Below are 72,089 nucleotides of genomic sequence, written 5' to 3'. Positions count from 1 at the left end.
CCTTCTCGCCGAATAATAAGGACGTGCAGGCGTGACATTAGGAAGCCTCTCCCCCAGAGTTCAACAAACTGAGGGAAACCAGGCCACATCTAAATTCCAGGGCGTGCAATGCAGTGGAAAACAGATGTTTTCAGTGGCTCCTCTGCCTGGAGAGAACCACAGGAGCAATGGTGCACAACCCAGCAGGATAAAGTAAGGGAGAAAGACGGAGAAAGAGAAAGGGAACTCACTGACTCACAGGGCAAGAAAGGCATTGGGTGGCCTTTTGACCATCTGCCTGACATTATCCAGAGCCACACCTAAACCATCCCAAGCAGATGAGACCTCAGGAGAGTAGCTCCCAGGGTCTCCCTTAGACACAGTGTTCCAGGATGGAATACTAGTCAGAATGTTTTCCTTCTTACTAATCGAGACCCATGCGTAAGATTGTTCTCTTTCATTCTGTTTGCAGTAGAGATAGAAAGCAGGCAAGTCGCTCCCACTGCCTTATTTTCTTATAGAGCCAACAGGCAAAGGCATTACCTGATAATGTGAAGATAACGTCATCAACTCCATTGTCACCTCCAGGTTCACTCATTTGATCCTCTATCTTCCTCTGGAAATGGAATTCTTAGGCTTTAGAAATTAGTGCATTTTGAGAAAACTGTTTTTAAAATTAATAGTAATGAAATAAAGCTTCTCATAATTAAAAACATATTAAACAGAGCACTTGGGAAATGAAACTGCATCATAGTGGTGGCTTTCCGGACATGGGTTCCAACGGTAGAGCTGCCTAAATCTGCTGGAGGATGACTGTCAGACCACCGAGAGGCAGCCAAGAACTTGAATCTGACCAACAGAGGCATAAGATAGCTCAGGACTTTGATAGCTCTCAATGGTTCTATCAACTCCTAATTGATTTCCCCTTTAGGTGGGGCAAGTACACTATTACTAATATTATAAATAATAATAATAACCATAGAAAATTACATAGTTACTATTTATTTGTGCTCACTGTGTGTGGTGGCAGAAAAATGACCTTCTGCCTGATACCAAAGATATCCTAATCCTCAGAAACCATGAATATGGTGGCTGGCATTGCAAAGGAGTACAAAGGTTGCAAATGAAATTAGGTTGTTAGAAATCTCAGAGCTTTTCTACCATGATAAGGAATAAGGCTTTTCAGCCTCATATGCTAGTCCTAGATGATGTGCTAAGGCAAGAAAAAGAAATTAACAGGTATTCTGAGGGAAAGGAAGAAATAAAGCTGTCTTTGCAGATGACACTATCTATGCAGAAAATTTGAATCAACAACAACAAAAAAATTATTGGAGCTAATATGTAATTATAGCAAGGTTGCAGGGCACAAAAAAATGTAGAAGAGGCAATGACTATATACCAATAATGAACAAATGACATTTGAAATTAAAAATATGTTGCTATCTATATTAGCACCCAAAAAGTGACATACTGAGGCATTAATCTAACAAAATTTGTACATCTTTATGTGAAAATTACAAATTATTGATAAGTATATCAAAGCAGAACTAAAAAACGATGAGATATTCTATATTCAGGTATTGGAAGACAATATTGTCAAGATGTCAATTTTTTCCAACTTTTGATCTATAGATATGGCATGCCCCCCCCAACCAAAAAAAAAAAAAAAAAAACTCACAGCATTTTGGAGATGTCAATAACCTTATTCTAAAATTTATATGGAGAAGCAAAAGACACATGGGTTTGCAGATAGAATTAAGGTTGTTGATTAACTGATCCTACAAAGGAAAATTATCCTGAATTATTACAGAGGGCATAATCTAATCACAAGCAGCTTTAAAAGTAAAAGAGGTAGAAAAGTCAGTGTCAAAGTGACACAATGTAGAAAAGACTTAACTGGCTACTACTGGTGTTGAAGGTGGAGGAAATCAAGGAATGCAGTCAGACTCCAGTAGCTGGAAAAGAAAACAACAAAAACAACAACAAACAGGTTCTCTTAGAGATCCTGGAAAAGAAGAGAGCCTTACCCACACCTTAACTTTAGCCCACTTTTGCCCATTTTGGACTTCTGACACTTAGAGGTAATAAATATGCATGTTTTGAGATACTTAGTTTGTGGTATTTTGTTACATCAACAATAGGAAACTAAAGTACAATGCTAAACTTTGGCCTAAGTGTTTCATATCCAGTTCTAATTCTTACAAGCATGGCCTCAAAGCCATGACTGTTTAGTTTCTACAAACGAAGACACTTGGCCCTGGATGCAAAGTGATGCTGTTGTTTGGATATGGTTTGAATGTGTTCTAAGATTGATCTTCAGTGTGGCAATGTTGGGAAGTGGTGTGGAACCTGTAAGAGGTAGGGAAGGTGATTAGGTCGCTGGGATCTCTGACCTTGGAGGGGATTAACGTAGTTCTTTGGTGGGATTCTGGTTAGTTAGAGTGAGCATGCTGCCTCCCTGCTCTCTGGCTTCCGTCTCACCATGTGAGATCTCTGCTCACAAGCACTTCCCCCACGATGCCACCTGTATTGATGGGATGCCGCCAGAGCTACACTCTCCAGAACTGGGGTCATGCTGTTTAGATTTTCACCCTTCCAAACTGTGAGCTAAATAAAACTCTTCTCTTTATAAAGTGCCCAGTTTCTGCTATTTTGTTATAACAATTGAAAACAGCCTAATACCAGAGACTTGTCCAAGGCCTCAGTGAAATATGGAGCTGGTAAATCCCAGTCTGTTAGAAAGTCTATTTCTTTTTTCTACTAAAAAATGAACACGCGTGCTATCAAACACTAAACAACCTTTGCTCCACGTTCTGTTCAGATATATACTGCTCCACCTCAGCTGTTAGGCTGACTCCTAGAAGCCAAATAAAGAAAAAAAAAAAAAAAAGTCAGTACCATTTTTAAATAGCTCCCTATCTAAAGGGCCAAATGAAAGTACTATTTTGGTCTAATTGGTCCAACTGGCTCTGTTTGATACTTCATTTATTCAATGTATGTGGCTCTTTTGAGGAAAAACATGGAAGGGGCAAGGGGTGACTCGTAAATGCAGCCTAAAAGCTTGGCTGAAAGTGCTTTGAATCAATAAGCAAGTCAGTGTTTTCATATGGAAAATTTACTAGTCAGATTTAAAATGCTTTTTTGTTTTTGCTTTTACAATTAATTACTGTTGATAATGCTTTTGTTATTATTTTTACAATTAATTACCAAGTACTGATAATAGGCAACATTGGTTAAATATACAGAGATAAGAAATCAGAATCGAAACTGGAGTGCACATTCATGGATTGCTAAAATGCTCACAGAAGAATTACACACTAATTCAACTACAATAAAAAAAATTACACTTGAAGAGCTTATTATATACTATTTCTTCCCCTTCTGAGAAACATTTGAGCAGAAGCCTAGCATGGTTACCATGGCAACTATAATGCAAAATTGGCAGTAACTTTATGAATTGCAAATTCCTCCAAGGGTGTCGGGGATTTTTTTTTTCTACTTCCATTTTTAACCATCTCATATGCATTATTCCAGCAATATGTTAAACAAGATTTTTGGGAACTCATGCATCACTTTGTAATAAGCTATGTTTTAAACCCTCAAATTCCATTATTCTAACAAGAACAGGCTAAACAGGGAATACCTGATTTACTGAATTTTAAATCATCCATTGTTTTAACTGAATTCTTAACATGCTGGACCACCCTCACCTTTTCTGAAGAGGATGCAGGTAGTCAGTGAATGACATCACTGGATTCTTCCCCATCATCGATTCTTGAATCTGAGACTGGAGAAAAGGGTAGTCCTGTTTAAAAAAAAAAAAAAAAATTTATGATTTCACAATCTGTCTCTCCAAGTAATTTCAGTTGCATCCAGCATCAAAACTATAATCAAGTGAATGGTCAGTTTTCTTTGTTTTCCACTCTCAACTCTGTCTTCTCTCACAGTTTACAGCAAGCATGAAAATGACCCAGAGCAAGCTCCTTGGGTAACCAGAGAGGTAGACGGCATCTAACAATCTAACAAGGACTGTTTGTCTTGAGAGTTTAGACACTTGCTAAGGTAACCAGCGTTAGAACGTGTGTGTATACCTCTTCATCTATAATTACTTGGAACTGAGAACAAGAGTTACCCACAAAATCATAATTGATTCAGATCTTGCCATTGCCATTTTCTAGTTCTGTGACTTTAAGTCACTCATGGGCATCTGCCTCCTCATCTGTGAAACACAGATTTTAAGTTTTGCCCAGTCCATTTTACAAGTCTGTTATAAGAATCACATGACCATATGTTTGAAGAATGCCATGTCCTCTTAAAATATTACTATCAATTGTTCTGAAATTTTATTTCAAATGATCAATAGTAAGAATCTCCAAAACATAAACACCCTTTGTTTTCAGAATCTAGTATCAAGAAGAAATGTGCTGATTTATCAATTGAGTGTTTGGGATTTTGTGAAATAAATAGAAATAAAGCTTCAAAACAAAAAGATAAGTATTAAATCCTGTTTCATAAAAGAAGACCTAAACTATTGTGTCTCCACTTGGGAGACCTGTTTGTTTACAAAACAGCAACACAGAAAATGAGTGCATTCAAAGCACTTTTCTAAGACAAGTGTCTATCGTATGCTCAGCAGGTACAAGGAGCAGCAGTATTTTGTGAAAACAAGAAAGCCTACTGGTTTCTTCCTTTCTGCCCTATTCTATCGCAACTTCCTGTGGTCAGAGGAACAAGTTAGTTGTTTCCTGCCCTTAAACACTAGCCTTCAGAAAGGATATAAGTATATTGTGAACCTCCAATGAACATAAATCATGGTATACAAGGTAGTGGATACGTGAGGAATAGGATGGAGAACCTTAAAAGGACAGGCCTCTTGGCCTCTGAGGACCTTCTTCCCATTCCTTCCTTCTTTTCACTGAAAGGTCACTGTCCTCTTGTCTGGTAAGTGAAAGGAAGCATCAGCCACATTTTCACCCATGAAGAGCTCCCTAGTGCAGCCCTACATTGCAGCCCTGGCTGTGTCTAAGGGTTGGAGAACACAGAGGTGGCAGCAACTAACTACAAATGGGATAGGAAAAAGTGAGGAGAGACATCTCAAGGAAGTGTTGCCCAATCTGCATTGATACAGGAACATCCCTGGAGAGAAGAGCTGGTAGGGATTGCACAGAGGAGAAAGTATGTGGAAGGACTTCAGCATGAGATCTGAATGTCAGAGAAGGTTTCTGAATAGCTGGAGCACAGGATGCCAAGGATGGGCAGTCAGGAATCTCAGAAAGGGGGTTCGGGTCCTACACAACAGAACATGCCTAAGTAGTCCTTAATTTTTTACACAAGGGGAAAGAATGACATTGTCAAATCTGGGTTGTAGGCAGGATCCTTTAGGGATATCAGAGTCCACCGAAACAAGTACAAATGTCAATCAAAAGTCACTTACATGTCTCGCAAAAGAGCCTGCACTCTCCAGAGCAGATGTAAGGCCTAATGCCTCCTGGGCATGAGAACCCCGGGAGAGCTGCAGGAAGGAAGTTAGGCTCCACTGTACTCCACAACTTCCTGATGAGTGAGGAAAAATTTGGAAAACTGTCAGCATTATCTCAGAAGGTGAGTGCACAGATTGCAGAGTATTTCTACCTTTCCAAGCTTGGCAACAATACAAAAATGTGGTCGATTCCCTTCCCTCCAAGTAACTCATACCAGATGCTGATGCCCTTAGACTCTTCCTCAGTTACAGTTCCCAAAATCATTTCTTTCCAGAGGTCAAGCATATGGAGCTCATTAAATTCCATACAGCAACATTCTAACTGTGTGAAACTTTCTGTTTGCAGTGCAATTTAATGTTGAGTTTGATTTACGAAGCACTGTGTATTCTTAGTCCTGGGATGACAGTCTATTCTTCTATGAACTTAAATCATGGTTTGGGGCAATGGGGTTGGAATTGGAAATGTGGGCTTATGCAAAGCATTTTAAAAGAAGAGGGAGCCTCGTGTCTCAGAGAAGGTCTATCTCCCACCTTCATTTTTAAACAGCCAAGCAAACCAAGACCCAAATAATTTAAATGACAGAGGTAGTGATTCGAACCCAGGTCTTCTGGTCCTCAATCCAGTGGCTTTTCCTCTCTCTCCCTTGCCTTCTTAAGTTCAAAGTAAAAACAGAAGAAGAAAAAAAAGAGGCTTTCTTATCCATGATGAAATTCCTTCTTAAAGTGAAAAAGTTACCTATGTACATGTACAAACACCTTCATGTTTTGGTATAAAGATGAGAGAAAAATTAGCAAGATATTTGTTTGAAAATAACTTGCTTCCTGTTTATTACAAAGTCTTATAATACATAATATGTAGCTATAGAATCAAATCTAAAGGTTTAAGTAATTTGCTCAAAGTCATGTGGTTTTGGTAACTCCAAATTTGGGTTTCTTCTGTTGTAAACTGGGCAAGATAGTAATCACTTCAAAATTGGATTGTTTTATTTAATTAACCTTTGAGAAAAATGCTTAAAAGAGAGTGACTGTTATTATATTTTATGTTATGTATGTGGGTTGGAACTTCAAATAGCCTGCCTGGGAGACTCACCAAACGCTCATTCCCATGATGCTGTCGTTGTTCAAAATATTTCGTGCATTTTTCTCTTGGAACTGCCTTAGAGTTAGTTTTTGAGTCTTAAGAGAAAATTATATCTTTATGCCTATACTGCTATGTTTGCAAGAATCCCCTGAAGGACCGTGTGTTAAAGGCTGGGTTGCCAGCCTGTGGCACTTTGGGGAGGTGGTGTACCTTTTAAGAGGTGGGGCCCAGTGAAAGGAAACTAGGTCACTAGGGACAAGTCTTGAAGGGGTTATTGGAGCCCCAGCCCCTTTCTGTTTTTCTCTTTGCTTACTGGCTACCATGAGGTATACAGGACTCCTCCACCACACACTCCTGCTCTGATTTGATTGATTTGTGCTGCAACAGGGTCAAGTGACTGTGAACGGAAACTTCAGAAACCATGAGTGAAAACAAACCTTTCTTCCTTTTATGTCGTTGTCTCAGGTATTTTGTCATACTGATGGAAAGCTGACTAACATGCCTACATTTAATCAAATAGTGTCACTCAGTTTTATCGACTTCATTCACCAAGGCTAGCTGAGGTAGTCTAAAGTATTTAACCTAAAGCTAGATACAAAAGACGAACATTTGCCAAAAATGAGGATACACAAAAAACTTTGTGTCATTGAGTGAAGGGATATATTTCCTATTTGTTGTATAAGGCCCAGAAAATTTGGGGAAGTCTTAAGCCATGGAATCAAACCTTGCTCTAGAGTTGAGAAGGTGGGAAAATGTGTTGCTGATGATTCAAGGTCAGCCCTGGGGAAACTAGAATTCTCTGGAATTTTTGAGAGAAAATACTGCCTCTCCAGAGCAATTGCATGTGGGTTTTCACAAGCAGAAAAGATCACTGCAGCTCTGGTAATAATTGATTCTCATTCTGTGGAAGGACAGAAGGAAGGAGAAGTACTCCTGACCTTGAATGCAAGGCAGGTTGTGAAAGGAATAGGAGCCCTGGACCACTCCTCTCTTGCCCTTATTCATGATAAACTTTTTCCCTATCCCAGCCCTTTCCCCCAGGAGACACAAATGCATGTGAGCATGTGCATGTGTGCACACACACACGCAGGCATGCATACGTGCATGCACCATTAAAAAATAGACTCCCTGCCTCTCTTCTACCAGAAACTTCCAGAGTCAGAGTGAGCATTGTGCCTGCAACTTGCACCTCAAACATCTCATTCTTCATGTTGTTATCATTATAACCCTATCATTACACTGCTGGTTAATCATGATTAAAACAATAAACAAAGGGAAAATTCTTTCCCTGGTGAGCATAAATAATTGCAGATGAATACAACTCGTTTGGGCCCTACACCGTGTAATGTTATATGCTATTACGAATGGTATTACAGGATGTTTTATTGTCTGAGATAATTTTTTCTAATTGTAATGTTCATTCCCTTCAGATTCCAACCTCATCCTGAAGGCCCAGCAAAGTCACCCAGAGGGATTCTGTGGCTCTTGCTTGCAGTTCATGGAAAAAGTGGTCCTTCTCTTTGGTAATAATCTTCAAGAGAGTGTGTGAAACCAAGTAGAAGGGAATGGGGCTTATTTTTCCTACCAGGTATTCAAAGGAAAAGCAGGTAAAGTGTGAGCTCTAGAATGAGCCTAGCTACTGAAGTGGGAGAGGAGTGGAAATCTACAGATTTGTTTGAAAATGTCTCATGCACTTGGAAGTCTCTCACTAGGGGAAACCAGCTTATTAAATGGGGCAGCTCAATAACTAGGCCGGAAAAAGCTTGGATTTCTTCCCTCCTCTACCTATTGCTCCAGCTTTCCCACCCAGCAAAGATGACCCCAGTGCATGCCAGAGCATGCCTGGTCACGTTTAGGTATCACAAGAATCTCATTTTCAGGTTATCTAAAAATCCCATCTATTGATCTAGTCTCAAAAGTGTCGTCTCTCACTCAGTTTAAGGTTCCTCTCCTTCCCACAGTTTTAGGAGGAGCAGCTCCAGGGAGGAGGAGGTGGAATCTCTCCTTTTACCAATTGTCCACCTTGTTCTTTCTTCCACTCCTCGTGCTTCAGTCACTGTGCTGCCTCCGGTTCCTCCAGGGTCAGGATGGAGAGGACAGAAAAGGGTGAGGGCTGTTAACTGGTGACCTTGTATTCTGTGGGGATGCCCTTTGTGGGTAAGATGCTGGCTTGTCCATGTGTAAGAGATTTTTGTGGGTTCTTAAGAGACACCCTCCACCCCACCCCTTGACTGCATGCTCCATGACTGCAGTTCTCTCACGCCATTATGCTGCCTGACCTAACTCTGGAGACTCATTCTCAGGCTGGCTGTGAAAAGCCCTTACAACTTTTTTTGCAAGCTCTGGCATGGAGTCCTCCAGGGCAGATGCCTTTCAGGATGATTCGAACCTGCTAGTCTCTGTGGCTTCCACACAATCCACAGGAAACAAGCTTCCATGCCATCCCCGTTCCCCAGTAAAGCTTGGGAAGCTGAAGGCCTCTCACAGTCACCTCTGCTTTTCCTCTGCCATCTGACAGGGCTCCAGGAAGTTTTCTGCCTTTGGGCTTTACCAGGCAAGAGTCAGGTTCCTATGTCCAGCCACCTTCTCCCATCCCACCCCAGCAATGTTCAAAGGATCAACATCCCGGTTTCAAAACAAATTCTGTCTCCACACTTCTGAGTGTTATTTCATGACTTAAGACTCTACTAGAGTAAGTGAGCAAATCCAAACCACCAGATTTGCCCTGCACAACTGGATCCTGTCCCCCATCCTTCTCCATAAACTGGGCCTCTCTCATGGCAGATGGCTCTGCCGGGGTTTATAGATCATTTTTCTCTTGAGACTATTTCAGCTTTTGACTGAGCTAAAAAAAAATTTAAACATAACACCCTTCTCTGTCATCATCTTAGGCAATTTACAGAGATAAACTTATGACTTCATATCTATGCTACATAAAGTATGGATGTTTCAGATTCATTAGAATACATAATTCTCACATATAAAAGTTTATACCCATAAACAGTGTTTCCACAATATTCAAGCCAAAGATGATCTCATTATCTATATGATAAAACTCCTCTCTGGTGAGTTGATCTTGAAAATCTTGTCAACCACATACAATATACGATACTTCATACATTTCTACTTATGAAATGAAGGAATAATTGGAGGGGTGGATGGATGGATGGATGGATGGATGGAGGGATGAATGGATGATGTATTCTTAAAAGCATCACATCTAAGAAGTAAGCAGGAAATTAGAGATGGATGTCTTATTCTTTAAAATAATGGTGACCTTGGGAAATGTCATTTAACCTTAGTGTCTTAATTTCCTCATCTATAAATGTACATAATAGTCACAAGACCTGCCACGAGCAGTAAGGATAATTTTGGGAGCTCTGAACCTACCTACAGTAGGAAGATGTTCGTGGGATGGAGCGGAGGATCTGCAGCTCTCCTGTAGTCTTGAACAGTTGCCAGTTTCTAGACCTCAATTTTAATACAGGCAAATAGGATGTAGGAAGATTCTCTCTAGTTCTCCTAGTCCATATAGAAGAAATAACTTGGATTTCCTGATCCAGCATTTCTATCTAGCTGTACAACCATGGACCAGTCATCAAAATCTCTGTGCTACGATTTCCTTAACTCTTAAAGAAGATGAGGATGACTACTTCATGGGGTGGTGGTAAGAATCAAATGTCTTAAAGTACTTCAGTGCCTACTACATAGACAGCAGAAGACAGCGGATACAATGGTGCACTCAGTAGTGTACTGTGGGTCTCCAATAAAAAATACAGTGGGGTTACTTCCCCCCTTTACTGCCTAGGTTCAGTCATTTTTGAATAAGCTTAGTTGCTATGGTTACCCCCCAAAAACACCATGTTTGAAAATGTGTTAGGAGATGGGGATTGATGGCAGAAGGCTTTAGTGGAGGACACAAAGCAACTTCAGCAACAGAGACATTTTAATACATGTGAATTCTTTCCCTTGGAAACCAGTCACATTTTGCCAAAATGGAAATGAACTCAGGAAGTAGAGTCTCAGAAGTTCTGTATTTGGCCAGCCTCCTTCTCCCATAACTGAGACCTCAAGGACAGGTATATCTGGCCCTGAACCAACTCTGGAGCATCTCAGTTTCCTCCCCCAGGATCTGGCAGTCAGAAAGATGCTGGTTGCCAGACAGAATTCATCAGATTCACTTCCCAGATGCTATCGCTTCTGATGCCGAAGGAAAAATAGGTTGCCCAGCAATTGAGGTTGGAAAGGATGGCTAGAGCTGAGAAATGCACAGTGTTACATACAATACGACAATGGGCTGTTCTTGTTAAAATTCATTATCAGCCTTTTTGGATTTTGCGGGAGTGTTTGTATACCTCCATCCCCACAATGAGTCTCTGGAGGGGCTGGCACTAACAACCCAGGATAAACTATCCCCCACAAAGGTGTTATAAATGGTTTTTGATCTGTCAAAATCAGTCACAGCTCCAATAGCTCTCAGCAAATGAAAAAAAGTTGGCCTGACCCTGCTTCCTGTTTCCTGCTAAAGCAAACCCAAGACCCGATGGGGCCTCTCAGGCAAGAATATTGTGCACTCAGTCCTACCAAAAAGACTCTTTCTGTCTGGTCATTTTCCCCAGCTATCCCAGGGAGCTGTCCTGCTCTTATTTGAAATTCAAACCAGAAGGAAGTCACCCCTGAAAATACCAAGTGTCCCACTTGTAGTTTCATGATGATTCAGCACCACCTAGCGGACGTTAGCATTCATTTCTTGCTATTTCCATTTTAAACTGCTTTTTAAATATTGCAACTTCCTCTGCACATGAAAAAGCAATAGAAGCTACTCTGCATGTATTTTGCAAGATTTGGCTCCAGCCCATTTCAGCTGGAAATTTAGATCAAGTAGCTTATCACACAATGATCACCCTCAAGGGTTGTCATTCACAAATACAATTCATCATGAGGAGTTTTCTTTATGGTTATAAGAACTACCAATTGTTAACATGGAAAGATATACATACTTATTTCTTTTTAAATTTTTTTTATTTTTTGTTCTAATTAGTTGTACATGACAGAAGAATGAATTTATACATTTTGATATATCATACATAAATGAAGTGTAACTCTCATTTTTCTGATTATACAAATTGTAGGATCACATTAGTCATGCAGTCATACATGCACATGAGGTAATAATGTCTGTTTCACTTGACTATCATTCCATCCCCCATACCCCTTTCCCTCCTTTCACTCCCCTCTACCTAATATAAAGTAACTCTATTCTTCCCTATCCCACTCCCCTTACTGTGAATTAGCATCCACATATCAGAGAAAACATTAGGACTTTGGTTTTTTGGGTCTGGCTTATTTCACTTAGCATGATATTTTCTAACTCCATCCATTTACCAAGAAATGCCAGAATTTCATTCTTCTTTTTCATTCTTCTTTAGAGCTAATATTCCACCATATATATATATATATATATATATATATATATATATATATATATATCACATTTTCTTTATCCATTCATCTGTTGAAGGGCATCTATGTTGGTTCCATAGTTTAGGTATTGAGAAATGAGAATTGAGCTGCTATAAACATTGATGTGGTTGTGTTTATTTCTAAGATACATAATAGTACTTTAAACTGGGAATTAGCATCCCTGTTTTACAGATGTAGAAATGAAGGTTCTGAGAGGTGGAGACTTTCCCAAGATCCCAAACCAGAGCGAGCTTACTCTTTTCAATGCAAAATGCTGTCTCTGTCCCCTACTGTGTAGAGCCTACATAGCAGTGGGGTTGTTCATTTTAATGACTCTGAAGCAGAATATTCAAAAACATATTGTCCTTCAAAGAAGTCACTTTGAAGCCTATTCTTTCATTCCAATAACTAATGCTCATAGCATAACCGAGTCTCTGCTGTGGGAAGTGCCTTCAGAGCTGTCTGTGAGCTGCACAGCATAATCTCACTACCTTACAAGTAGGTTATGAACTAAAGAAAAACATGATGGAGATACACGATGTTGAGCTGTGTAAACTTCCAGGCCACTCCTCTGGATTTCCAGACATGTCCCACATGTCTAGAACAGGTGAGGAATTTGTATTTTTGTTCAACAGGCAAGTGATTAAAATCACCAGGAATGTTTGAGAAGTACAGGCAGAATGGTACAGACTCTGGGGTCAGAAGGACTGCAGATCCAGCTCTGCCTTTTTTCCTAATCATTCACTTCTAGAAAAATCACTTAAAAGTCCTGGATTATCAGCTTTACCTGTCTATAAAATGAATATTAATATTCATTAATGATCACCAAACAGGGTTGTGATGAGGACATACATGTGGCATATAGTAGGCACTTAATAGTCACCATTGTTACTAAGCTAATCACTCATCAAATTTGCCTCACACAGTGTTTTGATGTTTCCAAAAATTAAATTCACCGTGAAAGGATATTGAGGATACATAAAATGTACTATAGAAATATATATTATACTTTATCAAAAACGGAATAAAGACCCTTAGGAAAGGAGATAATAGATAAATATAGGTAGACGGATGATCAGATGATCTTTGGGATAAGAAAATATTCCAGAAATGAGAAACCAACACTAAAACAATTTGACACTAAGGAGAATAACAAGCTTCCAGAAACCCACAAACACAATGAAGCAAAATATAGAAGAAACTCAAGTACCCATCAACAGATGAATGCATAAACAAAATGTGGTATATACACATAATAAGACATTTTTTGGCCTTAAAAAGAAAGAAAATTTTGATGTATCCTACAACATGAATGAACTGGAAGAACATTAAGTGAAGTGAAATAAGTCAGGCAGAAAAGGACAAATACTGTCTGATTCCACTTTTATGAGGTACTTAAGAGTCATCACATTTAGAGAGGGCTGGGGCAGGGTACTTGCCTGGTATGAGCAAGGTCCTGGGTTCCATCCCAGCATCACCAAAAAAAAAAAAAAAAAAATAGAGATAGAGTAAATGATGGTTGTCAGGGCCTAAGGGTAGGAAGAAACAGGGAGCTAGTGTTTAATGGGTACAGAGTTTTCATCTTGTAATTTAAGATTCTACAGATGGTGATGATTATTGCACAATACTGTAAATGTACTTAATGTCACTGAACTAACTGTACACTAAAAGATGGTTAAGATGGTAAATTTCATTATGTATATTTTACTACAATTTTTTTAAAAACCGATATAAAAAAATCACAGGTAATTTTAAGTTTGAGAAGGATCTTGGTTTGTGTGGCTAGAACAAACGGTACCATGTGCATGAGATACTGTGGCTTACAAGAGAGTGTGCAGCTTATTTTTAAAATGAGCAAGTAAATTCACAAGTAATTTTGCATCCATCTCTCAAATAATGTGACCAGCACTGCCTTGGTTGCCTGTTTTTCTTTCAAGTTACATGTTTATTCAGCAATGCTCAAGAAATACTGAGGAGGCTGTGACTGGACAACCTGTTCTGCCTTAACTACCCTGGCCTGGGGGGAAATTTTGAAAATTGGCTGCGATCTATGGGGCACTTTTAGGAACAAATGGAGGGAGCAGTATCTTCCTCTCTGCAACACAGTGAGTTGTGTACAGCTGTATGCTGGGACAGTTGGGTAAAGAGCATACACATCAGAGGTACAGCCTGTGGACTAGACCACAGGGGACCCCCTGCTCAACAAGAGTTCACAACAGCAGTAAGAGCAATAGCAGGGGATGTAACCTTATATGACCTCAAGTTGATGAAGAAGGCATTGCCCCTCAGTTTCACATAATTGATTTTCTTTAAGACTAGGTATTCTTCAAGATTGGTCTTTAGTAAAATAGGGAAATATTCTGTGATTTTAAGTAACATCCACGCATTTCAGTTTCTTTGTCTAATTTAATCCATACCTTTCTCCTGTTCCACATTTTCTGAGTGAAGTCAAGGCGTGGACTTCCTAAGACCACTGGGTAAAATTCTGATGCCATCCCTTTTCCCTCTTCATGATGATGTGCTTCCTAGTGTACAGAGATTGCTGAGAGGGAACTGGCAAGAGATACAGTGCAAATATGGGGATGTAAGGTGAAAATTGAGTGCAAGAAGAACAAGTAAAAAACCAAGGCAGGTGGGTTGGTTTCTCCCCTCACCTGCCAGGGAGCTTTATCTGTGCCTGGAGCAACCTGCTGAGGGTGAGGTCACATATAAGCCCAACCACAGTGTACATGTTATTCCTGGTGGGTCTTAGTAATATCCTGTGTTTCTCTGATCCTAAACAAAATTCTTTAAAGCAAATGCAGAAAATGTTAAAGGTTTCTGATCTTTTCCATTCTATAACCTATACAAGCTTATATCTGTGTTATCTTCATTAGCATTTAGTTGCTGGTAATACGCTCGAGGTTAGAACAATGTGTTTGGAGGATAGGCCATTCACAGAAGCCTCATTCCGCTTCCATGATTAGAAACGCTGAAGAAACGTGCAGTTTAACCTGACTTCCAGGAATGACTTCCTGAACACCATCACAGAACTGGCTGTCCAAAGAGTTGCTATCTGCTGACGGCCCAGAGGCTGAGAAGTCATGAAGATGCTGCCCCATCTCTGGTTCCAGAACCATATTACCTCAGCCACAATCCCCACTAGCAAAATGGACACCCTGCATTCTGCCACACCTCACCCTGGAACCTTTGCTATTGGTGCTCCAGACAAATGCTCCATGGCAGTTTGCTGGCAGAACCAACGGAGACATGATTTCCATCTCATTTAACCTTCCTAATTTCAAGCAGGCCCATCTGCATGGAGGAGGCTAGGCCATATTTGGAATTCAAGCTGGGACTCTCAAAATGTAGACTTCAGCATTTTCTGGAACTATGAGTGACAAGAACATGCCCATGTGCACACAAGGGTCACAAGTATGTCAAGAGATGCTAACTCCTCAGTCTTCTGGGTAGCCGCAAAGAGCGAGGTGACCAAAACCCTGTTATTATTGACCTCCCCACCTAGGGCTTCCTAGAAGGTAACCCAAACATGGTGGGATCTGACAGTCCAACTCTCAGTTCCTGTAGTTAACAACTATGAGAGGCATCTGGCCCTTGCTGCTCTGCTGTGATGTTACGTGAAGCCAAGAGTGTGTCCTACAACTGGAACAACCACATAAGTAGCATGCTCTGAGTGAGCCACTGAGCATCATGGACAAGGGGAAATGTCAGTAAAGTGCAGTCAGTTGGGGTTTGAGGAATGCCAGCTCCTCATGGGTACAGCTCTAATAGATGCCCCAGATCTGTCTTATGGACAGAATTCCATTTACTTAGAGATATTCAAGGGTGACTGCTCGAACAAAACATATGTTTTTTTTAATTTTTATAAATTAGAAGATCATCATTCTTTAGAAACACTTCAATTGCATTTGAGATCCATTTGTATTACCACACACACAAAAAGATACCAATAACACACGTTCTGTTAATAACAGAATAGGAAGATGTTAGGTTATAAACATAATTTTCAACTTTTAAAAAAATAGTTTCATCAGCTACTTTTGTCAATGCTAACTATCAAAAATTTGAAGAACTTATTAAAGTGTCTTGATTAAGAATTGCATGTGCAACAGCCAGGTGTGCTGGTGTATGCCTGTAATCATAGCCACTTAGGAGACTTAAGGCAGAGGATCTCAAGTTCAAGGCCAGCCTGGGGAACTGAGCTAAATCCTGTGTCAAAATAAAGGGCTGGGGACGTAGCTCAGTGATAGAGCACTTGTCTAGTAAGAATAAGGCCCTGGGTTTAAACTCCAGCAATATCTATTAAAAAAAAAAAAAAGTTACATGTAATCATTTCAATCACACAATGAAATATTTAGTATCTTCCCTTATGCTTTGAATTTTACTGACTTATTTCTTATATAAGGAAAATATTCTTTGCTACCAACTTCTAAATAGATACTGTGAATGCTCTGCAGCTAGTGTGATGGAAATACTATCTTTTTCTATGTGTGCCACAGATTTGTGGTTTCCAGGGGACAAAGGAAAAGGCAAAAAAAGAGAGGAAGCTTTTAATGGTGATGGACATGTTAATTATCTTGATTGTGGTGATGGTTTCATAGGCATGTGTGTGTGTATCAAAATTTATCAAATTGTGCATCTTAAATATATACAGTTTATTGTAGGTCAATTATATTTCAATAAAGCCATTTTTTTAAATATAGGAGAAAAAAAAACATAAAGTACTTCCAGAAGGATTGTATTTACATTCCACTAGGAGTACATGCAAGTGCTTGCCTCATCATACCTTCATTAGCACAGTAATTCTTAGAGAAAAACCAAATACTAATTTGAAAGGCGAACGTATCTCAGTTGTTTGTATGTGCACATATTTACTAGGAGACTGCAACTGCTTCATGTTGAACAGGTCTCTGCCCATTTTTCTTCCATTGCCACAAAATGAAGAATGCTAACACTAGCGATGCAGTCAAAGGGAAATGCCTTTTCATCTGCTATGTCAATCAGTTCAAACTCAAGAAAATTACTACTCCAAATGGCAGTTTAAGTATTCATAAATTTGTCCAATTCTCTGAATATGAGTCATAATTAACCTCTAGAAGAAACTGATACACACTTAACATTTAAAGAATGAACCCTAGTTTCTCTAATAACAGAATATTCTCACTCATTCTGAAGCTTATAAAGGTTAAATCATTTGGCCAGAACTAGATGATATCCAATTTGGAACCAGAATCTAGACCTCCTGCAGTGAGAAGCCCAGAAACAGGATGTTGTAGAAATCAATGGCATAGCTGCAACTTCCGAAAAATAAAATTCTTTGAGCCTTAACTTCATCTATAAAATGAAGGAGGGCACTAAATATCCAAGGAGCTTCCTTTTAGTTCTAACCTTTCCTAAATGCAGGCTGCATTAAATTGATAAAAACCCAACAGCTGTTGTCATATTGCGGCAGTTTTGTTGTATTGTCAGCCTGGGGAATCCTCGACTACTTTTCCAATAAGCCCATGCCAGCTCACAGTCAAACCTTAGCTCTGACCAACCATCTGTGTAGCCTTGGCAAATAACTTATCCTCATACTAGAGATGAGGAAATGAAAGTCCAGAGAGAGACCTGAGAGCAGCAACACCTCAAAAGTCTAAGACAACAGAAATTATAAATGAATACTGAGCGGTAGCCAGTACCTAGTAAGATGTCTAGAAATTGCAGGTCTTATGTACTTGTGGGTAGAACACCACCACCTTGCATGAAACCCATACTGCAAGTTCCACAGGTGATCCAGCCTATTCATCACCATATCCCAGACACCCAAACACTGGGTAGACAGGTACAGAAGAAAATATTTAAACAGCAACATATATTTGAACAAAAGACTTAACAGACATAATTGAAAAATAGTACTCAGGTCTGATTCACAACACACTTCAGCTATATATTTAATTTAAAAAGATCTCATAAAATGATGGGAGAGGTAAAGGGGAAGAAAGTAAGAGAAAGGAATAGTGTGAATGATAGCAAGGCATTAGCAACTCACGGTCCATTGGTTTTCATAAACATGGATCCATTGCTGTCTATGTACTATCTCATCTGTGTTTCTCCACCTGCCGCACTGGTTACAAATGCAAAGCCATCCTTATCATTTTAACATGCTACCTCACTAGTTCTCACACCCTCTACAACTTGAAAACCAAGACCAATTACTATCTGGCCAACACTTGAAGTGATTTGATTTGGAGGTACAACCCCTGCTGTAGAACAGCTGAGAGAAGTATGTACACACAGATTCCAAACACAAAGACGACCTACACCAACTTGCCTATGAACCATCAAGACCAGCTAAAAAACCAATTTTTCAAACATTAAAGCTGGGGAGAAAAAGTGAAACCTACAGTTCTTGAATTTGTCAAATATCTGGGCAGTAGAGGGAATAGGTAGGTGTTGTTGGAAAAAAGACCCTTCTGGAATTTTTTCAGTATATTCTAAAATGCCAATAATTAACACTTCTGCCATTCTTAACATTAATTTGAACAAAGAAATGAAGCAACTTTTTCATAATAGTGAACAGTCACATAAATTCTATTGATAACTGAATTTCAGTCTTTATTAAAGTTATTTTTACAAATGCATATGTCCTAATATGAAAAGGTTGAATTTTACTTTAATATGTGCTTTGTAAATTTGCATCAGCAGAAGTAAGGGCTTCAACTGAATAGATTTTAGTCTTCAAAAATGTGACCACATCTTCTGTCTTTAGTTTTTCCATCTCCCAATTATTCACCTTACCAGAGAAAAGAAGAAAATAGTCAGTTTATGAAAAGATAACACAAAAAATAACTAATTTAGGGATCCAAACGTATTAAACTAGCATCAATTCAACTGCTTTTTAAAAGCAGCTCTTACCTTATAATTACTTATATTTTTAAAGGCCTATTAAGACGATAAGCTAAGAATGAGTAAACCTATAACAGTAAAAATTATAAAAATTTGAAAGGCCCTCTAAATGGTATAAAAATTACTTTCTTGGGAAAATCTTCCTTAGAATATATATCACCAGTATGAAAACCAAAATCTTAAATAGTAGTGTATTAAGAGAAAGAGGTCATCTTAATCTCAGTAATCCATGGACAATCTGCACCTGGATACTAAAGTATGGTAATGGAAGATCAAATGTTTACACATTACGTTTTTGTGAGGGACAAAATGAGCAGCTTTGAAATAGATTCCAAGATTATCATAAATATAAATTTATTTGCAAGATTCTTGCTACAGACAGAAATGTCTGCAGAGGCTGTTAAAGAAAAGCTGTGGTGCTTGGGATCAAAGGAAGCATAGGAGGGAAGAAGAGGAACAATCCTGCCCCATCCTTCTAGGGAACAAGCACTCTCCCACCCTCGATGGCCAGGGAAAGCAAAGCTTTCATATTTTTTCTTCCCTGTTCAAGATAATCGAGAAACTGAAAATAGTTTCATGTGTCTTCAGTTAAATAAGAAAAGATATTATTTACATTCTTCTTATCAAAAAAGGATTGAAACTGACCAAAATAACATTCATAAGACTCCCTAGTAAATGATAGTAATCAGATGAGAAGAAGCCAAGGCACATATTAGAAATGTTTTTATTCAAAGAAAACAATAACTGCAGCACTTATTCTAATAATGCTCACAATATCTCTAGAGTCCTAGTAATCAACTTCAACATTCCTGGTAGCTGTTAGAATGTACCACAGTAATTAAAGAGTATTTCAAATGCACTTTTTTGCTTACCAAGATTACATGAAAACCCATTGCATTCAAATGACGCATTTTCACAGCAAAGAATCCTCTGGGGTGGTTTGAATCCAAACAATAAACAGATTTGGGAACACACAGCACAGCTACTCTGAAAACAAAAATAAACAATATGAGAACCTTCTGGAGATCACCATTTACCGTCCTGCTGCCTGGCTTCTCTCTGGGGGGTTTTAAGTTGAGCACTTCGCTCGCCACAGATCTCACCATTCCCTACTATCCTAGTCCTTCACCTCTTTCCCTTACCTGGTCTCTGCAGATATTGCATAATACAAAGATTACTTCGTAAATTAAAACCTTATAATTAGTATATAACAAAATTATCCCTCAGTCATCTTTAAGGATGGCTATTTTTTTGAGGTAGAAACTTTTCAGACATGAAAGCACTCTTTTTTAGAAGTTTTCTGGGTGCTAATCTCTGATCTGCATATGATTATCCAGTAGAAGGACTAGTGTAGGTTAACACCAAATGGTAAATGCTCTTCTTGTACACACTGCACATATTCTAAAGAGCAACATTTAAAAACCACAAATTGGAGGCCAAATCCAAAGGAAACGCTAAGAGAAAGGCAAGACTTAAAAATGTGAAATCCGTAAATGTAACAAAAATGTGGAAAGTGTCATTTGTTTTTTCATTATTTTTTGCATTTTGGAAATGAGTTCATTGGGAGGGGGAAAAAAAGAAATGGGGGGGAGACATTATAACTATTGTTTCCTCTACCCTGGCTGTTATGTAAGAAAATTCATATTTCTGAAGGAATGCTTAGCTTCTTCTCTTCTCAGTACTTCATACCAAGAACTACTATACTATTTTATATGTCAGAACAATGGTAAACCTGAAAAAGAAAAAAGACCTGTGACTAGGGTCAGAGAGTGCTATGGTGTAGGTGTGAGGTGTCTCCCAAAGCTCCTGTGTTAATGCAGGAATATTCAGATTTAAAGCATTAAATTATGAGCACTGTAACCTGATCAGTCCATTCTAGTTTGAATGAACTGACTGGGTGGTAACTGTAGGTAGGAGAGGCATGGCTAGACGGGAGGGTCACTGGGAAGTGCCCTGCAAGGTTCATCTTCCCTGCAGCCCCTTCCCCTTTCTCTCTCTGCTTCACATTTGTCATGTCTTGAGCAGCTCTCCTCTACCACCTCCTTCCACCGTGATGTTCTGCCTCACCTTGGACCCGGAGTACTGATCTGGCAGAACATGGACTAAATCACTGACCCCATAAGCTGAAATAAACTTCTCCTCTTCTAAGTTGTTCTGGTCAGGTATTTTGGTCACGGCAATGCTAAACTAACACTAAGGGAAAGTCTTTTATGAGCAGATGGTGACAAGGGCAGGGAAGATGGCCCAGGAACAGCCAGATGAATTCACAAAGGGTAAACATGAGAATGGAGAGGGTAGATAAGAATTTGAACCCCTGCCGATTTACTTTGCACCTTCCTCTTTCATATTTATTTCACATATCCAATAGAATAACAGGACATTTAAGTTCTCTAGGGCTAACGTTCATATCTGACTCATCTTTGGTGCCCCATGGGGCCTAATAGAGACTTTCCACGAAGGTTGACTGAATAGGGGTGGGTATAATGATCCCATGATCATATATATCTGCTGAGCAGGCAGGACACTCCCTCATATGGCACCATAATTTTCCCAGAGGTACCCCTACTTCTGTGTAGGAAACAACTTATGATTAGCTTCAATGTGCTCTGCCTCATACACAACACAGCTTAATTAAGAAGTTAAGGTTTCTCTACTTTTGGAAAGGTCTTGGTGATAGAACAAAATATTTTAGTAGTATTTGATTTTTGCAGAAGCCTCAAGTATCTATAGTCACTATTACTATCTTGTCAGAAGTTTATACTGCAGTGATAGTTTCAATTATTTTAATACTGTTTCACTGAACTGTTTAGCTTCTGAACGTGATTTTTTTAAAAAAAAGTCTATTTCAGTAAGTGACCCAACTCTAGTCCACTGTATTCAACAGAAATGCACACATTTGCACCTAAATAATAGATTTAAGGTTAAGAAGACCTATGATGCATTATAGGCTCCATACAAATGTCAGGTCTTGGTATTATGCTATTTGTCTTTTAGAATTAAGATTTAAATTCAGAAAGTCTGGCAAATGAGCCAGGTGCGAAGGCGCACGCATCTGTAATCCCAGTGGCTCAGGAGGCTGAGATAGGAGGATTGAGAGTTCAAAACCAGCTTCAGCAAAAGCGAGGTACTAAGCAGCTCAGTGAGACCCTATCTCTAAATAAAATACAAAATAGGGCTGGGGATGTGGCTCAGTGGCTGAGTGCCCTTGATTTTAATCACTGGTACCCGCTACCTCCCATCCCCGCAAAAAGAAAGCCAAAGTCTGGCAAATGAGTATTGGTAAGCAACCTTTGCATATTTGTAGCAGTAGTTACATCGGTGTCAGAAAATGAAAGTACTTGGTTCTTGTTGGTATCCATTCTGATTTCAAAATCTGAAAGAAAAATATATATATTAATTTTCAAACATTGCTCAAAGTGATTTCTGTTTCAAAATATCTAACACTAATAATACCATTAACAATAACAGCAGTAGCTAAAACATATTGAGAGCTAGCCATGTGCCAAACACTAGTCCAGAGACTGTATAATTTCTTCTATTGGTCACAAGAATCTTATGAGATGGGTATTATTATTATTGTGCTTTTGCAGATAAGGAAACTGGGGTTGGCGATTATCTAAATAGCTAGTAAGTCATAGAGCAAGAATCAAAGCCCAGGTAGGCCAGGTCCAAAGGCAATGCTTTCATACCAATATGATAATTATGTGGCAACTGCACATCTTTGGAGAAGCATCCTTCACCACCCAGAAGGCTAGTTAACGCCTCTGTAACCTTTGCATTTGGGTGTGATGGTGGTGATGGCTGCTGTGGTAGTGATATGTTCATGGCCTTCTGATAAGAAGTGACATCCAGTTTTAGACAAGTATCCAAAATGTGCAGCTTGTGAGCATTCCTCTTAATGTCACCTAAAATGAAAGAAAATGCATCATTATGAAAAATATCAACGCCACACTTAAAAAATTATATTCATGCATCTATTTCTCATCATCTCTTTCTTACTGTAAGAACTCTCAATGTTGCGCTACTTTCCAGGGTCTGGACCAGTGCCCTGTACCTGTCAATGTTTTAGGGCTTAAAGTATTTTAGAGGTGATTTAATCTAAATTTCTCATTTTATAGAGGCAATACCCAAGAATGTTAAGAAGTCTCATGTGTAATTAAAAGCAAAGTTGGGACTAGAATACAAGTCTCCTGGGTTCAAGGCTACTTTTTTAAATATACTATTAGAAAAATCACCATATGGTATTGACCTTTCACAACTCAAACTGGGAATTTTATAATATTGTTTTGAAAAGGATTTTAACTATTTTATTCTAGATACATCATCAAGTTTTGTATGTCTATCCAGATATTTATTTTCCATATTTAAAATCAACAATTAATTTATTTCCAATAAATAAATAAATTCACTAATGTGGTAGCTAATTAGTTATTTATTCTAACAGGCTGTGTCCTTATCACAGGTCATGAGTAGCCAAGTATTTAGAGCTGGAAGGGTTGACTTAAGTTGGCTTTAAATGTGACATGTACAGATTAGGAAATGCAAATACCTCTCATACAGGCATAAAGAACAACTTGAACATTTAGCCTTTGCATAGATGCATACGGTGTAAACAAAAAAGAAATAATGCTGATTGAGTTTGGATCTTAAACGTCCTGAAAGGTCTGTATGCTGAAGGACTGGAGGTCATCCTGTGGTGCTGCTGAAAGGCGGTGGAACTTTTAAGAGGCCGAGCCTGGTGGGAGGAAGTTAGACCACTGGGGGTGTGGCCCTGAAGGATACTGGGACTCTGGCCCCTTCCTCCCTCCTCTCTCCTGCCTGGCCGTCATGAGGTGAGCAGCCTTCTCCACCACGTGCCCCCATCATCATGTACAATGCTGCCACAGGCCAAAGTGATGCCACCAAGCAATCATGGACTGAAACAAGGTCAAAATAAATGTCTTTTCCTTATAAGTTGATCTCGGGTATTTCTGTCATGTGTTGGAAAGCCTACTAACACAATGATACCATCCTTTTTCTTTTCTTCTACCAACAGCCTCTGTCACTACAGGAGGCTCAGTAGGTTTGCTGGTTTGAACACTGACCTTTAACATCACCACTATTAGTCCTCTCCTCAGAAACATCTGTTCTGCCCATTTAACTCACACTGCTCTGACTGAAACTCCATTTGGAATCATAAGGTACACGGTGGTAGTGTCTTATTTCGGTCGCTATTTGCAACAACATCCTACCTGATGTCAGCAGCTCATTGACCATGTTCTTTTGGAGAAGCTGGTTAACAGGGGCCAAGGGGAAATAATTCATCACACAGAATGAACACACTGCATTCAAAAGGTTTTCAGAAGAGATGTGATGAAGACTGCCAGTCAGAGCATTAGCCATAACATCTAGGAACCTTTTGGGGAACAAAGAAAAGTCAGATTTCAAAAGAAATGGAAGAGTAGTTAGGTGCTATAAAACCCATGTTCTTAAGAAATCCAAAGTAAAGAAAAAAAAATCAGGCTTGTAAATAAGTTTTCACACACAGTTTGGGACAGGCTGTTCTCTCATAATAAGTGTACATATCCAATAAAAAACTTGCTATTGCTATATGTCTTGCACAAAAAGTGTTTTACATGCTTTCACTCATTTAATACGTATTAAAACTCTATGGGGTAGTATTATCATTACCCTCATAATAAAGATGAGTAAAAAGGCTCAAATAAGTTGAGGAACTAGTATATGAACACACAGCCAAGAAGTAGCAGAGAAAATATCGGAACCTAAACTGTCAGTCTTTTAATCATCATGCTAGATGTTCTTTAAGGCTGGACCAGCACTGCAGTTTTTGTAACCCATTGAAATCCCCTAGCTATCAAAACTCTGGGTTAAAAGAACCGCAAGCCTAAGTTTACCATCCAGAGCTAATATTACACAGTATAACAAAGAAGTTAAGCACAGACTTAGAAAGTAAAGATCAAACTTTGGTGAGGTCACTTGCCCAGAGTGACAATGCCGATAAATGGCACAGATATTCTTTGAGGAGGTCAGTATCTCAGGGAATCTTTTATCTGTATCATTATGTAAGAAAAAAAAAAAGAAGAAATAACATGCAAAGTGCTGTGAGAGTACAGAGGAAAGAAAGTAGAGTAGCATTTGGGAGAATTGAACAGGTAAAAAGATGAGAAAAGGGAAGATCAATTGAATGGAGCCCTGAAAACGTATTTGAGTATCAGTGACTAACTAGTGAGATTAAAGCACAGAGTAGGGATTCTTATGACAAGGGCAACTATACCTAATTAACAATGCAACTGCAAGGGCAAATATTTGAGATCATCTGAAATCCCACAGAGCAAGCCAGTTGGGGCCAGGAGGAAGGGAGGCAAGGTGGGTTAGGGAGTTACAGGAGTTATGATGGGACAGAAGGAATTTAACAGATCTTATAGAAAAGAATGATTATTAAACTGATAGCTGACTGCACTTGGATTCTGCACTCCAAAGACAGGTAGGACAGGGTAGGGCCACAGATGACAAAGCCTGGAGCCTGGGTGGTGATCGTCTCTGCATCTTTTCTCCCTCGCTCCTCACACTGTGCCCCATGCTTGCACAGCTCCAGACTGTGCACTGCTTCCTGTACATGCTCTGCTGTTTCTTTCAGGCCTTGCAGACAGAGTGCCTTCTACTCCACATGTCCTTTCCTGCTTCTCTTCCCCTAGTGATCTCCTATTCATCCAGCTTTTAAGATCAGCTCAGACACCCTCTCTTCCTGGAAGCACTGAGTACAGGTTTCCTATATACAACTCTACATTCTATTTTTCATGCTATATTTAACTGCCAATTTATGTGTCCAATTTACTCATTATACCAAATTCTCTGGTGACAAGGACTATTTTATTCATCTTTTCCCTAACTATCCAGGTACCTGGTAAACATTTAATTGCTAAATGAATAAATAAACTTAGAAGAAGACAGGAGGAGAAGCATGTTAGTAGACAAGGATGAGTCAATGATTATAAGCTCACTTGCAGAATTACTGAAACTTGACACACTTCAGGGATATACAGTGATGACATACAAACCCCAGAGACAGATCTGGAGCTCAGAGTACACTAACGACCAGAGATGCAAATCTGGGATTATCCACAGGGTGATAAATACAGATCCAAGAGAAGAAACCAAAGGCCCAAATGACAGATTGTAAGGGGTAAATGTTTTCTTCCTTGAGTTTCAAACCCAAGAAAATATTTTGGATCTAATACACCTTTTCCTACAATAAATTGTTTTACGTACACATAAAGGACACAAATTATATTAAGCCAAATTTCCCACCACCCTCCGACCCAGTTCCTCTCTTCTAGTTAACTGTCTTTCCAAATGCTTGGCATTATGCTGCTTTCAAAGTTTCGCCACTCCTGTCACTGTCTCTTCTCCTTCCTTCATAAAGCACTCATTTGATACCCAGCACCTACTGCCTTCCTCTGGATAAACAAGATGTGTCCTCTTAACTGGGCTAGGAAGGAAGGGAATGCAAACTTCTTTTCAGGTCCTCAAGAGTCCCAAACTCAGGCAGCTGCACATTTGTGAGCATTCAGGGTGACTGATTAACCTTGATCTATCAGCCACACTTTGGTTGCCCCTTTTCTTCACAGGAGAAATATCGATGTGGGTGACTAAGGGTGAGATCAATCTCAGCACTATGGACACTTGGCTGGATGGTTCCTTGGTGTGAGAAGCTATCTGTCCTGTGCAGAACAGGATGTCAGCAGCATCCCTGGCCTCTACCCACTAGAGGTCAGTAGCACATACACCTCCTCCAGTCATGACAACAAAATGTCAAAAATGTCTCCAGTCACTGTCTAATATTCCTTTGGAAGCAAAATAATCCCTGGTTGAGAACTACTAGTTAGATAAAGGCAGAGCAGACAAAGGGGCAATATTTATAATTTCCTTCCTGTTCTAATTCTGCTCCTACTGTTTTAGAGTTTTCTAGTTTTTTTTTTTTTACTATTGTTATTCCCCCCTCTATTTCCAATATAAAATTTTTATTGGATCAAGTTATCTCTTGAGCTGCCTAGAGTCAGCTGAAAAAACTCCCTAAACTGCCAGCACTTGTTTCTAATCCCAAAGAATCTGTGGGAAAGTTTCTGGGGTTTTAATTACCACTTAGCTGGATACCGTTCATCTGAAAAGTCCAAGAGGTCAATAGGAGCCAGCCTCAAAGAAAACCAAGCAGGGCAGGGGATGACGGGTGAATCCGGGGGATATTTTTCAACCTTTATTAAAAGCCTACTTTCTGCCAGGCCCTGAGTGAAGTTCAAGACAACGGGAACCTGTGTCTGACTCTAGAGTGCTTGAAACTGAGAAGCAGAGACAGATTAATTGACAAACAACTACAACTATGTGGTCAAGGCTCAAAAGAGATCTGTATGAGACACGGCAAGCACAGGGGCTCTGAGGCAGGCAATTAGGAAAGCCCAGGAAATGTGGTCTGAGCTGAATTGGTCCACTCACTATAGCATGGTAGGCAGCTGCTTAGTAGGTGGCTCGGCACCGCTCTATTGATTACCTGCCCACATCAGATAGACATCTGACCCAAACTCAGTTAGATCTGGGAGGCAAATTTGAATCTGGAGAAAAAAACAATATGACAGAAGACATGTGATGGCAAAGGGAGGGCCTGTGAATGTCACCACTAAGACTCAGAACTGCCCTAGTTTGTTCCTCCAAGACCTATGACCTAAACTTTTTATTTTTAATCTAAAGGTTACTTGGGATATTGGCCAAATCATATTGTGTGCATGTATAAATATGTAACCAATGCCATCATTATGTACAACTACAATGCATCAATTAAAAAATGTAGAAAAAGAAAAACTAAAGATTACTTTGTGCCAGGGATTAAGAACGAACCTGGCATAATTTTCAGAATGACCCAATGCAACTAGAAGTAACTCAAGCCCGTTTTAATAATGAATAAATCAAGGTACAGATAACTTGCTGAAAGTCAAGTAGCTTATGAATGGCAGGGCTGGGATTCAACATAAGAAAGCTATCTGTGCTTTTAATCAATCGTCTAACAGACAACATTTTATATACATACCTAGTTTTTAATGAATCCTAACTGACCCAAAAAGAAAGAAAGATCCAAAGGAAGGAAAGAAAAGGTATAGAACAACTGGTAGACCTAAGAAATTGCTACATGTTTGTGGCTAAAATCAAGAGAAAGCAGTAGCTTGGGACCAAATGAACTATAGTGGAGTGATATCAGCAAGATAGCAGAATAATAAGGCCCAGTCCTAACTGCCCCACAGAAAAATTGATTTAACAAAGATATAGAGACCAGAAAGCCTTTATGAGGCTGTGTGGGAGTCCAGAATCCAGTTAAGAGGTAGTAGTATTTTAGATGCACACAAAACCAAGAACAGCTGCATGAACATAGATAAGGAGAGCAATTTTCTTTATGCACACCAGCCCCTCCTGCCAGTGGGCACAGCTCAGCAGCATGACAGATCATCTTGGCCTGCGACTTTTCTCCTGGAGGAAAGAGTGGTGCAGACCTTTCAGCATGTAGACTGAGAGACTGATTTCTGTTTGGTCTCACATGAGGTCATGAGGTATTGATGGAACCAGAATAGTTCAGATGCTGAGAAGCAATTAAGAACAAAGGAAAAAGGGTGGGTGACTTTCTACACCCAGCACACCTCCACAAGATTGAGAGAAAGTGTCGAACACAGGGCTTCACTCCGAGAGCAAGGGAGAGGAGTGAGCACGGCTTCAACATCACAGCCTTCAGTGTGCCAGTTCCTATCCTGCCTCACATCTGCACACAGGTAGAACAAGGTCAGTTCGGAAGCCAAGGAGAAATTAATAAGAAAGGAAAAGGTGGTTTGCAGCAGCCAACACAACTCTCCAAGATTAGGAAAAGGATTCATCTCAAGCCTTCTCCACAGGGGACAGGAAAGGATTGAGGTGTACCACCAATGCCCAAGCCTGCAGTTCAGCAGACACTAGAGGAAGCAAGAGATTATGGGTTCCTGAAAGAGTGGAACCAGTGAAAATCTCTAATTAGGAAACTATGAGTACAGAGAAAACACGTTCACAGAAAAGGTGGTGATGCCCCCACATTCTGTATTTGGACTGATTGGTAAGGGTCTTTCCTTGACAAGCCAGTCTGTAAAGACAGGGAGAGGCAATTGTTCCTTTAAATGTGTAGACATGGATGCAGAGCTATGCTGAATACCAAGAATTAGAAAAACATGATAACAATCTGAGGAGCACAATAAATCTCCAGTAATCAACCCCAAAGAAATGGATATTCATTAGCTGCCTCACAAAGCATATGAGATAATTGTCTTAGAGAAGTTCAGTAAATTTCAAAAGGACACAGACAAGTAAATGAAATTAAGAAAATGATACATGAACAAAATGAGGACATCAACAAAGAGATAATAATAAACCACAAAAAAGAGCCAAAGAGATTCTAGACCTGAAGACTATACTACCAATGACACGACTCCATGGCTGCGGAGCCACACTGCCAGCCTACTGAACTCTGGCAAGAAGTGGCAGCAGAGACATAAAGCAGCCCAGGTGGGTGGGAGCACAGGTGGTAAGCACAGTCTGCAGCTGTGTGGGGCCTGCCACATAGGTGTGGCAGCACTGAGGCACTGAGAGTCAAGGTACACTACCTGTCACCCTTTGGAGGCCAGGCTTGGGCACAATAGGACTCCTGCTACGGAAGCCCACTCCAAGCAGCACAGCAACACACTGCAAGCAGACCATCCCAAGACCTCAAGCTCTGGTCTCCTGACCTGTGGCAAGAAAATGGCAGGGGGGCAGGTCTGAAGGGAAGCCAGGACTCAAGAGTTGACCAATAGCGTTAATATGTTTCCAAACCCTAATTATCCTAATTAACATAAGTTTGCAACAATAGCACTGGTTGTCTTTCAAATTCTAATTAGCCTGAGCTTGGACCAATAGTTACCTGGTACTACATAAAACCCTAGACTAGCACACTCGTCGGAGAAAGCCTGCTGTCAGGTACCCTCTTGCATTGCAAGAGTTTGGTTCCTATTTCTATTCTTTAATAAATCCTACTCTTAGACTCACTCATCCTATTGTATGGATTTCATTCTTTGAAGTCACAAGACAAGAACCCAGAAGGAATGAGAAATTGCAGGTGAGCTAGGTTCTGCTACAACAGGGGAGGGCACGGCAGGTAAGGGTCTTAAGAGCTGCAACATACTTCTTGGTTTTACACAAATCATAGAAACTCTGTTCTCACCTGCCAGCAGCTGTGGGGAATCCTGTTTCACCTCAAAACTCCAGTTTCACCTATTCTGAAAAATCCACTAGAGAGAAAGACCACAGACTTGAGCAGAAGGAAAAAAAAAAAAATCAGCTAATTCAAATGCAGGTCATTTGAACTTCTCTAATCAAAAAGGTGGGGAGAATACAAAAGTATTAAGAAAGTCTAAGAGACATATAGGACCTCATCAAGCACACCAATATCTATATTAAGAGTAGAGAGGGAGGAGCCAAAACCTCATTTAAAGGAACAGTAGCCAAAACCCTACAAACCTGGGAAGATGGATGTCCATACTCAAAAAGCCCAAACATCCCCAGATAGGATAAACCCAAAGAAATCTATATTGAGACACGATGTAATAAACTGTCAAAAGGCAAAGGCAAAGACAGAATTTTGAAAGCAGAAAAAAGTAACTCACCATATACATATATATGGGAGCTTTCACAGCACTATCAGAGATTTCTCAGCAGAAACCCTGCAGGCAGAAATGGAGTGGAATAATATACTCAATGTGCGGAAAGACAACACTATCAACCAAAAATCCCAACTATTTTGGGGATAATATCCCAACTATCCTTGGGATAGCAGCCCTTTAAAAATGAAGGAGAGACAAAGACTTTGTGACAAATGAAAGCTGAGGGAGAATATCTATGCTTGCCTTACAGAAATGCTAAAGGGCATTCTTCCAGTTGAAATGAAATGACACAAAACAACCATACAAAAGTGCATGAAAGTTGCTGGACACAGTGGTACACACCTGTACACACAGTGGTTCATCCCAGCAACTCAGGATGCTGGAACAAGAGGATCACAAGTTCAAGGCCAGCCTGGGCAACTTAGTGAGACCTTATCTCAAAATAAAAAAATAAAAAAGAGCTGAGGATTAGAGCTCAGTGGTAAAGTGCCCCTAAGTTCAATCCTCAGTACCACAAAAAGGAAAAACAACAACAACAAATAGAAAACTCACCAAAGGTAAATACATAAAAATATAGAAGACTATAATACTGTAATGAGTAGTTTGTAAACCACTTTTAATTCTAGTATAAAAGTTAAAAAAAATTAGGCATTAAGAGTATTATAATTATATAAAAAATGTGTTAATAGATACTTACTAAATTATAACAACAGTGGGGGAAAAATGTACAGTTTTTGTATGTGATTCAAGTTACCATCCTAAACACATTGCTACAGTGATGCTTCATGTAAGACCTATAGTAACCAGAATAAAATACCTATCAAGAATACACAAAAGAAAAAAAAAAAAAAGAATAATAGCACATATCAAATTATACAGGAAGAGAGCAAGAAAGGAAAAAAGAAAAAAGATTACAAAATGGAAAATAGTGAAATGGCAATAGTAAATCCTTCTCTGCTAATAATTTCTTAGATGTAAATGTATTAAAACTCCCAATGAAGACATAAAGCAGCTGAGTTGGTTTTAAAAACAAAAACAAAAACAGGACCCAACTACATGTTGTGTACAAGAAACTCACTTTAGATTTAAGAACACACATAATCTGAAACCAGAGAGGGGAAAATATATTCCATGCAAACAGTAAACAAAGAAGAGCAAGGGTAGCCATATTTGTATCAAACAAAATAGATTTTCAGTCAAAACCTCTCAAACAGACAAAGAAGGTCATCATCTAATGATAAAAGGGTTAATTAATCATGAAAATATACCAATTATAAAATACATGGACTCAACATCAGAGCACCTACATATACAAAGCAAAAACTGACAGATCTGAAAAGGGTAAGCAACTGTAACATAACAGTAACCCATAACAGTGGGAGACTTCAGTGCCCTACTTTCAATAATGGATAGAACATCCGGAAAAAAAAAGGAATAAGGACACAAAGAACTTGAGCAATACTGTAGGTATAATGAACAAAACAGTGACATATAGAACAAACAACTCGACAGCACCAGAACACATGCTTCTCAAGTGCACACAGAACATTCACAAGGGCAAGTCAAGTGCCATGTCACAAAAAAGTCATAAGAACTTTATGAAAACTGAAATCATACCAAGTCTCCTTTCAGATCACAGTGGGATAAAACCATAAATCGATAACAGAAAGAATAGTGGAAAATTCACAAATCATATAATACACTCTTGAACTAGTGTGTCCAAGAAGAAATCAAAAGGGAAACCAGAAAATATTTCAACAAAAACATCAACACAAAAAATTATGAGATGCAGAAAAAGTTACAAATATGGAAGTTTATAGCAGTAAAAGAGAGATCTTAGACAACTTAAATTTATACATCAAGAAGCTTTAAAAAATAATAACAAACTAAGTTTACAATTAGTAGAGTTAAGATTCTAATAGAAATAAGTGAAATAAAGAACAAACAAAAATTGGCAAAACTAAGACTTGGTTTCTTGAAGAAGTCAACAAAACTGACAAACCCCTAACAAGACTAGCAGGAGAAAACAAAAAGAAGATTCAAATAAATAAAATCAGTTTTTAAAAAAGGAGATATTATAAGTAATGTCACAGAAATAATAAGATCATAAAAGATTACTATAAAAAAGTATATGACAACAAATTGGATAATCAAGAAGAAATAGATGAATTCCTAGAAATATACAAAAAATCTCAACAGGCCAATAAGGAATAAGAAGATGGAATCAATAATCAAAATGTCAACAGGGCTGGAGCATAGCTCTTGCCTAGCATGAGTATAAAGCACTTGCCTAGCATAAGAGAGGTCCTGGGTTCAATTCTCAGCACGGCAAAAAGAAAGAAAAGAAAACAATGAAAAAGCCAGGACAGAATGGCCTCACTGATGAATACTACCAAATATTGAGAGAAGAAATAACACCAGCCCTGTTTAAACTCATCCAAACATTTGAAGAAAGGGAAACATTTCTAAACTAGTGAAATCAGCAATACCCTCACACCAAAGCCAGAAACCAGCACTACAAAAAATTACAGGTCAATATCCTTGATGAACATAAATGCAAAAGTCCTCAACAAAATGCCTACAAACCAAATTCAGCACCATATTACAAGATTGTACACACCAAGCAAGTCTTATCTAGGGATGCAAGGCTGGTTCAACATATGCAATTGATTAATGTGATATACCAAATCAACAGAATGAAGGAGAAATATCTCACAATCATCTTAATAAATGAAATAAAATTTGAAAAAAAGTCGAACATTCTTTCATGATAAAAGCTCTCAACAAACTAAGTATGAAAGGAATATACCTTGACATAATAAAGGCCATATATGAAAAGCCCATAGCTAACATCATATTCGATGGTGAAAAACTAAAATCTTTTCCCCTAAGATCAGAAATAGGACAAGAACATCTTCTCTCACCACTTCTATTTAACATGATACTGGGAATCCTAGCCAGAACAATTAGGTTAAATAAATAAATAGGGAAAAAAAAATAAGTAAAAAGTATTCACTTAAGAAGTATTTGCTTTACTCCCATACACTAACAATGAACTATCCATAAAAGAAGTTAGAAAAACAATCCCATTTATAACAGCATAAAAAAGATTATAATGTTTAGGAATAAAACTAACCAGGGAAGTAAAAGACTTATGTTCTAAAAACTATAAAACATTGATGAATTAAAGACAACATAAATAAATGGAAAGACATCTCATGTTCATGGGTTGTAAGACAATATTTTTAAAATGTCCATACTATTCAACATGATCTACAGATTCAATGCAAACTCAATCAAAACTTCAATGGCACTTTTTACAGAAGGAGGAAAATATAACTTTAAAATTCATATGGGAATCACAAAATTGCCTGAATGGCCAAAGCAATTTTGGTAAAGAAAAAGGAAGCTGGAGTCATGACACTTTTTGGACTCAAAATATATTACAAATCTACATTAAATAAAACAGTGTGGTACTGGCATAAAAACAGACAAGGATGCCAAGAATGCACAATGGAAAAAGGATAGTCTCTTCAAAAAAAAGTGTTGGGAAAACCGATATCCACATTCAAAAGAATAAAATTAGATCTTTATCTTATACTGTTCACAAAAGTCAATTCAAAATGGATTAACAGTTTAACCTAAAATCTGAAACTCTAAAACTCCTAGGAGGAAAACATGACAGGAAAAGCTTTGACATTGGTACAGGCAATGCTGTCTTGGCTATGACAACAAAAGTACAAATGACAAAAGCAAAAAAAGACAAGGAAATCTGCATAGCAAAAGAAACCATCAAAAGAATCAAAATAGAGTGGGAGAAAATATATCTGACAGTTGATTAATATCAAAATTATATAACGAATACAACACAATGGCAGAAATTCAACATGATTTAAAAACAAGCAAAGGACTTATGTAGACATTTTTCCAAAGTAGACACACACATAGTTGACAAGCATATGAAAAGATGTTCAATATCACTAATCAAATCAGCAGGGAAACACATTTCAAAACCAAAATGAGGTATCTATCTCACACCTGGCTAATACAGAAAGAAAAAATGATAATAGCAAGGATGCAAAGAAATCAGAACATCTGCACACTGTTGGTGGAAATGCAAAATGGTGTGGCCACTACAGAAAACAGTGTGACGATTCTCCCAAAAATTTAAAAGCAGGAGTACCATATGATCTAGCAATCCCACACCCAGATATTCATAAAAACTGAAATAAGAATCAAAAAGATACCTGCACTCCCATGTTCAATGTAACAGTATTCATAACAATCACCATATGCAAACAATCTAAATGTCCATAAACAGACAAAGAGATAAAGGCAATCTGTCATATATATGCAATGGAATATTATTTCATCTTAAAAAAGAAGAAAATTCTGCCATATGCTGCAACACACATGAACTAGGAGGACATAATGCTAAATGAAATAAACTAGTCACAGGACAAATAATACATAATCTCACTTTTTAGACACCTAAAAAACATCAAACTCAGAAACAGAATTGACTGGTGGTTGCCACAGGTATGGGGGAGGGGAGAGAAAAATGGGGCAGCTATTGTTCAACAGATACAATGCTTCAGTTAGGTAAGATGATTATGTCTTAGAGATCTACAATACTGTGCTTATAGTTAACAATACTGTGTTGCACACTAAAAGTTTTAAGAGGGTAGATCTCATGTTGTGTCCTTACCACAATAAATAATAATAATAATAATTTTAAAATTCCTGATTTTTCAACCAAGCTTTAAAAAATGAACTATGAATTTAGGAACTGAGGAGATAAACCGAATTTAAAATGAAAACTCCTACAATAAATGAACAATATAAAGAACCAAAAACAAGAAAGACAAAGAACAGCAAAAATAAAACAAAATTCTGTTTCAACTTCATACCCGAGTAAGAAACACCAGGTTTCATCTCTTGACATGGATGATGACTGTGGATATGTTCCCTTGTGGTAATTCATTAAGCTTTTGGTTGACAATCTTTTCTATATGTATGTAATATGACAACAAAAAGGTAAAAAGAAAAAAAGTACATACTCTCTGTTCTGGGATTCATAGAAGTGATTGAGAGAAGAATACACATGAAGAATGGAGACAATGTTCCTCGAGCTTAAGAGCAAAGGATCTTCTATTATTTTCTTCATAAACAAGTCCATCAAACCAACAGGTCGAAAGTGAAGGTTTGCAAATAAAAGGAGGAGAAAAAGAACCTTAAAAAGAGAATTAAGGGGAAACTCATTAATTAATAGGCACATTATGCTAGTACTAAGTTTATAATCTCAAAATATTTAAACAGCAATGTGCTGTCCTGAACAGAATACTCCCTAAAAAGGAAAAATACCTTTTCCTCATAAAATCTAATTCATTAATTCTTGAATGAGTTAATAAGCAATCTCTTGATCAAGTTAATAATCAATCTCTTTTTATAAGTTGAGAATTAGGCATACAATGGTTTCCTTCTGTTCCATTTAAAAATAAATTCTTTCCAACATGCATTTCATACTACTGATCTGAAAATTACTTTTAAATACACCTTTTCTAGAATTTTTTCAAAATGACCAACTCAATCTTGAATTGCTCCCACTTCCAAAACTAAATACTTCCTAGTTTCTAATAATGTGATAACTCAAAACTTTCTAAATTTAATATTAATTTCTAGAAGAATGAAGCTAAAATATTATGATTAAAATAAAATTTCCAGTTCATCTCCAATTTCTTTATTGGTCTTTACCACAATAATTAGTACTCTTTCCAAAATCAGTCCTATAATAAATTCCATATTCATCTTACCCTCCAAAGTAAATTGAACCTAGTAATCCATCAGTTACCACCTACTTTCTTCATTGGAAAAAGGAATTTTTGCCAGCTTGTAATATAAATATTTACATGTTTAATTATTAAACACCACTCTTAAATTTAAACTTTTACTAAGAGAGAAACAATAGATATGATCATTAAGTAATAACATTTTATTCTTCAAACACTATAAGCCTGTCAAACTACCCTTCTTTACATTTCAAAATCCAACAAGGAAAATGTATGAACAATGCCAAATATCAAACTAAAATACCATACAACCTTTTGAAAACCAAATAGAAGATAAAACTTTGGACAATGCAATTTTTTGTTTCACAAAGAAAGATGATTAAAAGAGTGAACAGTAGCCGCTCAGGAGGCTGAGGCAGGAGGATCAAGAGTTCAAAGCCAGCCTCAGCAACTTAGCAAGGCCCTAAGCAACTCAGTGAGACCCTGTCTCTAAATTTAAAAAATATAAAAAGAACCAGGGATCTAGCTCAGTGGTAAAGTGTCCCTGAGTTCAAACCCTGGTACTCACAAAAAAAAAAAAAAAAAATTGAATAGTATATTAACAAGTAACTGTTGCTAGACAGAAATAATACAGAGCTTATTTTTCAAAAGTCTATTTAGCATTGAAATATTTTGGTATCTTAAATGCTTTAAAGCAAAAAGAAATGCTTAAAATGCAAAATAAATTAACATGCTTCTCAAAATTTTCTGAAGTTTATTCTCAACTGATAACATACTCACTTGTTTGAATTTCCAGATTTCAAAAGTCGTAGCCACATAATCTGCTATTCCCTTGAATAGATCTAAATTCTGGTATCGGAGGTCTTTGCAGGACTGCAATATACTGATCAATATTTTAAAAGGACATCCATGGATATTATCTTTAAGAATGAGTTAAATAAACAAACCAAAATTACCAGTTTTGAATGTAAGATTCACAATGCTCAATACTTTTGTTTCTTTAGAAAAAAACAGCAATATGTTTTGTCAAAAAACAACACTACCAGCAAAAACAAAGTTCAGACTTAACCAAATCATCAGATTTTCTTCATATCAACATGAAGTCTTAAAAACATAACAGATATAATCTAAAACAGTAGGTAAGATGCTACAAGTCATGAAAGAAAAATTTCCCTTACCTATGACCATCTTACTGCATTCATTCAGGAGTATAACAGAACGGTGGTTCATGGCAGCTAATACCTCAAACATGTGCTGGCTATTCAAAGCAGAAAATCTGTCTAATTCCCTCAAGGCTTTCATCTAAAAAAAATAAATAAATAAGCTTCTATTTAATTTATCATTTGTGCAAAAATAAACTTTTATTTTTAAATAAAAAGGATGAAGTTTAGGAAAAATAACTCAAGTAGACAAGTAAATATGTATATATTTACATGTAAGATAAATATGTCTTAATTCACTTTAGCAAAGTCTAACCCAAAAGCACAGCAATGTCTTCCTAAAAAACTGATTTCAGGAAGTGCTAGCAGATCACAAGACTTTTCAAATCTTCTTTTTCTAGAGAAAATTCAGGTGTTTACCTCCAATTTTCTTTTAAGAGCAACTGGTGTATCTTTTCCAATATATTTCATCACAGTTTGTAATGTGAAGACATGTTCTATTTTCCAAACTTGCTGATCAACTAGTATCCTGTCATTAAGCACAATAAATTGTTATAATCCTAGAATCTTTAAACCAGAAGATAAATCTTTTTTTAAAATCTTTTTTAGATGTTGATAGATCTTTATTTTATTCATTTATTTATACGTGGTGCTAAGAATCGAACCCAGTGCCTCACACTTTAGGCAAGTGCTCTACCACTGAGTTACAACCCAGCCCCAAGAAGAGGAATCTTAAAATTTCATTTGGTCCGCCTCCCACTTTTCTACAGGCAAGAAACATGAAGCCCATAAACATGATCTTCCTGTCCAAGAAAGTGTACATGGTTAGTGAATGGTCTAGACCAACTCTAGCACTACTTCCTCTCACATTATTATGCTCTTCATTAATGAATAAATCACATCAGGAGATTATAGTGAGATATCTCAGGCACAGCCAACAAAAAATAAAATTATACTCAATAATCTATGCCATTAGGTCAGTTGCATCAATTTTATAAATTCCCTTTCAGCTGAGTGTCATGTAACACCTAAACAGTGCCACATAACTATTTTGAACTGAATATACATGTCAATTCTCCCCACCCCATATCAGTAGTAAGTTTTTTTCAGTTTTCATTTTTTCTTTTTTTTGTTGTTGTTGTGCTGGAGACAGAACTTAATGCCTCATACATGCTAAGCAAGCACTCTACCATCTTTCAAAATACGTTAATTTAGAATTCAATGTTGCCCACAACTTTTTATATGGTGAACCCTAAAAAATATATATTATTTCCAACTTTATTTCATACAGTCAGGATTTTAAGTTCAATAAACTACTAAAATTTAACTAACAACAATGCCTTCCCTCCCCTTGTTCTCCTGCTCATTTTCATCTCAGTTTTTAATCTCCAGGGTTAAGAGGAACAGAGAGAAGTACATGAAGAAAGCATAAAAAGAATTCTCACCGCAATCCTGCTCGAAGAGCATGCACATTCTTGCATGGCTCCATTGCCTCTAAAAGAGTCGACAAAACTGAAAGACATCTCTCATCGCACTCATTGATACGTTCCTATTGAAATATAATTTAAAAACACTAAAGGTGATGAGCACAGAGTAGGCTATCTCATTCATGCCAAACCACTGACCTGATGCCTTCAAGTAAAAGACTAAGTAACAAAGAGTAATCAAATAGTCAGTTCACAATAAACAACTCTTATGCATCCATATATTTTACATTTAATAATAAGTGACAAGTTTTATCAAACATTATTTTTACCTCTTCTTAGGACCCTATCATGAAGGCAACATGATATAGTAATATTAGAGCTACTGAGGTATATAGAGCAATTTGCTCCTTCCTAAAGACCCTTAGATGGCTGTGTCCTTGTAATTTACCTATATCCTTTCCTGAGTATCAAGCTATCAATTTCAGTTATGAATCTCCTGTCACATTTTACTACCACTATCTGGGTCGCTCCACAAATCCTTCCTTGAGGTCTCTTTATTTAGGGTACTAATTTTGATCCAAGAAATGGCAGTGGACATAATTTGGAAAATAAATACTAAGAATACAGATTATCTGTTACTAAAAAATTTAATCACAACTACTCTCTCTACATACCTCATAAGGTTAATTATGATCACATTTAAGGAAATCAGGCCAAAAGAGGTACACTCTTTGCTACAATTACATCACTAACCAGTCATAATATATTGAGTCAGAACCAGATAATGATAAAAACAAGTATGGAAGGAAAAAGAGGTTTTGTTACCATGAGATGGTATCCTTAACAATCTGTGGTACTCCATCAAAATCTGCTGTGAAAGTAAAATCTATCTAACCATGTTTGAAGGGTAAAAGTCACCGATGGCAGTGAGACAATCATACACACAGATGTTCTGACTGCAAATATCTATATCCACTGCTTATATTTCGCCAGCATAAATGCAATACTGATGTGAATAACTGTCCAAAATCTAGTACAGTAAGAGCATCACTGACTAGGTAGTGATTATTATAGTCACTCTTAAATAACTACATAGGGAAAGAACATGTAAGTCTACCAAATAAGCATGGATATTCTGTAGCTGAAACGAATATACATGCAAAATAAAAATTAGTTCTTAATTGAAGACATGAGTAAATCACAGTAATGCAGAAAGTTAAAAACTCTCATACACTTATGAACCCAATTCTTGAATAAATAACATGTCAAATTATTTCCAAGAAATTCTTTCTTTAAAAGAAACATTATTTTATTATGATTCAAATTTAGAAGTCTGAGGTATCCACTCTTAAAAAGCAAATTAAATGATTAATTTAATGAGCTAAACCTTTCTGACATCTGGTGCCATTATCAATGACATCAAACAGGACACTGATGTCCCTGTTTGAAACCAAAAGCTCACCCATCTAATTTCATCCTTACTTCCTATGCATTTTCCACTTATTCAGTGACTGAAAATACAAATCTGACCATGTGAACCCTCGGCTTAAAATCCTTCAATGGATTTCCATTGCCTACGAGATAAATATAAACCCCTGAAGCAGGTATAAAAGGTTCCTTACAATTTGGGCTTATTTTTTTCTAGCCTTACATTCTGCCACCATGCTACTTGTTACCCCCAGTTCCTACCCCTTGGCCACAATGGGTACAACTTACTATCCATTCATTCAAACATACAACCACATCATCCTGTACTTCAACAAGATGGTCATCCCTTCAATTGCTGGTCATCCCTTGGTCTCAGCTTAGGTATCATCTCTTACTGGGGACTTGAATCCCAATTCTACCGTGGCCTAGGTGTTCATTCAATCAACAAAGACTTACCGGGTATAGGTAATGCATTCCTAACCCAAAAATCTGAAACTTAAACATTGTCATAAAATTTTTGGATTTTGGAGCATTTTGGATTCTGGGTTAAAAATGGTAAAGGTTGAAGTGGTAAGGTCTATGCAAGTATTTCAAAATCTGAAAGCTCCAAAATCTGAAGCATTTCTGATCCCAAGCATTTCAGATAAGGGATATTCAATCTGTACCTAAAAATAGGGACATTAACAGGTACATGTCTTGGGAAAGTAATTAACCTAAGTTTCAGTTTCCTAATCATTAATGAGAGTAATAATACCTACGTTAAAGGGCTATACTAAGGATTGCATGAGACAATTCTGTATTCAAACTTTATATATCTCTGCTTCAAACACTGATTCATCTCATCTTCCCATCATGAAGACAACTTCATTGGAAACCTATGCTACCCCCTCTTATAAAACCCTGTATTTTTCTTTTATTTCACTGGGAGCTCTATAAGGTTAGCATTCTGTTTACAATTATATTCTGTTGTGTTTAGCACAGTGCCAATAAGATAGCATGACTCATTAAAGTCATGTTGATTATTTTTGTAACTGCCTGCAAAATACATGTCTTCCCCTCTAGATTATAAACTTCATGTTTATAAGGAATCATATTTAAAGTATCTTTAAGTTCCCATTGACAAATGCAGCAACTTGCACATAGCTGACACCCAATATATGTTTGTTATGTGAATAAATGAATACACCAGTTGTGTGACCTTAGTCAAACTGCTTAATATCTGGGACTGTTTCCTCATCTGCAAAGGTTGTTAAGAGAATTAAATAAGATTATATAAGTAAGAGGTAACGATATCTAATAAACAGTCCTTCCTCTGACTATCCAACCTTTCTCTGTAAATCTTGTATCTCTCCCCATTTTAACCTATTCACTATTACTCAACACTGAAGAACGTAAAAGGTGGCAGGCTTTCAAAGATTTCCAAGCAAAAGAAATGACCTAACTTAAGGTCTCTAAATAATATAAATGCAAAAATAAATTATAGCTCTTTTATGGTAGCTAAACATCTATTTCCCCCCTCCATTCTTTCAAAATATGATAAACTTAGTAAAAACAAATTTAAGTCTCCATTAAATTTTACCTGGATTAGCCTCAGCAACGTCTGTACCAAAAGAGTATTCTGAGGGACTCCAAGCTTCACTATAGCATGAAGACTGAACAGTAGGTGGTCATAGTGCATAATCTTGGCTTCTCTTAACGTTTGTTCACACAGCTGGTTAAATGCAGGGTGATCAAACATCAACTGCTTTTCAAAATGCCTCTGGTCATCAGACATTCTTTTGGCAATTGTCCACATGGCAGACAAATAGTTACTACTAGGAAATGTAGGTGCTTTTGAAAATGTATCTAAAACATCACTCAGGGAATTACATTCCTCAGACAGTTTTCTATAGCTCACAGGGGTTGGTTTTATTTCCTTGGTGAGCACATCTTCACCAGAGGTCTCATGATGGAAGTTTACTTTCTTCAATCCATGATCAGATGTACCAACAGAGACAAGAGAACCTGTTGAGTCAATGGATAAGCTTCTAGAACAAAGTAGTCTGTTGACTCTAAAGACAGTTATGGTGCTTAAGTCTTTTGTTTGAAAGTCACCATATCCTGTTTTTAAAATGAATGCACCCTGAAAGAGATGTCTAACAGCTGTCTGCATTCCATTATGAAAGTCATTTAACAGAAGGTTTCTTAGCTTCCTGTTTGAATGAGCATTTTTTGGTCTGCAAAATTCCAAAGGATACTGCCTCAAAGTTCTGCTTTTTGGAACTGAAGTACTGAATTGTCTGAGGTTCCATAGAAAGGAACTTGCTTTGTTGTTCATTTTGCTGTCCACTGAAACACTTTCAAATGGCTTTCAAGTTGCCAGTATGAAACAAAAGTCACTCCTGTTAATGAAAGAGAACAGGTGCTGTGGTTTTCCTGTAAGGAACAGGGAAATAAAAGAAAGAAAAAATTAAACCAAACTTCTACTTAAATAAACACAATGTATTTAACAGAGGCTAAGGTGGGAAACTACTGATCCACCAGATTTACATTTAAACGATAAAACTATTTCACCAATATGGGCTTCCTCCACTTTTACCACAATGCATGCATTGTTTTAAAGTACCCAGAGTCAACCATTTTAGGAGTCCTTGCAAAAACTAATTAAAAAAAAAAAAAAGAAAGAAAGAAAAAGAAACAAAACAAAGGATTTCTGGTGAATTTCTGATGAAAAGTTCTTCCTTAAGGCTTCCTCTGCGGAAGAAATTTTTGTATGTACTGCCTTGCAAATATCTTCAATGGAAATAAAAGGTTTAACTTTGATGGGTACTTTTCAACATGATGTTTAAGCGCGACAGAACACGGAAAGTTAAGAATACTGACTTGAACAAGTTGGACTTGCTCGGGACAGGAAGCAGAATGCAAAATGATGTGCCCCATGCTTGGAAGATGTAACCAGCCAAGCTCACCAGACCCCACAATCCGTGTAAACGTCCTTCTGCAGCTGGGCCACCCAGCTTTAACCTTCCTCCTTAATCTCACTGCCAGGGCTACTTCTCAGACCTTTCTCCCTAGGGCAAAAAGTCTGCGATGTTACATTGCCTGTCGCCCCACCGACGCTCGTTCTTCACTCACCTAGAGCTGAGCCCGTGGCGACATACGGAGGCCGCCATGATAACTTTGCCGACAGCCGCGCGGATCGCGAGATTTTACGGATTCCCTTACAGGTCAAAAAGGGTTTGTTCGTGGCGGTTGCAGAAGGATAGGTTTGGAGAGGAAAAAAGCTACCAAAAGAATGGCTAATTTTATTGAACGCAGAGATGGAGACTAGGGACAGAGGAAACCACGGAGCTTATAAAGACAACGTATAGCGTACACTGAAACGTAATCCATTCAAGTCACAACTTTGCCTAACTATCCGGCTGGGCGTCAGACTTCAGCGCGCCAGCCTCAGACTGCGCCTGCGCCACTCTTGGCGGCGCGGTTGCCCGGAAACCACGCCGCTGTGGTCCCTGCCTCTGGGTTTCGTTTAAACATGGCCAAATTCGTGATTGCTGGTGAGTGATCCCCGCGCTCGCCCACAGGTGTCTCAACACGCCAACAACTCGCCTCCCACGGCCGCTTAAAGGGTAGATTGCTCTTCTGTCCTCGTTCCTTCATTTCACTCAATCCGGCTTCTATTTCTGCCTCTTATGGAAGTTGTCCCCACCAAAGTTACCAGTGACTTTTACTAAAGCTGTTTAGTCTGTCTTATTCAACTTCTTCGATTCATTGAACACAGTGACCTTCTTAACTGTTGTTTATTTCTAACATCTCCAGCCTCTGTACGGACTCAGGCTTTCTTGTGCTTTGAAAGAAGTTTATTGGACTGTGACACTTTGACAAGCACAGCTGAACACAGGGGATACGGTGGGCAGGTGGGGAGGGGGATGCATTCTTGGGGAGTATTCTTTCTCATGGGATACAAAAACACGCAATGAAATACTTTTGATATGGTGCGAATAACGAAATGAGGGAAAGGTCCCCTGACCTCTGGAAGAATACACCCCGAATCTGGAGGTGGGGGTTGGGGTAAAATGGGCACAAGGAACTCACTAGGGGAACTGTTGCGGAACTGAGTTGTGAAGGTTTGGATAGGGAGCCCATTCCAGATAAAGCAGAGGGTCAAAGCCTCATGGTCTAATGGATAATCTGAATATAGGTCCTTGGAGCTAGATCTACAGGAACAGGAGACAAACAGATTGTTTTGCATCTCATACACACCTAGCAAACATGCTTGCGCTGTATCTTGGAACCAATAAGGAATTCAAAAAAAGTTATGAAAAGTTTTAGACAGGAGAGTCCTTCATGGGTTTGCATTTTAGGAAGCCCATCTTGGCAGCAATGCAAGGTGAGGGAGTGAACTGGCAGCAAGGAACCATGGAGGGGGCTGATATTGTACCTGTTTCCTCCTCTTCTCAACAAGTTTATTTACTTCTTTCTCTTCTTTCCTCCCTCCCTTCCTTTCTTCCTCCCTTCCTTCCTCCCTCCCTTCCTTTCTTCCTTCCTTCCTTCCATGTTTTGGTTCTGGGGATTGAACCCAGGAGCACTTTACCACTGAGCTACATCCCCAAGCCCTTTTAATTTTAATTTTGAGACAGGGTCTCACTAAGTTGCTCAGAGTCTCCCTAAATTGCTGAGGATGATCTCAACTTGCAATTCTCCTGCCTCAGCCTCCTGAGTCTGCTGGAATTACAAGTGTGAGCCTTCAGCAAGTTTCTTAAAGAGTAGGCTTCTCTTCTATCTTCATTTCACTCAATCTGGCTTCCACTTCTGCATCATTATGGAAACTGGCCCCACCAAAGTCACCAATGACTTTTACTAAAGCTGTTCATTCTTTGTCTTACTCAACTTCTTTGATGCATTGAACACAATTGATATTTACCATCTGCCCAAATCTATTTCCTTTGCTTCATTCAGAAGAATATTTTTGAGCATTAACTAACTGTAGCTTTGGAAGACTGAATATTTTACAGAAAGTGTTGTGTATGACAGTTGCAAGGTAGAGTTCTTCAGTAGTGGTGGCAGGGAATCTTACTTAGACAGGTTAGGGCTTTCCACAGGGAGCTATTTAAATAGATACCTGAAAGGTGAAAGTCACCTAAAAGAGAAGAGATAGGGAGGAGCAGCAATTGAAACATGGGTGTCAGGGAGTGAGTAGGAGTGAGGAGAACTAGTTTAGTGATAATCGAGAGTATACAATAAGCATAAAATTGAAATAAGTTTAGTAGCACTGGAGCAAAGAGTACAAAGAAGAGACTGTCTTAAGATGAGACCTGAGGTAGATAATGTAGATTCTTCTGAGCCCATTCAGTATTTAGACATTATTCAAAGTAACTGGAAAGTTTTTAGAAGGGGAGAACATAATCATATTTGCATTTTGTCTGTCTGACTATCATGCCATGGTGTGGGAGAGAAAGACTGAATGCCCACAGACCAGTTAGGAGACTGACACTATAGACCAGGAAGGCACTGATGGTAACCTGCCTTAGCACCATGGACAGTGGAATGGAGAGAAGTGAGTGAATTGTAGAGACATGAGGGAGGCAGAAGCTATAGAACTGGATGTGTAATTATTTGGGGATTGGGATAACTGGATAGATTAGGAGTCATTGAAAAAAATTAAACAGAAGAATAGGCTTAATACTCCAGATGCTCCATATTCTTAAGTAACTGGGAAGATGAACATAAAAAGAACATAGGAGAAGGAGTACATTTGGTAGGGAGCTATCATAGCATGCTGAATACCTGTGAGACTTTTAGAAGGAAATGGAAGAATACAGAAGGGTATATGTTGACATCTAGGTACAGAGAGTCTGAGCTGGAAATATAGATTGCTACTTGAAACCAAGGGAGTGGAGATTGGCTAAGAAGAAAACATATGGTACAAAGATAAGATGCCTTGAACAATGATGTTTTTAATGGGTCAATAAGGGAGTAGCGACCTGCAAAGTATAGAGAAGAATAGCCCAAAAGGTAGAAGGAAAACCTGCAGAATGCCCCATTATACTGAGTGTTTTTGAAGAGTGGAGGAGGGTAGCAGAGCAAGTACTGTCAAGGGTCAATAAGAAAAAGATTTTTAAAAATCCATTGTATTTAGTGGCACAGAGGACACTAGTAACCTAGAGAATTGTTAGATAAACTAGATGGCAGTGGAATAAGAAATAACTTGAAGTGGAGAATTGAGGGTGGCAAGTGTGGAGTGTTTTTAAAAGAAGTTTTAATAGAAAAGGGCACATAGAACTTTGTGTTTTTTAGCACAAGAGAAACAGTATAACTCGAATTCATTTATGTGTTGAAAGGGAGCATTAGAAACAGATAAGATTCTATCTGTGGAAAATAATCAGTTCGGCAAGGTTTCTTAGAGGGCAGAAGATGCAGCGATTCAAGGTGTACGTAAGAGGTAGGATTAGACTGAGACAGGAGATGGGATTCCTCTTCCATGGAAAAGGAGAAAGAAGGAAAGGATGGAACCAGATGCAGACTGGCTTGCAGGTGTGATGGCAGGAGATTGCAGGATTTCCCAACTGAGGCCATTTTGTTTACTTTGGTTTGGTTTTAGTAAAGTAGAAAGCAAGGTTGTCTATTATCATCATCACTGTTGTCAGTGTCCTTCTCCTTCTTCCTTCTCTTTCTTCTGTTTGTTTTTTTCTTTGTTCTGTTGCAGTCCTGCAGTCCATCTCTAGCCCCTGTCTACCATCTTGTGATAGTGCAGAGAAATGGTGGGGTCAGAGAAGAGATTTGGAGGAAATGGGCATAAAATTTGGAATAGTCATTGTGAAGAACAGAAGAGAGTGCTAGTAAGAGAAGCAGAAAGATCACCAGGCAGAGCTGAGGGCCAATTGAGACTGGTGACCATGAATTTATAATATTATCCCTCTGCTTGGTTCCACCATGTTACTCCAGCAGTGACTAGTAGATGGGATCCAGGCACAGAGAAAGCTGAGAATTGAGTTCATTCAAGGTGAAGGACTTTTACCAAGCTGATCCAGGTCAGTGGGACCAGATTATTCAAAACAAGAGCCACAGATTGATTTGAAGTGATAAGCAATGGATTTGAACTAGACTGGGAGGCTAATAAACAGAGGGAGCTTGATAACTTGGGAGTTCCCATGCCATTGAAGAACTAGTGACCGGAATTGAGGGAGAGTGTTACAAAGAAGTTTTGGCCCTTTTTCCCTGTCCCTCCTGCTCTGTCTTAATCCCAGGCATATTTCCTTTGGTGGACTTAACTTCCTACACAGTGATCTGCAAAATTTATGTCCGGAGCCCTTACATGGCACATGAACTTCAGACTTAGATATCTGACTAACTGCTGGTTGTACCCACTTAAATATACAATAGATATCTCCAACTACACTTGTTTGAAATTAAACTTCTCATCCATAATTTCTTTCTAGTAAAGTTACAATCATTTATCCAAGCCAGAAAATGGAAATTATCCACACTCTTCTCTCGCTCAGCTTCTCCTCCCCTACAACTATGGGCCACATGTCATTTGATTTCCACAGGTCCCCTCTCCACCACTCCTCACTCACGCTTTGCCTTTGAGTGGCTTTTGGTGACTAGTTCATTGTTAGAGCTTTATGCTTAATTGATGATATTTGTTAACCTCTTAATATAATAAAAATCAGAAGTTTATATCATAGAAGTTTATACCATAATTTTGCTATAAAATTATAACTATGATTAATTTCATTACTTCATGATAATTTCTGTGTGATGAAAGAAAACATTTACACTCTTTTAGGTAGAGCAGATTGTCCATATTATGCAAAAGCAGAACTTCTGGCAGACTATTTACAAAAGAATCTTCCCAATTTTCAAATATATAAAATTACACAACATCCTGATGTTTGGGAGGTAAGAAGGCTTTTTTCCTTGTTATTTGTCTTTTTAAAAAAACTTGACAATTTGTTAAACTTTTGTGTGCACAAAATTTCATTTTAATTTGACTAAATTAGTAACTAGTGTATCATGTTGACCTCCAGTAATGAATGTTCAAGTACTAATGATGTTTGAATACTAATGAAATGAGCCCTTACTTATCAGTCTCAAAACATTATTTCTTTTTGCATAATACCTAATAGAACAAACAAAACCTAACCATAAGTAGAATAAGTTTGGTTCTTCCATCCCCAGCCCATCCAAGAATTCAGCTAGCTTAAATTTCACTTGTTCTCTTTACACGCTCTTCCATACTGATTTCTAATGGTAGGGAGGAATTATTTATTTAAAATATCTGTCTTTGTGACTGAGTTGCCTCATAAGCAGACTTTGAGAAGGAACTTTGAGTGCCTTGGTTATAAAGGGAGAATCTGGACTCAATGGCATCCTGTGTGGCATACCCATTATGCCTTTGGACCCACATGATCCATGTAATAATCTATACCATTTAGTAATAGCTCCTTCAGGATTCTGGTTGATGTCTTTCCCCGGGGAAATTTTCAGGATTAATGTTAGTCAAATGAACTATATTTTCCATTGCTCATAGTTTTCGGGGCCAAACTGACACTTGACACTCTTCTCTACTATCCATTATATAGTCCCTTCATCCTCTACTGGTCTAGGTGACTTATTACCAAGCTTTTACCAAGCAGTCCCAAGACAGTGGGACCATATTATTCAAAACACGATGTGATGACCTAAATCTGTGATGTGTGATGACCTAAATCTGTGTCCTTAAGGGATCTGAGTCCTACTCCCTTTTCAGGATATAATTGCTACACTTCTTCATTTACTGTCAAAATCAAGCAGGGAAATAACAAAGACGCACCAGTGGAAAATATTCTAAATATTCCTTACTGCTTACACTGAGCAATGGCTGCCCTCCATGCTCCTCATCAGCAGGGTAATTGTCCCTTTAAGGATGGCAACTCCTCTCCTTGCCTGCTGGTCTGTTGGCACAGGAGCTCAATGTGATTAATGGAAGCCATAGCTTAAATTTAGTGGTATTCTCTGTTTCCCTTGATAGAAGCAGTCTCTCTTTAGGATTTAGAATCTCCTAACCTATACAGTTTGGAGTAAGAATTTGTGAAAGCACAGGTTACCCAAGTGGGTCCCTGGGAGTGATGGTAAGTAGGATCACTCTCCATTCTACCCCTTGGCTCCTGGATTCAGGTATTCTACATATGAGGGCAAAACACTACATTGATTTATGATGTGTATAACATCCTGAAAGAGATACCCCATCCTTACAAGGTATCAGTCTTAAAGCTAGCACCTGTACCTTTGGTGGCCTGTCCTGCCCTTCTATTTGTTTGGGTGATGTGATATATGATAAGGGCAGTGGAACCCATGGTTATATGCTAAATACTGAACTTCTGTTCTGTAAACTGAGTTCCTTAGTTCAAAGTAATTTTGCAAGCCCTAATCCAGGGGTGCTGGTCAAAGCTCTAAGAGCAGAAAAGGCCATTATTTACCCAGAATACATGTTGATACAAATCTAAATAAATCATTATTCTTTTTAGGGTGGTAGTAGTTCAGTGTGATCAATTTGCCACAAAGAAGCTAACTGCTAGCTTCAAACCATAGTGCCGTTTTCAGGGAACAGCACTGGTCTTTGTTGCTAGCACACTGAAAATTTAGCAGCACAATAACTAGGTAGACTTTAGTGAGTGGTAGCCCTTTCTCTTAGCTATTATATAACCTCTGTTTCATTTGTAAGCCCATTGTGCCTGCAACTGTTATTTCATCCACTGGGGTTATTTAGTACTTTTTTAATAGTAGATATTTTATTATGCCTTCTCAGATCTTTTCTTTCTTTTCTTTTCTTTTCTTTCTTTTTTTTTTTTTTAATACTGGGGATTGAACCTAGGGGCACTTAACAACTGAGCCACATCCCAATCCCTTTTGATTTTTTATTTTAAGATAGGATCTCCCTAGGTTTCTTAGGGCCTCACTAAGTTGCTGAGACTGGCTTTGAGCTTGTAATCCTCCTGCCTCAGCCTCCCAAGCCCCTGGGATTACAGGTATACATCACTGTGCCCAGTTTATTTAGATCTTATCACTGGAAGACCTATGTATACACAAATCAGATAATGATAATTTAAACTTTTTCTGATAAATATTAGCAGGAATTCCCAGGTGACTTTTAGCTCATTCAGTCTGAACCATATAAACAATGTCCACAGAAAAGAAATATCAAAATTTATGTGTCCCTAAAACTGGAAATAGCTCATATATAAGAAGAATACAGGGGGAATAAGTCATTTTTAAAAATCAGTCTAATTAAACATCTGGACTGTCTTTAAGTTGAACATTTGTACTCCAGATCTCCTCCTCCCAAAGACCAACTTCCAGTAACTTTATTTGACCAATGAATTTGAAAATCATATTTCTTCTTTATTAATTTGTGACTTAAATCATCATTATTTTTTATACTTACATTTTACTGTTTAAATATATCCAAATTGGTATTGAATTGAATTCTTGGGCAGATCTAATATATGATTTTTCTTGGAGTGTCATTCAATAGGAGTGGCTGAAAGATGTGTGTGAAAAGAATAAGTGGAATCACCAAAAGTCCCCCATCATCTGGAGAGAGCTGCTAGATCGTGGAGGAAAGGGTTTGCTTTTGGGAGGATATAATGAGTTCCTGGAGCATGCTCAGGTGCATAAATTAACTTGTCTGTTCAAAAAAACTATCATGCTATTACATGATTTTGTGTTTTAAATGTCTTACTTTCTGAGATATTCTGTCATCTCTCTTTCTAGTCTGTTTGACATAGAACAATAATTTTCCATTATGGCCATTACTAGATAATGATCTATTTTCTGAAGTTGACTTTTTGTTCCCAATGTTTAGCTTTACTATGATGTTACCTCCAGCATGATGACTGAGCTAATGATGGTGATTGCTCAAGAGAACCTGGAGGCACATATAGAAAAAGAGCTGGAGAAAGAAGCCCAGAAAGATCTCATCAGCCCCTTGCAGGTCTGGATTACCAGGTGAGATAGTCAAACCCTAGGATATAGGAGATTAGCTTTTATTTTTAGAAAGAACAATGAGAAGGGATTAATTTCATGATGGAAGAATACCTGAATGTCAAATTTGAGGTATGTTTGTGTGGGTGTGTGCATGTGTGTGTGTGTGTGTGTTTTAACATGTGCATGCACATTCATGTTTAGGGATATGGTTGTCTGTGTGTGTGTATTCCCCACTATAACCCCATGTATGAGTTCTAGATTTTACACACACACACACACATGCACACTTGCACACATGTGCATATACACACATATGCGAGCGTGCACACACACACACACACTTAACCTAAAAGCAACTTTATAGTATGACCGCTTTTCCCGATTTCTGTCTCTGGCACTGTCTCTCTGACCATTGCTTGCTCCTCTCTCCCACTTGCTGGTTTTCCTTGACTGTTCCTCATGTGCTCACTCTCTGTATCCCTACTCCCCTCACCTGTTCCTCCTCCTTTGTTCTCCTTCTCAGGTTTGCTCCCCACTGCTCCCTGTCTGGGACACAGTGAAGTCTTTGCTGTCACTTTCTCTCTTTCTTTGATTTCATTTAATTTGATTTTTATTGGTACACTATAGTTTTACATAATAATGGTCTTCACTGTGATATATTCATACATGTACAACTCACGGTCTGGTCTGTTTCATTTCTTTGTGCCCTCCTTTCCTCCTCCCCATCCCCTTCCTCTAGTCTACTGGTTTCCCTTTTATTTTCATCTATTTTCATGAGATCCCTTTTATTTCATTTTTCCTCTCAAGCTTCCACATATGAGAGCAAACATACAACCCTTGACTTTTGAGTCTAGCTAATCTCACTTAGCACAATATTCTCCAGTTCCATCCATTTGTACTCTCTCTTTCTTTCACTCTCTGTATTCTGTCTCTGTCTTTCTTGCTCTCTCCCTTTCCCTCTCTCCTTCCCCCACCCCTCAGTCTGTCTCTCACATTATCCTTCTTACTATATGTATGTATCTAACATGTACACTTACTTTAAAGATTATTTGTTATTTTGAAATATTATAAATACAGGAAAAAATTGAGAATTGTGTAGTAAACATCTATGACCCTATAACCCAGATTTAATAAATGCCACATTTGAAGAACATCAGAATGGTATAGATACTGTTGAAACTTCCATTGCACCCCTCCCTAAGCCCATTGTGAGTGCCAGAAATTCTCACATGCAATTCCCAACTCCCTACAGTTGATTATCACAGAAATAGAAGACCCAGATACTTGCAAAGTGTGGTTACAGAGACACCATACACAGCCTGTGTTGATCCTAGCCATTTTTATAAGGATTTGTCTTTGTGAGAATTTGGAAAAGATGGTCCTTTCTAAAAAAAAAGTCATCACTTTGTAGATAAACTTATGAAATAAAATAAAAGAAAGCTGTGGCTAACTGAAACTTTGGTCTTTTTCAAGAAGAAATGTAAGCATGTAATTGAAATAGTTTGATATATTTCTTTGAAATTTTGCTTTCTGCATATGGGGAATTATGTTTTATTTGAAAACCATATAGCACAGGTACAGGTCTTACTTGCAATCATTTTATGTCTTACTTGAGATTGTTTTCAGATGCCCAGAGCAAGGGGTTATTAATGAAAATTTTTTTGTTCTTCCAAATTTTAGCCCTAAAAATGTCTATGCAACTGTATGAGTGCTTTAAAATATTAAATCATTCTACAGTGCACATGCAGAAATATCTATTAAGAATAAACTCTTAAGAGGGCAAAGAATCTAACCATTTATAATTCAACTGTACATTTTTACCAGTGCAACCTCTCCTGCCTGCTACAACCTCCTTCCCATACTGACGAGTGGTGAAGTGTTTGGGATGCAGACAGAAATTAGTTTAACTCTGTTTGACAAGGAGCAGACGGAAGAACATCTCAGAAGCCTGGTGATGGAGACCGAGGACCTGGCGTCACCCGTCCTCCGCAGCGTCTCCAGCTGTACTGAAGTGAAACATGCCTTCCACCAGGCCCATGTGGTCATTGTCCTGGACGATAGCACCGAGGAGGAGGTGTACTGTCTGGAAGAGTGCCTGAGAAGCCGGTTGCCACTGTGTCGTCTGTACGGGTACCTGATTGAGAAAAATGCTCACGAGTCTGTCAGGGTTATTGTGGGAGGAAAAACCTTTGTGAATCTTAAAGCAGTCTTGCTTATGATACATGCCCCAAGCATCACACACAACATTATCGCGGTGGCTCTGGGGGTGGAAGGCCAAGCCAAGGCTGCAGTAGCCAGAAAACTGAAAACAACTGCTTCATGTGAGTGAACTCCTGCTGATGTTTGTGTTTGTGTTTTGAAACAACATGATTTCAAGCAGCTAGGAAGAAGGCTTCATTCCCTAGGATTTTCTGGATCTCTAGAATAAATGTAGGCAGCAGATACTAAGAACTTATTTAACTACAGTAGTTCAACTACAGTAGTCCTTCTTATTCAGGGGGTACATTCTAGGACCCCAAGGGAATACCTGAAACCACAGATAGTACTAGGCCCTACTTATACTGTTCATTTCTAGATGTACATACTGTGATGAGGTTTAATTTATAAATTGGGAACAGTAAGAAATTAACAACAATAACTAATAATAAAATAGAATAATTACAACAGTATGCTATAATAAAAGTTATCCAAACTTACAAATTATTTCTGGAATTTTTCATTTAGTGTTTTTAGACTGTAGTTAACTGAGGGTAACTGAAGTCATGGAAAGTAAAATCTTGGATAAGGGAGACAACTGTACTGGGCAATTTTTTTTACCAGCTTTTACATCTGACCTGTCCCTCATTATAAGTTAATGAACAGATATTTAATATAAGGTCTATAATAGTCAAGTAATAATTTGAAGCCTAGTATTCAATTTTTCCTCAATAATAGTCAATTAAGGTAATCAACATTTAAGAAAAATTAGGACTATGTTAAAATAACTTTGCCCCACTTCCCATCCATGTGGCCTTGAGCAAACTTGCTGTGCCTCAGTTTCCTCATCTGTAAAATGAGGATGTTAACAGTACCTCCCTTTCAGAATAGATGTAAGAGTTCAATGAGATAATATTTCTGAAGTGCTTGGAAGGGTGCCTAGCACATGATAACATTTGCAAGGATGTTAAAACATATTGATAGGCTTATAATATCTGATCAGTTTCTGCTTCTATTCATCTTTGAACTGGTAGACATCGGAATCATGTGAAGGTGAAACTGGATAACAAAATGGATTGTTCTATTTTAAAGGCAATATCACATCTGACATATTTTAGTTCTTTGTGCCCAGAAATGGAGCAGGTGAAATACTGAGAATGGAAGGAGACACAAGACTTAACTTCTCAAGCAAGATTGAAACACAATGAAATGTGAGCCTCAAGTACCTAAATCAGGGCCTTGGAGGACTTTAATGAGCCCCTAATATTAGAGCCAGTACTGCTTTATATATTTCTTCCCAGTGAAACCGCAGGAAGTATAACTCCTGGTATTATTGTATACATATCTTTAGTGTCTTACCTCTCCAGTCAGTATAAAACTCGATCAAATTAATGCTAAATTATTCACTAGGAAATGAAACATTTCCCAACCATTTTATCTCTGTCATCAACCTTATGTAGACACTGACTTATCACAAAAGATCCATAATACACTGATGAAAAGTGTCAAGAAGAGGCAGTGATAAAAAATTTTAAACAAGGTATATGTCTTGGGGGCTGGTAACATAGGGCTTTCAGCCAGAAAGGTGCTGTCTTGTGGGTCTGCTGGTTCCATTATTATAAGTTTTGCTGTACCTAAAGCAAGTAAGCATGTGATGATCAGGAAAAAAATAAAAATAGAGGAAAGCCAGGACAAAGAAGGAGAGACATTAGAGGAACAGTAATCGAAGTGGACTTGTCAATGGAACAGCAAGGAGAAGCCCAGTATAAACAAAAACAGTTAAGCAGAATAATGTGAAAGAGGAAAACCACTAAGGGAATCATTCAGCGATCATCACAGATGACAAGAGGGTGGCAAACCTTTTCAGAAAAGCCAGGTTCAGCATATCCCTACGTTCAGTTCACACATTCTCAGGCCATGTGAATTGTCTTAAATTGGGACTCCAGTGTTACAAGTGATAGAAAGTCAACTCAAAGTGCCTGAAGTGGTAGGTTTTTTTTTAATGTCTGGTTGAATGCTGGGGCTCATCAGGACTTGCTTGTCCCTTCTTCTGACTGATGCTTCAGCTAGTTTTACTCTGAGGTAGGCTCTAAGGTGTGCAATATGACCACTAGCATCCTCAAGTCATATCCTCTTTCTACCTAACCAGTAGAAAGAGGGCTTTCTTTCCCACTGGTTTGTATAAAAAGTGTACAAACTCATTGGCCAGGTTCAGAGCACATGCCCATCTCTGAATCAGTCACTGTGTCCAAGAGGGTAGAATGTGGGTCTCATGTCTATTGTTGAATCTAAGGAATAACAACAGCTTCATCTAAACCACATGGACTGAATTTGAAGAAAGGGTAATTATGTAAAAAAAAACCCAGGATACTGTTAAAGAAAAAAAGGAAGAGAGACAAAAAGCAGCAGATGTTCACTAATTTTCTGAATCATAATTTAGGGTTTTTAAAGCTATAAAGAGCCTCAGAATCAGTAAGAAAAATGAAACCCAGTGAGATTAAAAGTCTTCTTTAATATCTAAGAAGAAAATCTACCTTATGTTTACCTGGATCTAGAGAATTATTTCCCTCATGGGGATCCCATGAACTCCAAACCCTGACTACCACCTTCCCCAAGCTCCTACATCATGCAGCTAATGGAACAGCCCAAGTGCACATTGCAAGATCTCTTGGGAGTAGGGCAGTGGAGGGAGAAGTGACTACTCCAACTTCATGAACCATTTTGGTGAAGAAGAGAATGTCAGAGGATGAGACAGGCATTGATGGGAATCTACCTAAGATCCATTCCCACCCTCTTCTCTCCTAACCTGTCTTTTGCTATAGAGATCCAGGACCAACCCCAGTGTATAATTTTCATTAGCAGTTTCTTTCAGGAACTATTTCAGTATTCCTTGATTTTAATCATATACCCATACCATTCACAGAGCATTATTAGTGATTGCCAAGTGCTGATAATTAGGGAGGTGATTCACAGTTTTAGGGAATATACTCTTCAGTTCATTTTATAGCCATTGGAGCAATCTTAAAATAGACAAAAAGTAGGATTCAGGTAATTTTTATATTAATGTTATATGATGTTATTTTAATGTATTTGTATTAATGTTATTATTCATTATGATTATTTTTATTTCTATTCTCAGGCATCAAAGATGTGATAATTTGGGGTAATATCACTGGAAATAATTATGTTGATCTGAGGAAAGCCCGGGTTTACAGACATGACAGTGCCATTTGGGGACCTCCCCAATTTTCTCGCCCTGTTCTAGATGTGATTTTTGATAGGTACGGTATATTTTTAAGTGATGTTTACCAGCAAAGTTAAATAAATGTACAATAGTTGTTCCTTTCTTTAGAATCATCCACAAATCTTTGTACAAAACTAACTCACATTTTTATAGTCGTGTTTGTGCTTTCTTTTAAAGGAATGTAGAAAATTCCACAGAATATCTTCAAGTTGTCCCCAATCCTAATTTATTTGATTTTGAAATTATGTATTTTATATGTCAGATTATCCTTAAAGTAGTTCATTTATTTTATTAAAGTTATCTCTAAAACAATTATATGTAAAGGGAATCTTAATGTAAAGACAGATATATATCCAAGTTTAAATTATATGAGGCATTTCAAAAAAGAGGAATTAAAGATGATAAGCAGGCCAGACCAGGCTGGGTGTTGTGTCCCAAGAGAAGCAGAACTGAGAGGTGGTGAGGCACACAGCCCCAGGACCAAGCAGCTTGGGTTGGAACTCAGCCACCTATCAGCTATGTAGCTTTAGAGAAGTTACTTAATCTCTTTATGCCTTAGTTTCTCCATCTGCAAAATGAAAACAGTAGCATGGGATAGCCCCTTCGAGGATGTTGGGAAGATGAAATGGACACAGGAAACACCAGCATTAGGATGAGGCAGAAGAGGAGAGACAGCAGGAGTGCCTTTGAAGCACTTTTCTAAACTCTGCAACAGTTCCCAATTGTCGCATCTCCTTTCCATTTCCCCTCACTTTCCCCTCCTCCCAACATAGGAACTTGGTCTGTTCCTAGGAATGATGTGTCCCAGGTTTGCCCTCCTGGGACCAGACTCCTCTTGTGTGCTGCCCACACAGGGCCTGTGGTGCATGGAGCTGTGCCATGTGCTAACCCCTTAGCAGGGGCAGCCCTTCAGCACTTGTTCTAGTCAAGTTGGACTCTTCCCTGAGTTTAGATTCAGACCATAAAAACATAATTATTCCCTAAATATCAAGATAAATAATTCAGTACTTCATGAAATTGTTTTATTTTAGGTGAAGGATATCACTGGTTCCAAAATAACATCTACATAGAATAAATTCTTTGTAATGAAAGTAATTTTCCTTGTAGTCTTTGACCACTTTTCTGTGTTCCATATTCATATTATCATGGTGTTAATTTGAAATTTTGGGATTCCTTTCTGCTACACTTGATTATTTTTCCACCAACTTTTTATGGGGTTTGAAGACAGTTGAAGAATGGGCACATAAAGTCATAGTTCAGCCTTGAGTATGTATTTAATCCCTTGCACATAGTTCCATTGAACCAGAGAATATCCTTTTTAATTTCCATTCCTCTCTCCATTGTAAAATCATTTCTTTCTCTCCTTGCAGTGAGTGGGTAAAAAGAGAATTTGTGATGACCATTAAAAATTTGACCTCCACGGGAAAACAATTTGGACGCATTTTAGCTGCACACAGTATAGCTACCACGTTGAAATACTGGTACCATGGCTCACCACCTGGGGAGATTGTGTCTTTAGGAGTACTAAGTGAAGGTAAATCTGGATTTTTCATATCTTGTAATATTTAAAACCTCTTGTCTAGGTCTTAAAATAGTCTATAACCTCTGTGAACTTTTACAATACCATGAATCATTGATTCAGTTATTCATTCAAAAACTCGACAATATTTTGTATGACTGCACTGGAAACACACATAGAAATTTATCTGGCCTCTGCCTTCAGGAAACCTACAATAAAGGAAAGCCAGACACACTCAGTTTCATGAAGTTTTCTCACTCTACCCAGCCAAGAAAGGGAAAGCAAGGTCAATTCTAGGCAGACAGCAGGAAGAAATAGGGCCTCTTCATAATGGACATCTCCACTGCAGGAAGCCAGAAAGTCTGAGTGGTGCTGACCTGGAAGACTAGAGTAGTAAGACCACTGGTCCCAGGAAGCCCTAGGAACAAAGATGCAGAGTAGGATACAAAGGAGTGCAGGAGGACCAGTCAGCCCTAGAATATGGAGAGGTTGCTCTCCATCAACACATACAGAATAGAAATGCCTACGGCCTTAATGTTTTAATCTGCTAAAACCTACTTAGCAGATAAAGACTAACTGAAACCATCTTCTACCATTTTTACAAAACAGGAAAGAGAATGGCTGATATTCTGTCCTCTGTAGGTTCTACCTAAAGCATTTCTTCCCTTTGTGTTTTCCTGTCTCCTTTTCCTGAAGCTTATTTTCCTTTTTCTTTTTCTTTTTTCTTTTTTTGCGGTACTGGGGATCAAACTCAGGGCCTTGTGCTTGCGAGGCAAGCACTCTACCAGCTGAGCTATTCCCCCGGCCCTGAAGTGTATTTTCTTCAGTGCTTCAGGCCAGGGCCCCTCTGCTGAGTTCTGGCCTGCCAAATATGGCTACCTGTTGGGCAGGTAACCAGGCTGTCATGCTGTAACGCAACCCAACCTGCACCAAACTGACTTACTGTCTTCCTCCCCAATCTGATCTACTCTTGCATTCCTTGGATTATTAGCAGAATCACCATCCCATCTTCCACCTGTTCCAATGACTTCAGGGCAGCTCAAGGCATCTCTCCAAATTCCCCATGTCAGAATTAACCTGTTTTCTCCTCTACACTCACGTAGTATTTTGTTCCTCTGTCAGAGAGTATATTGCAGTCTGCCTTTTTAGTTGTATATGTGTCCTTCATTGGAGTGTCTGTGCTCTGAGGGCAGGGACTTTGTCTGGGTCATCTTTCTACACCTTCATGTAGGAGCATTTTGTATGGAAGACACTCAGTGAACCTTGTTCAGTTGAGGGTAAGGTTCATGAACTTTGCCATTAAGTCATTATGTTACCTTTGTAGGAAAATGGGTATTTAAAACTCTTCTTTTATTTGTTGAAAGAAAATTGAATTCATCTCTATAGAGAATTCATTCAAAAATGAAGGGGGAAAACTGGTATATATATATATACAATGGAATATTATTCAGTCATAAGGAAGAATAATATTATGGCATTTGCAGATAAATGGATGGAATTGGAGAATATCATGCTAAGTGAAATAAGCCAATCCCAAAAAACCTAAGGCTGAATGTTTTCCCTGATAAGTGGATGATGATACATAATGGGGGTGGGAGGATGGGGGGCAAGAGAAGAATGGAGGAACTTTAGATTATGTAGACGGGGAGGGAGTGGGGGTATAAAAGATGATGGAATGAGACAGACATCATTACCCTATATACATGTATGATTAACAAATGGTGTGGTGCTACATCATGTACAACCATAGAAATGAAAAGTTGTTCCCCATTTGTGTACAATGAATCAAAATGCAGTCTGTAAAATTAAATAAATAAAAACAAAAACAGAAAGGGAGGAAGATATCCTAGTGACTACATTTTCTTATTCAGTTGAGGCATCAAAGAAGGGGAGTAATCTTATCTGAATGGTGCGTGGTTGGTAATAAAGAATGTCAATCTTTATATAGAGCACATTCAAACAGGGACTTGGAAGCCCCAAGGAAATAACCAGCTTTCCTGCCCACTCCTTTCCTTTCCCTGTCCTTCTTACCCTGGCAGTAAGACTACCATAGTAGGCTAGAAGACTGGAAGACCAGATTGGGCAAATGGCTTGGGCTCATGGGCTTCATAGGGAGTCATGGAAAAGCCATAGGAAAAAGGTACAAGGAATCCAGACAAGATTGAGAAAGGAAAGTTTTCATTAACCCTCTGGATACGAGAGAACTGGAGATGGGAGAATGGTCAGCACTTGAACAAGTGCTCAGCCAGTACTTTCAGAGTAAGCGCTTCAGTCCTCCCTTGAGGAATTTCTAGAAATTTAGTTCCATCCTTCTCATGAAAAGTTGTCTATTATTTTTGTCCTTTTCTATAATAGTGAATAGGGTTTATTTTTCTGAATGCTTTTGTTTCTTTATATCTACTCACCACAGGCCAGTTTGGTATTCCTGAAGGGATTGTCTTTTCTATGCCTGTGAAATTTGAGAATGGAACTTGGGTGGTTCTTACAGATCTCAAAGATGTCGAATTAAGTGAACAAATAATGACCCGAATTACAAGTGATCTAATTCAGGTAATGTCAGCACATTCAAGGGAACTGACACTGACGATGCTTAAACTGATCCCCCAGGGCAAAGCATACATTGGTTCTCTGTGGGTTCAGTTTGTATCCTATTCCTAAAAATAATGAGGCAATGAAAGCTTGAAGAAATCTGCAGAAGAACATACTCATTTGATTATATAACTTCTGGTATATTAAAAATACCCTTGATTTAAAATGAAGAATCAAGCATTTTTCTCTTAAATAATAAGTAAATAGGTAATTATGGTCATTTAATTCTCTGATTGTAAAATTTGTTAACAGGAGAAACTTGTTGCATTTGGAGACGTGATGACTTTTCAACCATACCAGTCAGGTAACCTCTTGAATGAGCTGTTTCGTTGCACTGCTATTAAAAGAATATTAAATACTTGTTATAATAATCATTGTTGATATAGATAATTCTAATCCTTATTTTGTTATTTTTAAATTGAATTATTGACAAGATAAACTGCCAAGTTCAGATTATCTTTTGAAATAAAACACAAGAATGCTAAAGAAATCACATCTTAAAAATGCCATAACCTTATAACTTTGGGGTATACCATATTGATTAGTTTTTTAGAACTATTACAACAAATTACCACAAACTGGGTGACTTAAAAGAATAGGAACTGTCCCACCCCTCTGACCCACCCTGCCTGCCAAGGAAGAGCCTGAATATGAAGCAGGTGGGCTTGAGAAGGGGTTGGAAAAATGGAGGTGCCACACCTGGATCATGCCCTCAACAGCCCCACCAACCCCTGTGAGGAGGTGATCAAAAACCTTAGCCTGGAGGCGGTTCAGCTGTGTGACCGGGATGGTAACAAATCACAAGAGAGTGGCATAGCAGAGATGGAAGAACTCCCTGTACCACATAACATCAAAATAAGCAATATTATATGTGACTCATTCAAGATTTCATGGGAAATGGATTCAAAATCCAAAGACCGAATTACACACTATTTCATTGACCTCAACAAAAAAGAGAACAAGAACTCCAATCAATTTAAACACAAGGATGTTCTAACAAAATTGGTGACAAAAGCTGTTCCCTTGCCCATGACTGTCCATGGACACTGGGTTTTGAGCCCAAGAACTGAATATACAGTAGCAGAGCAGACTGCCTCAAAACAAGTTGTTGGTGATTATGTTGTATCTGAATGGAGTGAAATTATAGAATTCTGCACAGCAGGCTATTCAAAAGTTCATCTAACACAACTGTTGGAGAAGGCTGAAGTGATTGCAGGACGTATGCTGAAATTTTCTGTTTTTTATCGTAACTAGCACAAAGAATATTTTGACAATATTCAAGAACACCCTGGGAATGCTATGCATCCTCTGTCAAGGATAACAGTGGTAGCATGGCTCTCCTATCAGTGGAAAATTATAAGGCATCTTCTTCAGCTGCAGCACTGAATTCAATACTGGGAAGCTACCCCAGGATTCATCTTATGGAAGATACAGGTTTGAGATTGCAGCAGAAAAAGTTTTTAACCCCAACACTAACCTGTACTTTGGGGACTTCTACAGTATGTACACTGCTTATCATTATGTGAGTCTTGTTATTGCCCCTATGGGATCATCAGGTGATGAATTTTGTAAGCTGCGCCTTCCACAACTAAATTCCAAGGATAATAAATTTTTGACCTGTTCAGAAGCTGGTTTACAACTGTGCCCAGGATGTCATTTTAGGAGTCATTTTTACTGACCCTGTGGATCTTTTTTTGGGCACTGTGGCAGAAATCACTGGTCATCAGCTCATGAGTTGTCTACTACAAATGCAAAGAAAGATCCCAGTTACAAAACCTGTAATATCAGTGTTGAATGTTAATGCCCACTTTTCTTATTCTTACTCAGCCCCTTTTCTTCCCTTAGGAGCATTCTCTTTTGTCCATTTTTATCATCAGATGTTTTCCACTGAAGAATGCACATGCTGCTATCACCAAAAGTAAACTACCGCTTTTCAAATTTCATTCAGAGCTGTTTTAGTGTTTCCTATTCCCTACCTTTCCCACTACTTTCGATGATGTTTTCCTTCTAACACTTTATTTGCCTAGATGCTGCAATCTTTTTTTTATTTTTACTTTATGCCAAACATAACAAAACAATTATAGACTGCTTTAGCAAAGTACAAAATAATGACTTATAAATGGTGTTTAAATATGCATTCATTTTAATCTACTGAACAAATATTGGGATAACTCCAAACCACATGAAAGGGTGTAATTGCAGCATGAGTTAAATCTTGAAGCCTAGAATTGTCAGCACTTCCAACTTGTTGTTTGACAGTGTTATTTATGTTATTTATATTAGCTAACAGGAAACAACTACTATGTTTCAACATAATAAATATAATAGAAAAAATTTTATTTATATTGTATAAAATATTTACAATCATATAGAATATAGTTACATTTTAATAGCAATTGTATACATGTCACAAAACCATTTTCCTTGTCAAAGATGTAATTTGCAAACCTCAAATAGTTGTGTATTTGTCCTGTTACAAGTAGATGACTTCAATGAAACAAATTTATGAAGGACATTATTCTGATTCATAAAAGTTATGAAATATCAGGTAAATACAGAGAAAATAATGAGCCTCTGAAATAGCATGCTTCTGAAATCATTAATATTCTTCCCATTCAAACTATGGAAATGTGAATTTCTTCATCAAAAAAAAAAATAGGAACTTATTTGCTTACAGTCAAAAGGTTGGAAGACTTAAATTCAGGCATCAATAGGGCCATGTTCCCTCTGAAGGCTCTAGGAAGAACCCTCCTTGCCTCTTGTAGCCTCCAGTCCAACACTGGGCATTCCTGGCCTGTAGCTGTACCACGCCAATCTCTGACTTTCCTTGTGTATGTGTCTTCCTTTTGTGTGTTTGTTTCTAAATCTCTCTTTCCTTATAAGGACACCAGTTAATGCATTTAGGACTCACCCCAATCCCATAAGTCCCCATCTTAAATTGACTATATCTACTAAGACCCTACTTTCACAGGGGTTAGAACTGCAACATATCTTTTTGGGAACATCATCCAAACCATACCACCATATTTAGTTTTAGATAACTTAATTTAAAACTCAGAAAATTTTCAATTAGTTTATATTTTTCATTGACATTTTCTCTAGACAGAAGCTCATAAGAAGTACTGTCGTCTTTTCTTCCTTTACTTTAGAGAAAATCCCATCTTAACTATGGAAATAGGTATATAGAAATAAATTCCACCAAGAGCTTTAACCAAATATTTTTTGGAGTTCAACATTTTCTTCCACTATCATTTATGATATTAGATAACAAAACTATGATCTTGCCTTCTTGGAACCTGCAATCCATTAATGGACCATGCATATAAATGACTCCACTGTGGTACATCTTAGGAATGAGAAGTCAAGGGTGCTGTGCTGTGACAGGCTTGGGGACAGAAGGAAACTAGCTCAGAATTTAGAGGCTTTCTGGGTGGCTTTCTTCATTTGGCAGACTAGAACTGGAAATTTCTTTCATTAGAGTGAGCTATAAAACTGTTACCCTAAATTTGACTCCATTGATTGGTAGCTAGTCCTACATTTCCCATATATATTTGCCTTAAAAAGAGTCATATAAAAGAAAATGACCTGATTATATACTGTGTTCCTATTAACAAAGGTCAAGGGGTAGGTGGGTGGTTGTGCACACATGCATGGGTACATATTTGATTGACCTTGACTCTGTTACCTTTTGGACCTTGCCAGGGATCCCAAACTTAGAGCATTGAAATAATCAGAGCATTGCATACTCACAGTTTGAAGATCTTTGCTTAATAACTTACACTGAGATGATTCACATATGAGTGTTTTTAATCTCTTCAATTAATTTAATACTTACCTTCCTGACTTTTAGAACATGATTTATCCCCAAGAGATAAAAAGGTCTCCTTACCCAGCACAGATGACAAACAGGAAGAACGAAAGGGCTCAAATGGTAGGTACACTTAAGTGAAAAAGTGCCTTTTTTTAATCTAAAGGTTAACATTAAATTTCAAAGAAAGTGATTTGATCATCCACTAACTACAAAAAGGGAGTTAAGTCGTTTGTCATCCTTATCACATACTAAAAATAAGATCATATTTAAAATTTATTTAAAATGTTGGAGGAAATTACCCACTATTTGCAGTGCATCTTCTATTTCCTGGTTGCTGTGAGAAACACTGGGGACATAGTAAGGAAGGCTGGCCACACACTCTCGAGGGGAAAGGGAGCCACAAGAGTATGAGGTGCCAATACACTCTGTGATAAAAACCATACGAAGTCAGGGCAGCACAGGGCAAAAGAAAATAAAGTATGTAATAAGTCTTCTAAAGGCTCACAAGGAAAGGAAGGATCCTTTAATGCAAGATGGAGAAAGATAACTTGAAATCTACCTGGGACTTAAGATGGCTAAAGATAAACAAATGGGCATTTATTTATTCAGAAACTGCTAGTTCAATTATGTAAGTTGAAAAGGTTGCAGATATCTGCTGCACACCTGTGCACATAGTTAACAACCTGTACTGTGTCCTTAAAATTTTAAGAAGGCAGATTTCATGTTATGTGTATTTTGCCCATAGGAAGGAAAGAAGAGAGGGAGGGAGGGAGGGAAGGAAGGGAAGGAAGGAAGGAGGAAAGGAAGGAAAGGAAAGAGGTGCTATATGATAGGGACATAAAAATAAACATAATTTCTACCCTGAAAAGTACTTACCATGGAGCATAGGTAATAGCAAAGAAAAAATGTCCTCATTGAAAGATGTCTTCGTTTGTTCAGGTTGCTATAATAAAATACCAGACACTGACTGGGCACTGTGGTGCATGCCTGTAATCCCAGTGGCTTAGGAAACTGAAGCAGGAGGATCATGATCTCAAAGTCAGCCTCAGTAACTTAGTGAGGCCCTAAGCAACTCAGCAAGACCCTGTCTCAAAATAAAATATAAAAAGGGCTGGGGATATGGCTAAGTGTCCCTGTGTTCAATCCCCAGTTCAAAAACAAAACAAAGTATGGTACACAAGGACAAACAAGCTCCCTTGGGCCTGTATTATAAGGATATAATCCCATTCATGAGGACACTATCCTCATGACTTAATCACCCCCAAAGTCCCCACCTTTAGTTTAGTACATTGGGGTTAAGGTTTCAACATAAGAATTGGGTGGAGGGACAACACAAGCTTTTAGACCTTATCAAGTGGTAGGAGGTCCAGGGTAAAATGGGAACACCTAAGAGTCTCCTGATATAATATTAGGAAAGACTTTCCAAAAGAGATAACATGAGACCTGGGTCTGGAAGATGAGTAGGGATCATTCGTGTGATTTAGAAAAAACCTCCTCCTTAGGAGGTTGTAAAGGTATCCACCAGAGGGAAGGAATGTGGCAAAGGAGGCATTACAGGAAATCAAGACTTAACCAGAAGTTCCAACCTGGGACGTTTAAAAAAAAAAAGAAAAAAAAGAAAATTATTTCCAGAAGATATGAAGTAAGGTAACCAGGCTAGAGCAGAGGATGTAAAAAGGATGAGTAGACCCAGTAAGGTAAGGAGGGGTCATGTACTGTTCAGCTGTATGGTTATCAGTGTGACTGGTAGATGGCAGGACAAAGCATGAAATAGATGGTCAGTCTTACAGAACTGTCGTGGGTACATCGTTGGTCCTACAGAGAATTCTCACGTATCCCAAATCACTGTCCAGATGAGCATGGTAAACTCAGTCCTAAACCAAGGAGATCTCTTAAGAGGCCCAGTTAACTAGAACTATGTCTGGGCATCTGTGTAGCAGCACTGTCATTCTAGATGACCCAACAGGGATTGAGCAACACTCAAGGAAAGTACTGAGAAGGAACTAGGAAAAACAACAAGCCCCATCAGGAGGAAGGTGACGGGCAGCTTTGCAGGGTAGAGAAGGAAAAGCCAAATTGCAGAGTGTAAATTCCCCAGACTACATAGAATTTAAGTTGCCAATTAAAATTTTAGTCACTAACTCAGATCTCCTACTAAGTCATACTCATACAGACTGAAATGCTTCATTAGTGATAAAGTGATGAAAGTGGCATTGATCTCAGGTCGATTTGGGACCTATTTGTTGAATAAGCATTAAAATCAAAGGCACTTATTACTATGCTTTCCATATTGTGGAAACGACGTCTATAACCTTACTTGGTTGTAAAAAGAAAACAAAAAACAAAAACAGTGATTAATGAAATCAGTTTCATCACTAGCATTTCTTTCATTTAAATATTATAAAATTGATAAGAATAAAGAGACCAGGTTTCCCCCACAACAAACTAGAATAGAACAGAAAGGAAAAAGTAAGCAAAGATTTTTAAGAAACGATAAGTATAGATTAGATCACATTATTTTATGTAATTTTTGTTTTTGTTTCTTTGTTTCATTTTAATGTATACAAGTGCACATCCTGGGCTATAACGTAAAATGCACTCTCTGTTATGGATCCTGGTCTATCACCTCTGAAAAACACTAGCTTAGAACATCTCATATTCTGCTGGTTATATTCTAAATCCAACATGTCGTGTTTAATTTTAGTTTCAGGCCATAAAGGTAGCATACTTTCTGATCAAGCCCCAGATGAAGAAAAAGATCCAGTGATGTCAGATGGTAAGTCACCAGGGCTGTGGACAGTCTTTGTGGTGCTCATACTCACGGCTGATATTGGCCAATCTTAGACATGGGAGTTAGAAGAACATGTCCAAAAAACAGAACAATTTTTGAAAAGCTGTTTCCTTTCTTACACTTCATAAACACTTTGAAGGCAGAATAAAAATGTCAATAGTTATATTTAAGGCTGAAACTGTTTCCATCTCACACTCACTTCAGACTCTCCCAAAATACTCCAACCTCAGCTCTAGCCCCTTGTGTCTTTTCCTTCTCACGTTTCCTTTTTCTACTTAATTCTTCTTTGCAAAGCTTGAAATAGCCAATATGGTTAGACAGGATCCTCCTCAGAAAGTGGGTCAGAGGAACAGACTGGGAGAGCCACGTTAGAATTCTCTTGAGAAAGGAAATCTGGTGATTGTCCACCCCCTTTCTCTATAATATATACATATACATATATATATATATATATGTATATATATATTTATTTAACTTGCAAATATTTATGCAGAGGCTCACATATTTTCTGAATCCTCCTATACAAATTACACATCAGCATAATAATAATAATCTAGTCTGCTTCCATTTTTACTACTTCTTTACCTTTTTGAATAGAAGGAAGCTGACAAGCACTGAATGTTCCCCAGTGATTTCTATTGTGCAGCCACAACTTCACAGGAAGTTGGTAGAGATTGCTGTTTGGCTCCACACAAGCCATGGTCTTGGATTGAGATTCCATTAAAAAAAATGGTCTAATATCATGCAGCTCCTATCAGGGCCAAGCATAGAGAGAAACTTGAGTGAAAAGAACAATATAAGTAAAAATGAGAATAAGTACAAAACTCAGTGTGCTTTAAATGCTATTTTGTTAGTTCTTTACTTACAACAGTAGAGTTTTTAGATCTGATTCCTCTCACCATCTCTGAAAATCAGAATCAAGAACCCATAAATGGCTGGTGGTAGACAAAACATTACTGAGTATTTTCTTATCTACAAACAGAACTGGGCAGTAGAAGATCCAGTTTTCTTGTGATGCAATTCTTTTTAAATGTTCTCCTGTCCCACATTCCCAGGCACTCAGCCTGGCTTGCCCACTCTCCCGGAACCTAGCTTCCCTCTTTTATAACCAAAGCTATGGCAACAAGAACCCTGATCCTTCCCTTAGAATGAATCATTGAATAAGAAAATGGACCAGATATATCTATAAATCCAGTTTCTGAAATAAGTAACTGAGTTCTTCTGATATTTTATGAAAACAGGGCAGACATAGATTTCTTTGTTGACCAATCAGGATGTTCACCCAAGTCTCCACACTTATGTAAATGTCCAATAAGAGAGACACAATCTAGTACACCTTTCATTCTGATAGGCTTTTGAAATGGAGCTAACCACAGAGAATTAGAATTGGTATATTCAGGAGAAGGAGGACCCAGAGATGAAATAGCACCAAGAACATATCTGCATTCATGATTCACTATGAGAAACAAAGGAGCCAAAACAGACTGCACATGGAAACAGCTTAAGGTCAGGAGAGAGGCCAAAATTCATTTTACTATATGAAAATATCTAATGATGATCTCGTGGTTTTATTTCCCCATAGAATCTACCTGACACATGGACTCCCTTGGCCACTGAATTAAATTGAATATAGTAATCCAGTAAATAGAATGAAGAAAGAAGAAAATGAAAAACTAATAGAACATAACCTACTTGATATATTTTTTAAATTGTTACATCTTTTCATTTTTCTTTCTTGTACGGACTCCAAAGGCAAAACTGCAGAACTCTAACACATTCAATTAGACCAAAAATAAAGTTATTTGGTAGTATAACAAATATAAAAAGACCTGTGAATGTCAGTGTTTAGGAAAGAATAATTTTGAAGATTTATTTCAGCCTTACTAATATTATGCTAGGCAATTAAATAAAATTCTGTGATGACACAAAATACGAGTTCAATCATTTTGTGTTACCTATATCCATTTGTGTATTATTGTGTTTTCTCAGAAATAGTTTGGTGTCAATTATATTTTTTAAATAACATTTAAACAGTTGTCAGTCATCGCATCTTTGCTTGTATATCCTTTGGAGAGAACCACTTCCTTTCTCCAGCAATTTCTCAGGCGTGACCTAAGTGTTTGTGTTTGCTCACATGTCCTTACCACCTGGGCCTTGACTGACTAGGCCAAAATCAAGGAGACCATTCCTTTATTTACTTGATCTTTCTTTTCTAAGCACTTGAACTGAGACAAGTTAATGAGTAAGTTGCTTTCTGAGTGAGATTAATGGTAGTGAACTAGAAAAGACACAAACTTCTGCCTGTGAGGTCTTCAGGACTGGGCAGGTTTGCCATCTTAAGATGTGGCTGTGTGCTGTGCTTTCTAGGATTTGCTTGGTATGAGTGCCTTTACAACAAAATGTATTTTATCTTAACTTCAATTGAATAGGCTTTTAGTGTTTGACACCAGATATGGCCTTAACAAGCTGAATTTTGGAGAAAAACATAGCCTTTTGACCATAAAATTGCATGCTTAAAGTAAAAAAATGTTATTAAAATTTTCTAATAAATGCCAGGTAGGAACTTTTGAAATCCAGGAGTCTTATTAAAGACTGAAGCTGTTGTGCTTTTTCTATACTTTTAAACAGTTCTTAAGGTTCTAATTGCTTTCTGAAAATCACATGCCTCTACACTGCTTCTATAACATAATGAAATGGATAATTTCAAAACCATGACTGATTTTTGCTTGTCTTCAAGGTTAGCACATGATGTGATATGATTGTGAGAAAACTTAATATCTGTGTTAAGGACATCTGTCTGTGCCCTAATCTACTTCTACTTCCCCTGCCTTTCTTTGTGGACTCCTTAACCAAAGTAGTGTGGTCACAAAGAACAATAATTGAATGAATTATCTGCACATAGCTAGGCACATGGTGATTGCCCTTTAGCTGCAGAACTTTTTCATGGTAAAAGTGAACTAGATTTAAAAATGTGACTCAGACTAAGAAGTAAAAAGAAAAGCTTCTGTGCCATTTCCCTTGAACCAGTTATGTGAATCACAGAGCACCCAGGATGAGGTTAAAAAGCTGGAACAGAGAATATAATCATGAACACACATTACCTTTCAACACAGTGGCCCTGCCACTTAGAGACATTTTCCCAATAGTTGTAAGCTCCAGCCAATCAGATAATCTTGTCTTTTTTTCTCCAAATTGATGGATATCAAGCTAGAGAGAGACATAGGCAATTTTATCTTCTTGGGACACATTCAGCCTTATCCTCAGCAGTCTGTACTTTCTAGCATGAATATCAACTATCGTATGGCATGCCCTGGATAGACTCCCATATGCAAATAGAACACCTTGACCTTAATCACTACATCTATTGCAACCCACTTGTCCCAAATTAATATAAAATATGGAATTACCTTGGGAGAAAAGTATTAATGTTTTTTACTTATTTAAAAATCATGATGGTGCCATCTCAAAAATAGTTTTCAAGGCGAAATTGGGTTTTTTTTTTTTTTTTTTTTTTTTTTTGACTCTTTCACTGATTCTCAGAGTTGCCTGTTACCAATTTGGGAAATCTCACATCTGGTTTCCCCATTACAAATAACTTTAGTGTGAGGTTATGGGAAAAAAATTCTCAGTGTTATTAAAATTGACATGGTAAAGGGAGGAGGATGGGATATTGGTAGAAAAATTAGTGTATAATTTGGGGAAAGGTGTTGTGTATAAAGTAATTATCAGTCACTGAAACATGAGTTAAGTGTGCATCAATCCTTGCCACTTTAGTAGGCACTGTTAGTTGTTTCTCCCACAGCCCTGCCCCATCATCTTGACTAATAGAACTCTGATTTTGTTGGGATGAGCTTAATACTGGGAATGAATATTTATATATCTAATTTAGTCCCCATTTGACAGTGATTGATCTAGGGACAGGCATGTGATCCAGTTTTGGACAATGATACATAAAGAGAAGTCTTTTGGAGATCTGTATGCAAGATATAACTCCTCTCTACTTCCTTCCTGCTTAAAATGATATCCTACTGTTTTAGAGGGGGCTTTGTGTGGAGTTTTTTTTTTTTTTTTTTTTTTGGTTTTTATTGTTGTTGATTTGATTTGGTTTTTTACTGCTGTGACTAAAAGACCTGACAAGAACAATTTTAGAGAAGGAAAATTTTATATAGGGGCTCATGGTTTCAGAGGTCTTAGTCCATAGGCAGCAGGCTCCATTCTCTGGGGCTTGAGGTGAGGCAGAACATCATAGCAGAAGAGTGTGGTGGAGGGAAGTGGCTTCAGATCTGGCCACCATGAAGCAGAGAGACACTTCAAAAATATACAAAATATATATGCCAGATACAAAATATAAACCCCCAAAGGCATGCCCTCAGGATCTACCTCCTCCAGTCACACCCCACTAGCCCTTAGTTACCACTCAATTAATCTCTATCAGGGAATTAATTCACTGATTGAGTTAAGTCTCTCATAACCCAATCATTTCACCTCTAAAAACTGATGCATTATTTCACACATGAGTTTTTTGGGCACACATAATACCAAAACCTTAACACCTACCAAGATGTAATGGATGTATCCTTGGGAGCCATTTTATGG

At 38.1% G+C, this 72,089-nt stretch overlaps 2 protein-coding genes and 1 pseudogene across 14 annotated transcripts; 2 read left to right on the top strand and 1 right to left on the bottom strand.

The window, feature by feature from the left end:
- Positions 1-16,428: 16,428 nt before the first annotated feature.
- On the bottom strand, positions 16,429-43,643 carry Fastkd2 (FAST kinase domains 2). Of its 2 annotated transcripts, none has more exons than XM_047544990.1 (12): positions 43,511-43,643; positions 41,976-42,811; positions 38,987-39,090; positions 37,962-38,070; positions 37,560-37,683; positions 37,162-37,301; positions 35,653-35,825; positions 24,122-24,285; positions 22,580-22,795; positions 22,179-22,263; positions 19,763-19,877; positions 16,429-18,777 (listed from the first exon to the last, which is right to left on the bottom strand). In XM_047544990.1, exons 2-12 carry the CDS (start codon positions 42,711-42,713, stop codon positions 18,658-18,660), a joined length of 2,088 nt encoding a protein of 695 aa, XP_047400946.1. In that variant the 5' UTR covers positions 42,714-42,811; positions 43,511-43,643; the 3' UTR covers positions 16,429-18,657. The 2 variants fall into 2 exon arrangements, with proteins under 2 accessions (XP_047400946.1, XP_047400947.1); XM_047544991.1 differs by lacking the exon at positions 43,511-43,643 and adding an exon at positions 43,259-43,349.
- A 160-nt stretch (positions 43,644-43,803) lies between these two features.
- Mdh1b (malate dehydrogenase 1B) lies at positions 43,804-69,412 on the top strand. 12 transcript variants are annotated; one of them, XM_047542708.1, is made up of 12 exons: positions 43,870-43,932; positions 48,165-48,277; positions 50,892-51,026; positions 51,222-51,364; positions 53,168-53,664; positions 56,679-56,820; positions 58,154-58,317; positions 60,713-60,852; positions 61,144-61,195; positions 64,742-64,822; positions 67,407-67,478; positions 69,076-69,412. In XM_047542708.1, exons 1-12 carry the CDS (start codon positions 43,911-43,913, stop codon positions 69,084-69,086), a joined length of 1,572 nt encoding a protein of 523 aa, XP_047398664.1. In that variant the 5' UTR covers positions 43,870-43,910; the 3' UTR covers positions 69,087-69,412. The 12 variants fall into 12 exon arrangements, 10 of the variants coding, with proteins under 10 accessions (XP_047398672.1, XP_047398664.1, XP_047398665.1 ...); XM_047542714.1 differs by having other exon boundaries at positions 43,904-43,932; positions 50,879-51,026; XM_047542717.1 differs by lacking the exon at positions 43,870-43,932 and adding an exon at positions 43,985-44,004.
- Positions 61,360-62,707, top strand: LOC124978842 (phytanoyl-CoA hydroxylase-interacting protein-like; annotated as a pseudogene).
- Positions 69,413-72,089: the final 2,677 nt, after the last annotated feature.

The sequence above is a fragment of the Sciurus carolinensis genome, chromosome 3 (genome assembly GCF_902686445.1).
Source record: "Sciurus carolinensis chromosome 3, mSciCar1.2, whole genome shotgun sequence".
Classification (NCBI taxonomy): Eukaryota; Metazoa; Chordata; class Mammalia; order Rodentia; family Sciuridae; genus Sciurus; species Sciurus carolinensis.
This window is presented reverse-complemented; position numbering and strand designations above follow the sequence as displayed.

Coding starts and splice junctions, on each gene's coding strand:
- Fastkd2 (XM_047544990.1), bottom strand. CDS start 42,713: ATGAACAACAAAGCAAGTTCCTTTCTATGGAACCTCAGACAATTCAGT. Junction 38,071..38,986: donor GCTCTTCGAGCAGGATTGCG/GTGAGAATTCTT, acceptor GCTTAATGACAG/GATACTAGTTGATCAGCAAG. Junction 19,878..22,178: donor ACTGCTACAAATATGCAAAG/GTTGCTTACCAA, acceptor TTTTGTTTTCAG/AGTAGCTGTGCTGTGTGTTC.
- Mdh1b (XM_047542708.1), top strand. CDS start 43,911: ATGGCCAAATTCGTGATTGCTG. Junction 51,365..53,167: donor TTGCAGGTCTGGATTACCAG/GTGAGATAGTCA, acceptor CATTTTTACCAG/TGCAACCTCTCCTGCCTGCT. Junction 53,665..56,678: donor ACTGAAAACAACTGCTTCAT/GTGAGTGAACTC, acceptor TTCTATTCTCAG/GCATCAAAGATGTGATAATT.